The following is a 60,000-nucleotide window of genomic DNA, read 5'->3' on the forward strand; positions in this document are numbered from 1 at the left end:
CGGACATGTATTACCGCAATGAATGCAGCCTTTTAAATGTGAAATGGCAAGTGTAATTTCTGTGACCAGAACTGCATTTTCAGAGAACTGCGGGAGTGTGACGAGGTGAAGGACTGTGACTGCAACATGTGTAGCATTATGTTTTCGATTTGCGCTTCAGTCCGCTTCAAAGTGCTGACTTTAACTGTAAGCATATACTTTTGCAGATCAGCAAGATATGGGTGTTTTTTTGGCCAATCAGCAGACTGGCTTCTGTTTGGGTTGTCCTCAACATGTCCTCCAACAGAGACTTTATCCAAAATGGGACTCTCCTTTCTCCCCGCCCCAAACACAATCACACACACACACACACACACACATGTACACACTCAAAAACACATGCACACACCAACACCTGTCATCTGCTGCTTACACAGACTTATCATCACATACTCTCTCTCTCTCTCTCTCTCTCTCTGTCTCTCACACACACAGTCCTAGCTTGACCATATTGTTCAGGTTTACATTCCTCTCCATTTCACTACTTGATTAAGTCTTTTAAAACTTCCTCAGAAGAGTTCTCAGAAGTTCTTGCTCCGAGCGACGGTCAGATTATGCCAGTTGGCGCCACAGGCCAGAGGAGAATATTTATTGGGAGGAGGGTAATTGTGCTGGTGGCCACTCTCTCCTGCTGACGTGGAGTCCCGGCTTCGGAGCCTGGGGCTCGATTAAATTCCTGTGCCCAGCAGCAGCTCTGGGACCTGGGGTAGAGAGCTTGGCATCTTCCCTCTCCATCCCCTTCCTCCTCTTCCTCCACTCCTGGCTCACTGGCTCCAGCACTAAGGCCCTAAGGGGTGTGCAGCGTGTGCCGTGATTACCAATGAGGGTAGTTAGCACAGGGATGAACTCCTCGGCCGCTGCCTGACTACCTGCACCAGGGCCTACACTGATGCTGCTGCTGCTGCTGCTGTGCCGGTGGAGTCACACACACACACAGACACATACACACACACACACACACACACACACACACACACACATACACACACACACACGCGCACACACAAAAACAGATAGCTTGAGCACACGCACATTATCTGCTTGAATGTGCGTCGTTAGACTAGAAGGAAGAACGCCTCTACCGGTACAATAGCAGTTTAGTGCAGGTAGTCAGGCAGAACTTTGTCCCTAAAGAGATGTACTGATTTGCCACCTTCACTGAGCTGCAGCACATGTGTGAAAAGATGCACTATCACACACACACACACACACACACACTCACAGCCAGTTCTCACAGTGGAGATTACAGTGTTCTGGCACACCTGAGGTCTTCATAATTTATGTCTGTAGAGCTGGCAGCTCTCTTTCTCTGTAATTCTCTCTCTCCCTCTCTCTCTTTCTCCCCATGTCTCTCATTCCGCTGCTATCTATAACTCATTCCTCTCATGTCTTTCACACGCGATGTCTGTGCATGATCTCTTTTTCTCTCCACAGCAGTTTCTCTCTCCCTCTGTCCTTCACACCTCCCCTCCCTCCCTCCATCCATATCTCATATCATGAGGGGGATATCGGCGTTATCTTTTCTCCTGATTCTCTCTATCTTTATCTCTCTCTCTCTCGCTATCTGATTAAGGGAGTGGTAATGGGCCTCCCTCACCCCTCAGGTGCAGTTCGAGCTCATTTAGTTAATTACCGTCATTGCTGCTTCGTTAGTGCTCACACTCTACATGCGTAACACACACACACACACACACACACATACACTCTCACAAACACATACATGCATACATGAATGAACAACATGCATACTATATTGCTAGCCCCATATGTACAGCTTATACATTGTGGAAGAACAAACACATGGATTAGTGTTCACATCAGCAGAGAATACAGATGCACACACTGTGCCTCCCCTCCCCTCCTCTGTCTTTCTCTCTCTTTCTCTATCTCTCGCTCTCTTTCTCTCTATCTCTCCCTCTCTTTCTCCTTCTGTCGGTCCATATGACCTGCCTCTCTCTGAATCTCCATCTAAATGGATGGGGACTTCTCTTATCACTGCTTCCAAGACTGTCTACATATGCTGAGCACCAGCTGGTGTGCTGCTTCTATTGCCTGCCTAGGTGAGTTTGTGTGTGTGTGTGTGTGTGTGTGTGTGTGTGTGTGTGTGTGTGTGTGTAAGAGAGAAAGAGAGTGTGTTGTAGAGAAGTATTTCAGTGCATATTTAGTTAGCTCCACAGATAGAGTACTTCGGTCCACCTTCACTGAGATTATTTTAAGATTAGTGATTTGTTTTCAATTAGACCATCAAACCCATTATTTTTGTCTTATCATGTTTAGAGAGATATGATGTACTCATTGATGGACTCATTTAACAGAGAAGTAAAAGGCCATATGAAGTATCATTTTCAAAATTGTGGCCTAAACTCTCTTACTCTGAAAAGCAACAGGGTTGAGGGTGCTAAGCTAATTTAGCTAGCTATGCTATTCAGTTCTAGCTACAAAACCTACAGTCACAGGAACACAAGGTGTTTATTTAAAACTGATTTTGCTTAGAAATTGATAACAATGTCAAAAATGACTAATTATTAAAATGTATAGGTTAAATTATGGTAACAGTGTTGAAAGGGTGTACACACACACACACACACACATTAATTTAACATTAGCTACAATATAAAAACGAAAGAAGCTTGAGCTTACTTGTCCTTATTTTGCATACTTTACAGAGTTGGATTCCCGTTAAACAGATGATGCAAATTCCTGTTAATCACAGTATCCCATAATTGCAAGCATTTTTTCCCATGGGGGTTACAGAGTTGATGTGAAATCCAGGCAAATTGATAGTTTAAAAAAAAATCATACATTTCAGTACAGAAGTACAGCATGGCAATAAGGTCACACTTTACACAATATGTAAATGTGAATGGGATGAATTATGAAATAAATTGTCTCAAATGCGCCTAGCTGAGCTCGTATGGGGAGAAAGAGAAAGCTGGAGGGATCGGACAGAAGGAAACGAATAGGCATTCACATAGAATCCATTTCCCCTGCCCAGAGCCTGGAGGAAGTGACCTTTCGGGAGAGTAGCGTATGCATGTGACTCACCAGCTTGTCCGCTGTCTGAAACACTCACTGACATCGCCACACTCCTCTCCTCTCCTCCCCTTCTCCTCTCCTCTCCCCTCTCTTTGTCACTCACTCATGTCCACTCTGTAGCCACCTATCTGTGAGTGCATTTCTATTAGACATTACCTTCTCAGCTATCCCTCTCTGTCTGTCTCAAAGGGTATTTTCATAACAGTTTGTCTGCTGGCTGGATGATATTAACCTCCCTCTCAGGGAGTGTGTGTGTGTGCTTGTGAGTGTCTCCTCTTTAAAAATTCATAGGGAACAGAACTTCATGTGTGTGTGTGCTTGTGAGGGTTCTCCTCTTCATAAATTCATAGGGAACAGAACTTCATGTGTGTGTGTGCTTGTGAGGGTTCTCCTCTTCATAAATTCATAGGGAACAGAACTTCATGTGTGTGTGTGCTTGTGAGGGTTCTCCTCTTCATAAATTCATAGGGAACAGAACTTCATGTGTGTGTGTGCTTGTGAGTGTCTCCTCTTCATAAATTCATAGGTTCATATATTCATCCTCCTCCATAGGTTCATATATTCATCCTCCCTCTCCCTCTCAAAATGTCTCTTTGGATGTTCTCTGTATCTGTCTGGGCTCTGTATCTGTCTCTCTCTCTCTCTCTCTTTCACTCTCTCCCTCCCTAGCTCCTTCCATCCTTCTCTCCTGCTACTTGTCAGGGATAGGGGAAGAGAGAGAGCTATTCAGACGTGAATCTTCACACCTCACTTTACGTATCGTGCATTAGGTAGGGAAGGATAGAGAGTGCAGAGAGTGGAGGAGAGGAGAAGACAGGTGGAAAACAGGGAGGAGGAGAGAAGGAGAGAGCATGTCTCTGAGCTCTAACTGAAAAGACTGAGACGACAGGGGGAAAGACTCCTCGTAGGAGTCCTCTTGTACATATAGACACTGACTTGGAGAAAGCTGAGGGAGAGAGAAAGAGATGTAAAAATGATGAGAGGAGTAGAAGGGAGAGAGTGTGTGTGTGTGTGTGTGTGTGTGTAAAAGATAGAGAGAGAGAGAGAGAGAGAGAGAGAAAGTGGGAGGGAGTTAGACAGAAGAGATCCCCTGTGTCCCGGCATTTAGAGCAGCCAAAACTGGAGAGCAGCGATCCACTGGGGAGAGGGGGCAAAGAGAGGGTAGAGGAGATGGAGGAAAGATGGAGGGGTAGAGACCGGGAGGGAGATAATGAGCAGAGGTGATAGATGAACGCCGAGAGATGAAAAGATGAGTAATGCAGAGAGAGAGAAAGAGAGAGGAGAGGAGAGGGGGAAGAGTGATGGAGAGAGTAAGTGAGGAATAAGGGAGGGAGAGTGTGCATGTTTAGGCTGATTTATGCTCCTGCCTGGAATCTGTGCCGTAGGTGCTCCATACGGTCAGACTAGTACCCTCCGCCGTAGACTGACGGGCACCTCCCCAGAAATCTAACTGCACTTTAGGCAACGCACATCATGACAACTAAACTGTGATTAGTGGGCTTAGGTGATGTTAGGGGGCAGATGGGGAGACCAATCGTAAGATAGATAGATAGATAGATACTTTATTGAGCCCCAAGGGGAAATTCAAGAAAAAGGGGTGTGTGTGGTGGGGTGGGGGGTATTATATTCTTTCATATGTCCCAATTCACAGCAATGATCAAGTTTAAGGATGTTTTGACGAATCCTTTGCTAACTGAGGTTGACAGGTCAACCAATCATGCCACTATGAACTTCTGCCACAACAAATTGCTGTTTAGCTTCACCAACAGCTGTCTACTTTGTGGGTGGTAATGTAAGCTAATGTGCTAACATTAGCTAATTGGCTGGCAAGCATCTTGCAATACACCTGGCAAAATACCTCAAATGTACCTCAAATGTATTTTTTATTACAATAATGGGGTTATCAGATTGTACAGTGCCTGTTTATTGGTACCTTTTTCAAAAATTCAGTGAATAAGCCAAACAAATCACATTCTTATTCAAACAAAGTCACATACATAATCCATAACTTGGCTGCCATTCTCCTTTTTAGTCTTATTATGACCGCCGCGCAGTCAGATTTTTTTTTTTTTCGCATGCCCAAATTTCCGTCAAGGATTCCCGGGACACTGAAAGACTGGGGTACACGAAACTTGGTGGGCATGTAACCCCACATGGATAGCATGGAACCATCGAAATTCGATTTGATCTGTAGCCCCCCCGCTGGACTGGACCCCCCGAAATGAGGGTAAGGCAGACACAATTTTCTTTGAATATCTCAAGAACCGTAGGGTTTAGGAGGACCATTTTTTTTTTGTATGTTGATCTCAAGGGGCCATGTCAACCCATTCCATAACTACTCATTTCATGTATAGCGCCACCTAGTTAAACACAAAAAAGTAAAAATGAGGTGCAATGGTAATGCGCGTAGGTATCTGTGGACCTAACATAGTCAAACTGCCTGTAGGTGGCCAGTTTTCTGTGAATTGGAAGTGTAGGATCATTATGACACCCTCTGTATGCATGCGCCAGTTTTGTGTATCTTCTCTGTTCATGGGGGCCTTACAATAAAATAATTTATGTGTACATTTAGTGACGTACACCAACAAGGATTCCCGGGACACTGAAAGACCGGGGTACACAAAACTTGGTGGGCATGTAACCCCACATGGATAGCATGGAACCGTCGTTTTTCTGTAGCCCCCACGCTGGACTGGACACCCGAAAAGGAGGGTAGGGCAGACACAGTTTTCTGTGAATATCTTGAGAACTGTAGGGCCTAGGATGACCAATTTTTTCCGTATGTTTTGCCTCCAGGGGGTCATGTTAACCCATTTCATGTGCACACATGTGCACAAACAGATACACACGCACACACATACATTCACAGTAATCATAATTATGACACATACTCACACAGTAGACATATGCAACGCATGCATGCACAGGCACATACGCAGGCACACACACAAGCATGCACACACACACACACACACACACACACACACACACACACACATAACATAAACATGTACATGCACACATGCACACAATTCAAGAATTTCTCAGAATTATGAACAGGCAAGATGGAGGTGGGGTTGTATAAAATGAATTTTACATGTGAAATCTATGAACTAATCATGTTTTGGTACTTGTTGTCTAGCAGATACCAGTGAGAATTGAGTGTGGATAATGCAATTTAGTGAGACAGTTAGAATCATATAGGCCTTTCAGCGTGATTTATTTTTGTGGAAAAAATGTGCTGGACTGGGCGGCGGTCATATTTTGTACCGCTCTGCTGTACATCTAGTTTATAAATATAAATATTGTGAAGGCTAAGGCACATGCTCTGCATGGAGCCTACATACCAGCTTTTAGAGAGACAGAATGAGGGTGGCAAAGCTGTGGGATTCTGTGTGTTTCTATGTGTGTGTGTGTGTGTGTGTTTGTGTGTGTATGCACATATGGATAGTCTAATGGATAGCGACTCGGATTGACTCGTGTTTTTTTAATGGGATGCAGTGTGTGTCCGGCCATGTCACAGCCAGTTTGTTTTCACTCAGTCACCCTCTCCCTCTCTCTCACCCCCTTGCTTTCTGCCTGCCTGCCTAGCAGTGCTATGTCTCCACTACATCTTTGTGCATAGGATACCCAGGCTGACTGCAGCTAAACTAGGCCGGGAAGAACAAGACACACACACACACACACACACACACACATTCACACACATTCACACATGAAAGCATGCACACACAAGCAAGCACTCAAACATGTGCATGAATATACATCTCAGAAATTTGAATAGTCCTTCAAACATACACACACACACACACACACACAGAGAAACACATGGCACATGAATGCCTTTGTGTAATCAAATTCTATGTGTCTGTTTGTTTGGCTTTGCATGTCCCCCTGGCTCTTAAGGTGTGAAAAGGAGGTTTGCCGGTGAATGGGAGAGCATATGTGTGTGTAGGTGTGTGAAAGAGGGAGGGCTGGGATTAATAGAGAGAGAGAAGAAGAAGACGAACCTGAAAGAAAGAGTGAAAGGAGATATAGAAGGAAAAGAGAAACAGACTGAGAAATGGAGAAGATCTGGGGAAAAGAGATGGAACGTGTGAGAGTTAATGATTGACAAGTTTAAGAGTGTGGAAGAAAAGAGGGAAAGGGAGGGGGATAGGAGAGAGAGAGGAGAATAAGTAAGGGAAGGGATGGATCATGGAGCTCATTCCTACAGCTTCTGCTGCAGGAGGGAGGGAGGTGTGATGGTGTAATTGGGTCCTGGAAGTGGCAATCGAGGAGGTGCATGACACGACACTGAGAAAGTGGTGTGTGTGTGTGTCTGTGTGAGAGAGACAGAGAGAGAGCATGTCTGGTACGTATACATGTCTCTATAAGGTGTGTGTCTTACATAGTGAGAGTATCCAACCGCGTCACAGACGAGGAGTCTTGATTTAGTATGCATAACGAGGACTGGCATCTCCATTTGACTGTGAGGGAGGAGCAGGACCAAAGACTAAAGAGAACATCACACTTAACATGACTGAATGCACCTGTCATGGAATCTAAACTCATTTGAGTGTGTGGGTATCATGACTATAAATATAATGTGTGAGCCTCGACTAGAAATATAATGTGTGAGCATTTGTGTGTGTGTGTGTGTGTGTGTGTGCATGACATGTTTATCTGACATGAATCCACACTCAGAATTATTATCTATTCAGGCTAACATTAATCTGTGGGAGCTCGGCTGCTCCTGGCGAACTGATTGCGGCTAGAAGCTTCCTTCTTCCCAGCATTCTTCGGGAGCAGTCCGGAGTTCTGCAACATCTCCCTCATTTGGTGAGAGCCCTCAATCTTCCATGCACACACATCTATCCGTTTGCAATTAATCAGAAATCTCATTAAAGTCACTCAGCTCCACAGGCCAATAAATTAAGAGAAAAAAAAAAACACCAACGACAGAGAAAGGGTGAGGGAGAGAGAGGGAGAGAGGGAGGGAGAGAGAGAGTTTGTGAGGTGGAGGCAAAAGGGTATAAATTTACCTTGAGACCGGACGCATTCATTTATGTTTATGAAATGAATATTAAAAATGTCCTCTAATCTACCTCGGGCTAAGTATCTTCCTGTATTCTTCAATGCTCACTCACTCACTTGGTCATTGATTGCCCATTTAAACTCATTAAGGTTTAACCTTCTTCAGTCTTCAAAGGTCGACAGTGCCATCACATGCACAATCCTGTGCACTGCAGCCAAATTTACTGTAAAAGTCAATTGCCCTCTGCTGGTTGATTCGAGGTATTACAGCAAATACACTGCTCCATCTAGTGGCCATTGAGTGTTAACTGAACAATACAAAATCCATGTCATGCCTGTGGCTAGAATTTCTGTGTATACAACCTCCTAATTATCCAGTTAAGCAAACAAAACTGCTTAAAAACCATGCAAGAATCCACTTAATAAAAGACTGAATTTTAATAGCGTTTCTGTTATAAATACATGGTTATATTAAACACAGTCGTAAAAGAACCCTCTGTTCCCAGCCTACCGCTTTACAAACAAATATAAATTATTCGCGTTATCACAACAATCATATCAAAGGGAAGAGGGGAGTTTAAAGTCAAGTCTGAGACTAAGAGCCCAGTCAGCAACTGATCCGGGCCGGGCTTGTGGCCCACGTCTGATCCGGGCCTGATGTGGGCCTTATCCGGGCCCGATGTGGCGCCGACTCGGCTGCAGTCTGGGGTGCAGAAGTCTCATTCATCTCAAGTGCAATCAGACCGAACGCGGTCGCTTTTTAACAAGTACAATTACGGACGCTGGATTGCTTAATGCAGTCACCTTGGCCTTGCCAGTAGTGTTTTTGGTATGCTCAACGATAGAGGGTGGACTTCCGTGTTATTGCCCACTTCCTGATTACCACATGATGACGTGTGGAGGGAGGCCAAGATTTGGTTGTAGACTCCAAGCTCTGCATAATATTACAGTGTTTGCTGCATAGTAGTATTAGTAGCTAGGTTGTTCCCTTGTGTGGACTGTTTGAAGGACACTCTTTGACAAAATAAAAAGGTGACATTGAGAACCTGTTTGAGAGTTCGCTGGCATGATTGACAGAACTCCTGAGGGTGGGTCTGTCTATAGAAGCTCAGATTATTGCTTGAAGCCATGTCCTCACGTATGTGCTTAAGAGCACCTTTAAAGGGTAAAGGGACCTTTTGAAGGTCAAAAATCATCTCTTGGTTTTTTTTTTTCACTTCAAGCGGTTCTCTTTAGAGAGAAAACCCGCATAGAAACCTGAATGTGTGCGTGTGTGTTTTGCATTGTGGTTCATTGTAGGCTGCTCTGATGGTGTGTGTGTGTGTGTGTGTTGGGGTAGCCATCATTCAGGCTTTGCGAAGGGAGTATTTGCCCTTCTGTAACTGGGAGATGTAAATTTTGGTTTTGCTGCCGTCGGTGCGCTTGAGCCACACCTCACCCGTGCTGACCGCCGTGATCACCGCCCTGCGGAGGGAAAAGACCAAGAGCAAAGTGTGTGTGTGTGTGTGTGTGTGTGTGTGTGTGTGTGTGTGTGTGTGTGTGTGTGTGTGTGTGTGTGTGGTGTGGGGTGGGGGTGGGGGTGGGGAGGACAGTGGGCACAAAGCAGGACACAGGCATGAGTGCCACCACAGAAACTCCCGGGCCAGCACCGATGCAAAATTCATGAGTCAGACCGCAGCAATGGCGGCCATTGCTGTGCCCTCCGGCAACTACGCTCTGTGGTGCAAACCGGTCAAAGCAGAGGGACAGAGGGAGAGAGAAGAGGGAAAACAGAATGGCAGAGGTACAGAGAGAAATTGCATGAGAGAGAGAGAGAGAGAGAGAGAGAGAAGAGAGAGAGGCAGGGAGGGGAAAGAGAAATGAGAAATGGTGGGATTGAGGGCGAAAGAGAGAGACAGAGACAGAATACTGACTGTGCGGGACTGTCATCATTGACCTCCAGTAGAACGCTGTTGCCTTTGCAGAATTTCTCTCCATCGTAGTACAAAGTCCCCCCCTCACAGCGTACTGAGAGAGGCTGCCGAACTGGATCACAGAGAGAGAGAGAGAGAGAGAAAGAGAGAGAGAAAGAGAAAGAGAGAAAATGATAAACTGTCATGCCTTTCTCTCTAGCTTATTAAAAACTCCTCTCTGACTTTTCAGGTCAAGTCAGAGTGCATCAACATCATCAATAATACGCACACAGAGCTCGATCTAGCGAGCAATAATTGCTAACATTGTGTCATGTCTCAATAAAAGATGCTTTTGCTCCAGGCTTATGCTGACTCTATGCTTTGCAAACTCGGAGTTTGTTTCAGGCGAAGGAGGAAGAGACTTATTATCTACATCATCAACATTATCATCATCATCACTACCACCATCCTCATCATCATCATCATCATGATCCCCCTGATCCCCCTCCCCATCTCCATAGAGACTGTCTAGACAGAGCTGACTGCTTTCAGGTGTGTTTGGCCCTGGGCAGACGGTGGCAGCTGGCTGGAGTTTGACAGGTAAACCCCAGCACAGTGGAGAAACACAAGCAATGAAAAGGAGGAGAATGCAGAGTAGTGCGCGCACACACACACACACACACACACACACACACACACACACACACACACATTACACAGACACACATTACACAGACACACATTACACAGACATACAGATGAGATGCATGTATATTGTATATACATGCCAAGCAGGGGCGCCTGCAGGAATTAATGCTATGGTACCCCCCACATGATGTCCCTGTGGACAATAATTGTCCGTTTCCCCGGTTTTAGCGCCGTGCATCCACATGAAATAATAAAACAGTCTAATGTTCTGACAAGCACACCAATTGCCTACCTTGTTCTTGCCCATCTGGAATAACTCCTTTAGCTTTGCTGACTCTATACTTTCTGTTTTCGTTGTTTAAACTTGTGATATCCATGATGAGTATTGAGTTAGTGAATTAGCTCAACATTGTGTGCTGATAACCATATATAGATAGCCGAGTAAAAGAAAATAACAAATAAATAACTAGTTGCATGTCTGCGTTTACACATTACACACACACAAGGAAAATTTTCTCTCGTTTTTGAGTAGCCTGATGGTACGCACAGTGCGTACGACGTACAACTGCAGGCGCGCCTGATGCCAAGATACATCAGCACAAAATAGAAAAGTGAGTGCAAACAAGCAGGAGCACAAATTGGTGTGAAAGCACATAAGTGCTTATACATGTGTGATGTGTTCCAGCCTACCTTCTGACTTCTTCTTGAGGGGTGTAATAACTGCCTTAGCCTGTAAGACAAACACACACACACACACACACACACACACACACACACACACACAATCATCCCAGACAAGGACCATCTGAGACTAAGTCTATTTGTATAAGGCCTATCTGGAGTCCCAGGTATATGCTCTGATGGGGTTCATTAGGGATTAAAATAAGGTAATTCTTCATACCTTCTTAATGGCTGTCCAGTCCTCAAGGATGTCAATGTCCCGTAACATGTAGACTATGTAAGGTCCTGATGGAGAAAGGGTAGATCTGTTATTATCACCCAGTGTTAAGTGCAGCTCTGTTGCTACATTATCACCCAGTGTTAACAGCAGCTCTGTTACTACATTATCACCCAGTGTTAAGTGCAGCTCTGTTACTACGTTATCACCCAGTGTTAAGTGCAGCTCTGTTGCTACATTATCACCCAGTGTTAAGTGCAGCTCTGTTGCTACATTATCACCCAGTGTTAAGTGCAGCTCTGTTACTACATTATCACCCAGTGTTAACTGCAGCTCTGTTACTATCAGAGTGTTAACTGTAGCTCTGTTGCTACATTTTCAGACAATGCTAAGTGTAGGTCTGTTACTACATTGTCATGTTGACTGTTGCATTATGCATAAGGAGGATGAGATTTCATACATGACAGGTCGACGTGAAAACATGAGGTAAGTGTAATTGATTGTGTAATTGTAGTGCAAGTCATAAATGCGTGTTCATGTTCCGACAATCTCTCTCCTAGCAGCGATGAAGCCTTCAGGATGTACTAGCCTACCACTAAATCACGTTTCATGTTGGGGACGGTGGTAGTGTAGTGGTTAAGGAGCTGGGCTAGCGTGCAGTAGCCTGAAAGTTCAATTCCCGGCTTCCACCGTTGTGCCCTTGAGCAAGGGACTTAACCCCAAGTTGCTCCGGGGACAATGTAATCCCTTGTAATATAGCTGACATATGTAAGTCACTTTGGTCAAGAAGTGTCTGCTAAATGTAATGACTGTAAACTTTCCTGGCAGCTCGACTGTTGTGTGTATTTCTGTCTAACACATGTCTGTGTCAACAGCAGCAGTTACGACACCCCTAAAGAAGCTTTGGACTTGTTTACGTCCAGTTCAGACATTCAATTTTTCACTCGGCTCTACAATTAACCTCCGTAAAACCAAGACGGAGTTTTAATTAGACTCCTTCACATTGTTAATTAGCCTTCAGACTGACGTTGTCTTCTCATTGCTTTGCGCTCAAACAGTTGGCGTGTATTTTGTGGGGATCCTATCCAGAGGTGAAGGGAGTTATTTCACCCACACAAAGCCACTGCTTAATTCCCTCTCAGTGTGTTCCTGACAGATCCATTGTCTGACCTTCTCCTCTCCGACAGCCTCGAAGCGTTCGCGAGAGCCTCCGACAGAGTGGCCTGCCGTTTTGTGATTGTTCAGGTTCTTCTGCTTCTGGACTGGCATTTGTTATCGAGTCAGAAACGGCCCGTGCACAATCCATCTATCTGTGAAAAACTGCTTGCACTGGAAATGGTGTGTGTGTTTGTATGTGGCGCTTCTCAGTTAGGAGAAGTAACACAGCCAGGGCGACATGGAAGAGAGTGAGAGAGAGAGAGAGAGGGAGGGAGGGAGGAGAGGGAGGAGAGAGAGAGAGAGGGAGGGAGTTGTAGGTACCCGAAACTAGAACAGCTTTCTTCTTTCGCTCTGGCCGCAGGATGTGATTCTTCCTCTTGCACTTTTTGGCTCTCACTTCATCACTCCACCACTCTGACGGGGAGAATGAGGGAGGAGACCAGAGAGAGAGAGAGGGAGAAAGAGTGTAAGCAAAAGAGGGAGAATGAGAGCAAAAGGGGGAGAGAGAAAGAGAGAGAGCATGTTATATTAACCTTACTTCTAATAAATGATCAAATAAATTAGCCCCTTGCAGTAGCTCAATATCATGCAGGAGCAAAGGTAATGACTACTATAAATCTAAGGCTGTCTGGGAGATAAAAAGCTTGCATAAGTGTGTGTGTGTGTGTGTGTGTGTGTGTGTGTGTGTGTGTGTGTGCGTGTGCGTGTGCGTTTGTGTGTGTACCTGAGGTGATGTCTATACTCTGCTTATCCTCCTCTAGTCTGCGGATCTTGTCCAGCAGTTCTGTCTTCATGGTGTCGTACAGCATCGCCCGCTCACTCTGTCCAGAGACACATCCATCCATCAAATGAGAAAGAACAGTTTGAACATATCTTTGTCTATGCACATACGTGTTTTGTTCCACCTTTCCATTGTGTGTGTGTGTGTGTGTGTATGTGTATGTGTATGTGTATGTGTATGTGTATGTGTATGTGTATGTGTGTGTATGTGTATGTGTATGTGTATGTGTGTATATGTATATGTGTGTGTGTGTGTGTGTGTTTGTGTCTGTCTGTCTGTTTGTGTATGTGTGTGTGTGTGTGTGTGTGTGTGTGTGTGTTGGATTCTGCTGTTTGCATTATATTAAATTACTGAACTGTCCTGTTCTGTCACATGCTTGTGAGTGATTAGGAGAGATTTAACACCGACTGAGTAACTGTCAGATTGAGTCATGGTCAGGTGAGGTGTTGAGGTGTGTCCGGCAGCTGAGTGTTACCTCCAGGTGTTGCCTCGCACCCTGAAGCTCACATTCATGTTTGTGCTTGATAACCTGCAGGCACAGCTCCTTGTATATACCTAGACAGAGGAGCAGGAAGAAGGGATTGAGTAGCGGAAGAAAAAACAGGAAGAGAAGAAGAGAGAGAGAGAGAGAGAGAGAGAGAGAGAGAGAGAGATGGTTGGGGTAAGTGACTTATTAAGAGCAGTTCACAAGCTCAATTTTCCAAAGATGGAATACCTGCAAGGTAAATATTCTACAGGGTATAATGGCACAATTCAGCAATTCAGCTCATGAGATATAACACTTGTGTGCAGTTCCATTACCGGCCACTTGGGTGCGCATCTGCATGTTCTGCTGCAGGACGGCCAGTGGCTCCCGGTACTCCCCGGCCTTTTCCGACAGCACCTCGTCTAGCTTCACCTTCACCTGGTTCACGCGCTCGCGGAACAGCCTGGGGGCGAACAGAGCAGAGAGGTTCATTTTAGCCTCTCAAAGGCAACACACCTGGGAAACACCCGAGGTGAGCTTGTGTGATGCCGCAGGGCACAGGTGAGCAGAGGCCTCCCACACGTAACTATGGACCCTGGTTGCCTCAGACACACAGGGCCTACACAACCATAATTCAGATGTGAGGTTCAGGTGTTGGCTCAGAATCAATCATTTGCATAGCCTGCAACTATCCAAGTCCAGTTGTTTTTCTATCTGGTATCTGGGTGCTATAACCTTTGGAAGGACAAGCATTTCATTTTTATACACACACACATGTGCAGTGTTTTACTGTACAGATTCATCAGGTATAAAAGTCCTATGATAGCAAGTATAACAGGCACTTTATAACTACAAGAATATGCACTCCAGGAGGTGATAAGATTACTTTCTATCCAAATTTTTTTTCCCCGTCCCCTTAAGATTGCCCCCATCATCTCACTTCCAGAGTGTCGTCTGTTCAGCAGCCACCACCCCCCCACCCCCTTGCTGGCACTGCAGTCTAGTGGAGCTGCAGGTCTGTCTTGGGCTTGGGCTTGGGCTTGCCTGGCTGCAGGATTAGCCTGGGGCTAGAGTGATTACGCTGGCCATCTGCCTCCCATCTATCCGTCCCCGCACTAGTCTCTTCCGGGGCTTCGTCTAGCTACACGGGCGGATGCCTCCGTGCTCAAGAGCTTCTTCTTTTAGATCTATCTGGATCTACTATCTGGAACAGACTGAGGTGGGTTCGTTGTTTCACCCCCCTGCTGTCAAGAATTGGATTCTACCAGCGGTCCATCTCACTGTCAAAGCGGACACCTGCGGTCCAAGTCACTGGCTCTCAGATGCCTGTAATTAAGTTGCTGAATGCTTAGTGAATCTGTTTATTTTGCTATAAAGTACTACTTGACCCCCCAAAAAATTCCTTTTGCCATTTTTTCCCCATTGAGCCTAATAAGAGCCTAATGGCTAAATAAACAATCTCACAACACAGCCTGTTCAGATTCCGGCTCACTGTGTTCAACTATAATACTGCAGATTAACCTGATTAAGTTTAGTTTCAAAAAGTCTTCGAGGTCAAAATGTCTGTGAAAATCCTCTAAAGAAAGCACCCATTGAATTGTCAGGTCCTATGAAGGCAGAATGAGTTGGTCTAGAAATGCCCTTTCATCTGTTCCTCTCCTCTGAACTCTTATTCAGTAGCTGCTCACTTAGCTAATCAAATCCAAAAAACAAAATGAAGCAAAAGTCTTACTTCTCTTTCAGTTCCAGGAACTGCTTTTCCAGATCTGACATCTCGTCCAGGCACTCTGTTCTTCTTCGTTCGCAATCCTCGTCATCCATCTCTGTATTTCAGACGAGAGAAAATATCACACTGATCTTTTTAACCATTTATCATTATCGCCATCTCTTCTCATTACACACCTAGAGTGGCTTGATAAAAGCTACAAAATTGAGCTATTTGTATCTGATCAAATGTTCACATGATCAAGGTACATATTTATTCACTGACTGGGTTTGGAACTTCCTTGGTAAATTGACAAGCTAGGTTTATGTGACTCCCATATGACCATATTTTGCAGCAAAATTCAACAATATGTTTTTAACCATTTTTGAGGGCACAGTATACACTTGTAGACTCATCTCGATCTGTCTATGGACATGACCATTAATAGAAGAAATTAAGACATAAGTGACATATCCTTAACCATTTAAGCATGAATGTTTCCCCACCAATAGGCAATAGATTTGTATCTTTCTTTAACTGAAATGGTAACTTCCAAAAATTAATCCATCAGCCTAAAAATTCAATTTAATCACCTCTCTCACATCTAATTTGTAACATTGATTCCCATTTTAATCCCCAGCAAGATGAATAGAAGCCATAATGGCCTGAAGTAAGTGTCATAAGTCTCTCACTACAACAGATTAACAATATATACCTGTGCTGGCAGTCAGCTGAAGGCAAGAAAGACTTTATCACTGAGCCCACACCAGTGAGACAACATTTTAGGAGCGCAGCGCTCTATAATCTTTGCTTTAGGCCACACATCAGTCACCTGAGCTCTCCTCTTCCTCCTCCTCCTCTGCCTCGCTCTCCTCCGACTCGCTGCCCCTGTCGGTCTCGTGCTCCTCGCCGCTCTCCTCCATGGTCTCCTCGGCCTCGCCTCGCTCCCTCTCGCGCTCCTCGTCCGCCTCGCCGTTGGCCTGCGGCACCTCCGAGTCTCCCTCCGTCTCCATGTCCTCTTCGGGCTCTTTGGCGGCGGGCTGGGCCGGCATCACCGCAAGGACACAAGGGCTTCTCTCCTCTCCTTCCTGGATCAAACTGCTACACCACAAACAACACATCAGTCTTTGTCTGACTCAGGACTGGCCGAAATGACCAAGTTCTCTTTTTTTTTTCAGATCAAAGACATTATGCATAATGTACATTGTGTGCCTTGTTTGTGTGCACTGCATATTGTGTAACTAAGTGATTCGACAAAACAAATGAAATATGCACCAAACTGATGGATGTTATATGCATATTTCCACTGCTAAAACTAATGAACATTAGGACTACATAGGGTTAGCCAATGTGAAAAGGGATGGGCCAGTCCTACTATGCTGTTAATGCGTTACTTTGTCCAAATGCACTCCATTGGGCCTATGTTTCACATAATACTGATTTAATACATTGTCTTCTCTGTGACACTGTAATAAGCCTCTACATGAGAAAACCCCAGGACAAATAAAACTGTATAGGTGAACCTATGGGTTATGGAATAAAGAATAACTAAAAATAAAATAGCCTAACTGTTTGCCTAGGACGCTGGTCTAATAACTAAAACCTGTCTTATTGGACTTCCCGTTTTTAACGGATCATTGCTAAGTTACCAAAATGAGCAAAATACATTTCACACAGGTGTCAAAACCAGTGTGATGTTACAGTCGTGAAATAGTCGTGAGCCGACAACTGAAATGTAGGCTATGCAATACTATGGCCTCCCTGTTTACGACGCTGTAAGATTGCTGCGCTAGAAGTTGTTGATGCATGTTGACTTGAGTTACTGTATCAGTGACACTGACAGTAGCCTAATGTATGGTAGAAGTTTGAAAACAAGCTGTGGTACAGTAGCCTATAACCGACGGAGCAGCGAGGCTGCTTGGTGGCTGTATTGGAAATGTACAGCCTGCCCCTACAGATAAAAGGCGACTAGCTTGCTAAGCACGAAACAGTGTCCTGTGTAGAGTTGCCGGAGAATAGGCCGCCCTTCCAAAATGACCGCGGAGCTGACCGTATGTTACAGAGTATCCTCTTCTTAATCAACTGTAACCGGTGAAAAGTAAGAAGTTACAAATTCAGCACAAATGTAGCGTACTAAGTGGAAGACGACTGTTAACATAACGTTATCATACATCGTTTACGTTACTTGCATGAATTAGGCTACCCTACTGTATAGACTGTAGAAAACATTTAAGACAGAAATATATCAATCAAGTTATTATACTCTTTAGGCTAGTACCCTAAAGAGCGTGTAGGCTAAACTACATTGTATTTTGACTACATTGTTATCATACAGTAGGCGATAATGTATCGAGTGTCCCATCGAGTGTCCTGATGTAGACAAGAGGTTTGCAGCGCGAAACATTATGTGCATCTCATTTTCAATTCAAACAAAATCTGAATGGTAGTTTAAGTATTCAAAACATAACATTTTAAAACACAATCGTACCTTATTACAATTAATGTTCAGCAATTTTCAGAATCTTTCTAATCTGTCAACACATCGTACGGTACAACTCGTACTTCCTCGGTACCTCTATGCCGTCTACTTCATCGGATTCAACTAGTAGCCAATCAACATTGAACTCACTTCTCCACATGGCCAATCGGCAGAGAGCAGGTTCATCCATCGCTGCAATATCAAGTCCATCGCTTGTCCTCGGTCTACCTGCAACATTTTAAATATATAGGCCTACATCAAAGATTACTCGGCCCAGGCAGCATATCTTCTTACAAAAGTATCAAACAAATTACTAACACTGGTTTGACGTCTGTATGCCTACATGTTGTAATAGCTTTTATTTCTATATATTTTCCCTCCTAAAACAAAAGGACTCTTATCTTGACAAAAGAGGAAGCGGAACGAATTTCAATCTATAGGCTACTGACAAAATAAGAGTAGGTTTACTAATTTATAGTAGTGTAAACTGCAGTGTAGGCTAGGCCTACTAGGTGCGGCAGGTAGGCTGTAGCCTATAACCTACATTTGCAAACATGCTTTACCTCACATGCATCAGTGCGAACTCATACATGTATAAAAGGCCAATTATAGCTCATAGATAAATTGTGCATTGTGCTATGCACCATTAGATTACATCATCTAATATAGAAAGCATTTGAAACTATTTTTCCAAATCATAATCCAATAAAATTCACTCTGCAACAAAAGTCTTTGACATGTTTTTATTAAAGTTGCATAAAAGTGTAACAAATAGGAGAACAGGACAGTTTAATATTGCTACATTATTCTCATTTGTTTTCAAAAAACACAGCTCTGGAACTTTCTCTAACAACGTCTACATTTTTTTTTCATAGAAGTATTTTGTTTGCATTTGTTTTTTTATTATTTTTATTTTTTAATGAAATCCACTTGTTTCTGGAGTTCTTTTACAGTAAAAAAAGAAAAGGAATCAACAGCACTAGCTCGTACACAGTAAAAATCCAACGATTCCATTAAATGTTAATATTTGCACCTAAGAATGCACCATAAAGAGGGTCTAAAGTCACACCCACTCCTAAAAAACAGAATCACCCACATCAAAAAAAAGAAAGAGTACTTTATTCCTCTAAAGATTCCATTTTGTGTAAATTGACTTTTTTCCAAAATTAAATGTCTATTTATTTGGTTTGTGTAACTTAAATAAACCCTAAGGCAACGTCTGATATAAAAAATAAAAAAGGTGGTCAGCTTTCATCTGAAAAGGTGAGCACCACAAGGAGGAAAGAGAGGGAGCGAGTGAATAGGGTGGCAAGGTGAAGAGAGGTTCGAAAGGCGTAAGCCAAGAGAGAGAGAGAAAAAGAAGCTTTTGAGGCAAAGTTGGATGTGAGATGGTCATGTGCTGGTTGAGGAAGTAGTGACTGGCCCTTACACCCCTCTCTTTAAGTCACACACACCCAAACACACATAAACAGGCACGCACACCTCGAGCAGTCACTAAACAGATACCTGAAAAATCTGAGAGACAGACAGACCCCTGAACTACAGCAGTGAGCTCAGTCTTTTATCTGATTGGCTGTGCCCCTAGAGAGGATGGTGTCATGGTTAAGAAGATTGGCTAGAGCAACTTATTAGCTGGTCTGGTTGTTGGCTGATTGATAAGCAAGTTTCAGTGTGATGCTGTAACCTGGTGATTCACACAATCTCTCTTCTCTTTGTCCTGGCAGTTCCCTGAGGGTAACAGTGGTCCCTGTCTGTGTGCATCTGTATACTGGTGTGTTCTAGAGTGTGAGTGTATGTGTGTGTGTGTGTGTGTGTGTGTGTTCCCTCCACTTCACTCATCTCCCACGTTCCCCCTCCTAGTTCAGTATACTACAAAGTAACATGACATACCATCATGTCATAACAAAGCCCTTAACTGCACACTATATGAAGGGGAAATGAACGATCAGAAAATAGAAGGAATAAATAAAATAAAAAAAGATCAAGGCCTCATCTTTCTAATCTCTCCATCATGGTCAGCATGTTGTGTGTCCCCACTGGTCAACACAGCCACATTGCATTGACTGACTGCTTAATATGGCTGGTTGGTGTGAAGTCCAAAAGTGGCGGCCAGTGATTCGTGAATACACAGGAACCAGTCCGTTCTCCAATCTGTGCCCTTAGCCCTAATGGCAGCTTGAGTACTATATCTGCACATGTATGCCAACAAAATGTACACACGCACAACAAAAAGAGGAAAAAACACACACAGGGGTGTGTGCAGCATAACAATGACATGTTTTTTTTTTTCAAAATAAAATAAAAAAATAACTGCTTCCTTCTCTTCAAGACATTTTCAATCAAAATTAAATCAAAACCCAAAACAAACAAAACAACAAGTTGAATAAAATACAATGAGATGGTGAACATAATAAGCCCTGCTTATAATCTGATCTGATTGACTAGATTCGCTTCCCCTGCTCCTCTTCCCCCAACCTGAGAGAGAGGAGGGAGGGGGGTTGTGGGATGCGGTCACAGTCATCACCCACTCCTTCCATCAGTTCTGGAGAGGGCAGTGAGCCCTGTGAGGGATGAGAGGATGAGAGCTGTGGGGGGAGAGGGAGAAAAGGAGGAGGGGTAGGTAGGAGGGAGGGTGAGGGAAGAGCTTTTATTTCTTCTGAGGCGTGCTGAGCTTCTGCATGCCGCGGATCTTGTCCAGCAGCTCAGACACAAAGTCCTATGGGAAGAGGGGAAGGACAAAAAGGAATTATGATGGTCACAACAGATCATGGTATTTAGGACTTATTTTTGATGACCGTGCAGATAGATTGAAATCATGACTTGTAATGAAGCAATACTAAACAGGTATTTCAGAACATTTTACTGATATTTTATGCCATCTAAATCAAACAAATGGTCAGCTTTTTTTCAAATGAGGTTGCATTTAATATGGGAATGCACTGCCATTCAGTACAGTATTTGAAAGGGGTGTGCTTTGCTAGCCAAAGTGGAAGTGGGCACTTACGTCAGTAGGTTTGTAACACTCCACTAGCAGGTCCTGTCAAAACAAAAACAATACACAGACATTAGATCGGTTTTGAAAACTGTCCATGAAAGTATAATTGATTATTCTGAATCCATTTCCAATCCATCGATTTCAGTGCGCGTTGAAAGTGTTGGAATAGAAATCCCAATCATGAGTCGCTAGATTCGTTTGGATTTTTCCAGGCTAAAATAAATACGTAATGAACACATAAATGGCTAGCGGTCCTACCTTGACCCTTGAGGCACGATCCACATCACTCTGCATGTCCAGCAGCTCATCCACATCGATCTCCAACTCAGGGATGGCTTCCTCCTAATGGAGAGAGGGAGAGGGGAGAGGGGGGGTAAAAAATCAGTACAAACATATTAGTGGACAAAAGACATGTTTGCTTTGCACCAGGTAAGCAATTGGCAACCCAAACATATTGATGGTCTTTCTTTACAGCATGATTAAGAGTGAATGAGGTCGCCTCTGCATTAACAGGCATACAGTGTTGCCTGAAGCCAGAGAGACGCTGAGCACATGGGTACACCAGAGACAGCTCATGTGCAACAGTTGCTCCATTGTTTCTTAACACTCCTGTTGGTCATTACACAATCCACATGTATAAGTATATATACTTTTTTGATCACGTGAGGGAAATTTGGTCTCTGCATTTAACCCAATCGGTGAATTAGTGAAACACAAACAGCACACAGTGAACACACAGTGAGGTGAAGCACACACTAATCCCGGCGCAGTGAGCTGCCTGCTACAATGGCGGCGCTCGGGGAGCAGTGAGGGGTTAGGTGCCTTGCTCAAGGGCACTTCAGCCACGGCCCACTGGTCACAAGTCCAGAGTGCTAACCAGTTAACCAGTGGGCCACGGCTGCCCACCAGTCCAGTCTAATATAAACTACATACTAATACTTTGTGTATGGCAAATCTGCTTTCACAACCCACATAATCTGCACTTCAGAATGGTGACATATTCCCCAGTTGGCCAGTGCTATGTAGGCCAACTCAAATGGTAACACAACACACATCATAAACAAGATGAAGTCAAGTGACACTAAGGATCACTTGACTTGACTACTAAGGATACTGTGCTGCAAAACATGGATGACAGACTTGGTGGGTGATGACTGCATTGTGAGAGTTGAGCATGAGTGCCGGGCCTCCTCTCCTCTGTGCTCCAACTGTTGGCCCTTTAAAAGTAAGTCACATATGGTTCCAGACAGATTCCAGCCTTAAGTCCAGGGATCGCTGTGCACGTTTTAAAATAGAGCAGCGGCTCATTAAGCCCATGACGCATGTTGCCGGGGCTTTGTACAGAAGCTGACATCGCTGCAATTTGCCACTAGATGTCACTCTCCTTCAAACTATCTTTAAAGGACAGTGCGTTCCTGAGCACACAGAGCTTTTTATTTGTGCTTTGTTTATTTGTTTTAGTTTATTTGTTTACCTGCACTTGAAACTTAGAAGAAACATGCATATATATTTAAAAAAAAGCTAATATACATAATCATCTTTAATTACCTGGAATTTTCACCTGAAGAACTACATAAACAGTGTGAATTGTTTGACTGGTCTTACACTAACAGTATGCTGAACCCACATTCTGTGGTGCCAATATATCCAAATAAGTTAGTCCACACATCCTCATTGGCAGGAAGGAAAGGCAGAATGAGAAAACATATTTTTTAGACGTGTGTAGCTTTAAATAACTGGATTGATAAGCACATTGCTGCCTACTGATAGCACAGGGTCTGGCTCACATCACAGAGGCTATGCTTGTTCAGATTTCCTGTGGGAACAACTGGATATTCAGCAGATGTTTTTTGTAGAGAGTGTGAGTGAGTATATGTGAGTGTGAGAGAGAGAGGGGAATGGGTGAATGTGTTGGTGAGAGAGAACATCAGTATCATTTTGCCAACATTCCACCTAATGTTTGCTCTCCGTCTTGCTTCTCTTGTCCTCAGTTTTCCTTTCCTCTTCCAGGCCTCTCTTATCACTCGCTTTATGCTTCTTCTCCAAACACACGCCTCGTCTCTCTCACCCTCTTCCTCTACCCCAATGGCGACACAGATCCTCATTGTATTTGAATGTAAAAATATGGCTGTGTGCAGTCACGGTAGCTCCAACCCCTAATTACAAGCTAGACATCTCTCTCTTTCTCTCTCTCCCCCCTCTTCTCTCTGCCCCCCCCCCCTTTCTCCTCCTCCCTCTCTTTCCATAGAGTTGTCTTGTTCAATAAAGGGCTAGTTGGTTAATAGTCTGACTTTCCCTCGACACACCCACATCTCTCTATTCTCACTTTGCCAACAAAACCTGTTTCACCCCCTCTTTCCATTTTTTTACTCTACCCTTTTTCTGTACCACCATTCTCTCTCCCTCTCGGTCTTCCCCCTCTCTCTCTCAATTCACTCACACACCCTACAAATGTCCCTCTGCTTGCCTTCTGTGGGCATATGCAGGAACCTTAGCACATCCCCAGTGACCTCTATGGGGTTCCACTTTGATGACTCACTGGAGCCTGGGTTAGTACGACGCACACTGCTAATAAAAGACCCAGCGCCACCAACCACATGGGCCAGGGAGACGAGGCGGGATAGTCTGCTTCAGCAATACTGCTGGGCTGGAAAAGCTGAAAGAGTGAAAGGGAAAAAAAAGAAAGAAAGAAAGAAAGAAAGAAAGAAAGAAAGAAAGAGAAAGAAATAAAACAAAAACAGATATAAAGAAAGAAAGAAAGAACAGATAGAAGGAAAGAAAGAAAGAAAGAAAGAAAGAAAGAAAGAAAGATAGATAGAGATAGATAGACAAAAGAAAGAGTGACAGAAAGAAAGCTAGCTTCTGGAAGGGCTGAGTTCTGGGCTTGTTTCCTTGGGAGCCAGTGTGAGCTGAGCGCTCCCCTTGTTTGTGGGGGTTCTCTCGCTCCCTTTCTCCCTCTCTCTATGAGCGCTCCCGTTGTTTGTGGGGGTTCACCCTCACTGACCCTCACTGACCTTGTTGCTCCCCCTTGGTTAGAGGAGCCCAGACCAGCTGTCATTGCACCTGCCCAACTGCCCCCCTACCCAATCCTCTCCCATTCTCCCTCAGCAACTCCCCCTATCCCTCCCCGCTCACACACACACACACACACACACACAGAGAGAGAGAGAGAAAACATTCACACAGCGATGCACACAACCACTCTTGATAGAAACTTGAACAGGCCTCCTTTCACACAGATACACAGATGTCCTTAGGAAAGTGCCATAACCCGCCTTTACTCTACCTCTCACACACATACACAAGGGTACTTACTCACACACACACGGTAATTGAGTTGTAGATCTAAACATGGAAAATCAGCAGTTAATTTATGTGCAGCACATCTACAAATTCTAGATGGTTTTAGGTGTATGTGTGTGTGTATGTGTGCACAAGCTAAGTGGATATGAGGGGGGTTAAAGCCCTTAAGGATCTGAGCGAGACAGGAGCCTGTGTGTTTGTGATAGACATGACAGTCACAAGAGGTGACCAATGCACACTAGCTATCTGTGTGTGAGACAGACAGACAGACAGACAGACAGACAGAGAGACAGACAGACAGAGAGAGAGAGAGAGAGAGAGAAAGATGAGACACACAAAGAATGTTCAACCCCAACACGTGGGCACCATGTGCTGCCAGTCACTCATGAAGCGAGTGAAAGATGGATGGAGGGAAGGAGGAAATGATGGGAGGAGTGGGGGAAGGGGGGAAGAGAGGAAGAGGGTAGAGGAGCGTGGCACAGGAAATGAGAGAGAGAGACAGACAGTGTGTGACGAGCAAGAGCACAGAAGATTAGCGTCAAATCAAAGAGAGACAAGGAGACACAGAGAGCAGGAAGAGAGAGGGGGGGGGAAGGAAGAGAGAGAGAGAGAGAGAGAGAGAGAGAGAGAGAGAGAGGAGGAGGAGTTGAATTTGGGAGATGGATGCTGAGGCAGTGGCACGCTCTCGTTCTCAGAGCTTAAGTCAATACTCTGCTGAGGAGGAGGAGGGGGTGCCACCTTCTTAGCACGGGATGCTCATGATCAGAGCACATCGTGCATAGCAGGGGAGGTGATGGATAAGAGAACAGCTCTCATCATCCCTCCCAAGCGTGTGTCTGTGTGTGTGTGTGTGTGTGTCTGTGTGTGTGTGTGTCTGTGTGTGTGTGTCTGCTGGAGGTAATCCTACACCCCAGTGGTTACTTCCATTCCATTTCAACTTAACCTCAACCACTCCTGAATAAGTGCATGTTTTAAGAGACTGTATCGAGTGCATATGACTGGATTTGGAAACAATACAACTGTGTGTGTGTGTGAGAGTGTGAGTGAGTGAGTGAGTGAGTGAGAGAGCATCAGAGAGCCAGAGAGAGAGACCATCACACAATGACCTAAAAATAAGTTCAAAAATTCAGGGCTTTCTATGCAATAAAATGGCAGATCCCTGTAGAAATCTCAATCATGGTTAAATCTGGTTGAAAATCTTTGAATCAGTGGTTGAACCAATTGCCCTTTATAGTAGTGACGTGTGGGGCCCACCAAACCAAGATTTCAACAAATGGAAAAAGCACCCTATTGAGACTCTTCATACAGAGTTTTGCAAAATCATCTTAAAAGTGTACAGATGTGTCACAAACAATGCATGCAGAGATGAACTAGGCCAATATCCTTTAATTCTGGAAACACCTGAAAAGTAGTGATCCCTGCTAATTCCATTATAAAGCCCTTCAGTACCAGGAGATGAACAAAGAAAAATGTCCCCTCACTAAAGTGGTCCCGAGTTTGATCTCATCAGACCACACGCACTAACACCCCACTGGCACCGCATCATCTGAATCACAAAGCAACCGTAATTAGGATAAACCAAATAGCAAAACCTATTAAACAAAATGACATAACCCCAAAACATAAATAAAATGCAATTCTATTCGGCCTTAAACAGGGAATACAAGCTAGCACCCTACTTGACACATGAGAACTGTGAACCACTGACAAAGTACAGACTCAGCGAACACAGCCTGGCCATAGAAGTGGGAAGGGACAGACAAACATGGCTGCCGAAAGACACTAGACTGTGCCACCACTGTGACCTAAACACAGTAGAAACAGAGATACACTTCCTGACATAGTGCACAAAATACGTAAACATTAAGAGAAGAACCTATTTTGAAAAGATGGCAAAGGTCCTCCCTGAATTCTTGTAAGCGAGCGATTAGGAAAGGCTTTCCTTCCTCACTGGAGAGAAAGAGAAATGCCTCCTCCTTGCCGCTCAATATGTATATTCCTGCCATAATTAAAGGACCTGCTGAGGGGAAATTTACATCACCTAAAAATAAACACACACTCATACACACAGACACGGACACACACACATACACTTCTCCATTGCCATAGTTCATAATTCTGTTCAAATTCGTTTTTATTTGTGTGTTTCCCCCTCCTCCTCTCCCCTTTTGATGTATTTGACCCAAATGCTTTGGCAATACTGTACAACGTTATGGTCATGCTAATAAAGCTCCTTTTGAATTTGAGAGTGAGAGTGATTGTGTGTGTGAGTTTGCATTTTGATTTTGCTTTGTCTGGGGTTTTTTTTAGCAGACGGGGAATTGGAGAGACAATGCAATGTGTGTGTATGACGGGTGTGACAATCTGTGTGTGTGTGTGTATCCATGCATGTGTGTGTGTGTGCGTGTGCGCGCGTCTGTCTGCGGGCTGCCAGCCAGTCAGCACGGATGAGATGTGACAGTATGGGAGCGGGTCACTTTCAGCTCACACACCGCCATGACCCACATACTGGAACACATGGCCAAGGCTCACCCGCCACCGAGGAAGACGAGCCCTCTGTGTGTGTGTGTGTGTGTGTGGCATGGTGGAAACCGTCTGGCATCTCCACCACGCCACCAAGAAGACCGAGAGACTCCAGAGCGCCGTCAGAGAGGTGGCCCTCTGTGTTGCCTAGCAACAACACCCCATAATAACAGTGCTCCACGGGTTCCACTGCAGTAATAATATCTGTGAGCTGGGAAGGATTAACATTGATTGGGGTGTTTTGCATCAGGAAGTTTTGTGGTGTGTCACATATTTTTAATAATCTTGGTCAAAATATGTTCATAACAAGGTTCAAGTTAAGTACAGTAACATGGGGTTATGCAATCATAAGCAACTGTGGTGCTAACATACATACAACCAATAATCACTACTGCTACTGGTACATATTAGGGCATTTCAGAACAAAGACATCCTTTGGAGCATTGAAAAGCTTTACAAAGGTTTTCCTATGAGGAAACTACACAGTGATTCACGCCTTTGAATCAGAAGTGACTATATTGCCGTTTGGATTATGCCTGTTCAACTTAATCTAACCCTAGAGGAACTAGACTGTTCCTCTAATACAGGTTGCTTCCCTCTGTACATTGCTCACCGTTTCAAAATAATGTCAGCTATTCTCATTGGCCAGACCTTTGACTTTGGTCTGCCGTTTGTCAGTCTGTAGCAATGGCTGTGTATATATATATTATATTATTACACACACATACACACACACATGCAGGTTTCTTCTATTTATACAGTCATTGGTCTGTAGCACTGAAACAACTAAACTTGGCCATGCACTACATACTTAAGAGCACAAATGGCCTTCTGACCATCACCAACATACAAAACAGCCAACCACATGGGACTACTTTTGCCTGAAATGTGTTCGGAAATGAATTGGCTAAAGACTCATTGATTTTTTCTTGTTTCAATGCCCTGACTGCTGGTTGTGCTCTAACCTGAGGACTTGCTTGACAAACAGAAGTCTGATTTCTTTGAGGTATGACAATGAAACTGATTAATGAATACTTTCCAGAAATGAGTATACACTTGTGCTATTCACAGAAAACCCCCATGACTGTGCAGTTGGTGCTAGTCTCCAGTGTTTCCAGCTAAGTGAGTAACATGTACATGTGAGACAGTCTGTCACCTTCTTAGTCAAAGACTGGCAGTCAGGAAGTACACGGATCTTGCTGGACATTGCCCTTTAAAAAGTAACTTTTTGCCGTTACAACAACAAACTAGGTAATGTATTAATGCACAAAACGTCTCTTTTCCGTTTCATTTTTGAACAGCTTAATGCATCGACATTGTTCACACATTTATCATTTATATTATCAACATGAGTGTGACGCATTTCTCTCATAGACTGCAAAACGACGAGACAGGCTAGTACACACACGTTAGCGCTAGCTCACAGGAAGTGAGGCAAGATGGAACGTGAAAGATAAGACAAGTGAGGCAGAGAGGGGGGTTGTGGTCAGATGGAACACTCACATACCCTCATATACGTTCACGGGCTAGATGCAGGCCAGCTGTCTAGACGTGCCTGTTTTGCGTTTACCCGGATTTGTGCCCTGCCGTCAATTCACTTGTATGTGGCACGACACCATCCTCCGCAGTGGGGCCCCCTCCTTCATAATTAAAGACAATATGGGGGCTGGTGCAAGCATGTCAGCCCAAATAAGCAATAAGACATGAAGCCTGCCCAGCTGATTGCTCTTCAAACTGTAATACAGGTGGCCTGCAGGGGCCAAGAGGCCCCATGGTGCTCAACTTAATTTCATAAGTCTTGTGTAGAGGCTGGATCTGCCTTTAGCAGGCTGGGTCTTGAAAGACACCACCTCCAACGGAAGCACATGGAACGTTTTGTGACGGGATGGAACCTAATGGCCATTGAGCGCCGGAGTGACCGGTTTGACAGGTAGAAGTGACACATGCACACTGACTGGACCGAATGGAACATAACTGGCATAGTTGGTGCCAGACGTGGAGCGGCAGGACGCGGCAGGAGCGGCTTGAGGCGGCGGTGCCACGAGGGCCGTCTGCCGAGCTCTGGAGTAAAGAGTGGAACAGCAGTCACGCAGGGCAAGCAGCCAGGGACCACATGTTGGCTGATGAGAGAGAGAGAGAGAGAGAAAGAATGAAAGAAAGAAAGAAAGAAAGATGGGCACGAGTAGCAGAAAAGTCATTACGATTCCCAGACACCTAAACTGAATGCTTGATTACTTATAAGCTGTGACAAGCTTAATGCAGCGAGGGGCTGAGTTAAATCCTCACTATAGGAAGGAAGGAACACACACACACACACAAACTCACAAATACACGTGTGCACACACACACACACACTGGAATGGGCAGTGGAAAAATACAGAGTAAGCTTTCCATTTTCTTCCTCCCTCTGCAACACGCCTCTTCTTTTTTGGTTCTTTTTTCTGACTCTCTCTTGCTCTCTCTTTCCCCCAGTCTGACTTGCTCAATGCTCTTCAGACTGAGCATTTCCTATGATGGTTCTTCAGTTCGTTTTCTCTCTCTCTCGCCCACCAGTGCTCCCCATTAACACACATAACAGCAGCGTCTGGAGAGGCTCTGATGAATAAAACGCACAGAATATGTGACAGTTTTGTGTGTGTGTGTATGTGTGAGTGAGGATGTGTGAGTAAGTGTGAGAGTGTAAATGTGTAAGTGTAAGAGAAGGTGTGTGTGTGTGTGAGTATGTGTGTGTGTGTGTGTGTGTGTGTGTGTGTGTGTGTGATTAAGTATGAGTGCGTGTGTGTGTCCATGAGTGTGAGTGCTCGTCCCTTCAGGGCTGACATTGTGAGAGACAGCAGTGGGCCCATGGAGGCAGCCGGTCGGACCAGCCGGATCAGGTCTTGTGAGGGGAGAGCAGGACACACGCTGCCCCAGGCCAGGACTCTTGCGAGCGGGCAGGGGAGGGGAGAGGGGTGGGGTGAAGGGGCTAGAGCACCATGGCAGGAGAGGGTTTTAAGCTGCTGTTGTACATCACATACGCAAGTGTGCTCATCAGGAATTTGCAGACTTAAGAATAACAAACATGCAAGTGCTCTCATTCCCTCACACAACACACACACACACACACACTTCAGCTCCTAGCAGTTAACCCTCAGTGCACACTCCTGACAGACACACACAGATTCAGAAAGGAGAAGTTGTGCTGACATACAGTAGGTGACAAAGGGAGGGAGGCTGTAAGTGAGCGGTATTTCAATTAAATGGATCAGTGAAATCTATCAATCAAGGACAGAGCCCTCAAAAATAAATGTCTAATAAAATCAAACAGCTAACCAGGGAACATTGGAGATACTGTAAAAGAAGAGATCAGAGTAATAAAATTAATGAAGGAATGAACCGGGAAAAAGAGGGGGGAGCGGGATAGAAAGAAAGAGATCCAGGGTGAGACACTCATTTATGATCTTGGGCTGGAGATTCCAGTTGGAATGCTGATGTTTGGCCTGCACAAAGGGAGAGAGCAGTCTGATCTCTCGGGAGTGTGTGTGTGTGTGTGTGTGTGTGTGTGTATGGGGGGAGGCCAGTCACATGATCACACGAGACCTCTTTCCCATGGAGCTGAGGGCCAGCCAGAACACAAACACTCCACAGGTCAACGCCAGAGCTCAACAGCCCCACAAATGGTTTCCTGGCATGTGACACCAGAAAAGACAGACCAAGCTATGGAGGTGAAGAAAAAAGATATGGGGCAGGAAGGCATAAATTAAATATGTATGTTTGAAAAATAAATGTACATACATACATACATACATACGTATACATGTGTGCGACTGTGTGTGTGTGGGGAAAGTTCAGGGCTGAGATCTCCTAATTAAGATAAGTGATCATGGCTTCCTCTGTGGAATGAAGAGTGTTTTCGAGAGCGCGGCCTGTGACCAAACCTCATTGGCCGAGTCAATAAGTGTAATGTACTTAAAAGAGTGGTGGAGAGGATTTAGCAGATTTATGCAGACACTAACACACACACACACACACAGGCGTGAGAGATGGACAGAGAGAGAGAAGGAGCTAGGGAGAGAAATCATGACTGTGCTAAGTGCATCTGCGAGCGATAGATCTTTCTCAGTGAAGGGCTGCAGTCCCGCGTCATAGAGGATGTGGCGAACCAGTGTTAATCCTAGCAGAGCAGCAGCACCATCGTGCACTCATTCCCTCCATCCCTTGGCTACAGATGGCCTCTTCCTAGGAGATAGTTACACATGCTAAATCCCTCCATGGAATGCTGGCTGTGAATATCATGCACAAGTCTGCTTTAATAAATCTAATACAACATCCAATTCAATGCATAGACTAACCTCCATCAGTAGAGTGGTGCAAGGCTACTGACAATGCTATAATCTAGACCAAAGGAAGGTTTTTTTTAATTGTGACTCAAAAAACACTAAAAAGATATGCAAGCAACAACCCAAAGGAAGAGTAGGACACTTTCATAACATAACAACTGTGTTATCAGATTCTATGTGCAGTTCTTATTTTTAGATTTTAGCTTTTAGATCTTTCAAGAAGTTGGAGGAACCACACCAAACCATTTTAAAGCAGTCTCTCTCAATTGTTGTACTCCATTTAATGAACCATTCATTAAACCCTTACATTCAAAACAATGGGCTGAATGGCCTTCATGGCAAAATCCTGCTAAACTGAACCCAAAACTTTCTCCACTGGCTTCAGTATCTTTACCCACCTGTTGTGCTGCCAAAACAGGACTATGAAGATACTGTGGAAAAACTAGAATACCAGGAAGTATACGCTCTGGAACATCATCCCCTTTAAGTGGGTCAACAAATACACAGTAGCCGATGCCATCACATCCCATAATGTCGTCAGTATGGAAGAATTTCTGTCCTCAATTATCGCAGTCTTTTCTAGTCCAGATGAACTGACAGTGTAAGCAAACACAAAAGGGGTGAAACAATACATGCTGCAGTCAATCAGTGAGACTACAGCATACTGTAGATCATCCCAACCACAATAGTTAAGTGGAAAATTACAGTCCCACTGTTGACACACAAGTATTGTCGTTCTGGCACGACACCATGACAATTTGCCTACAGATGATTAATCAGAATATATGGAACTGGTTCTATGGTTGCCCAGCAACACAGCCCAAAAGGCTGCCTCACATATCATTCATCACCTTTACTCATTGCTCAGGATGACCTGTCTGACAGGAAAGAAAGGGCTTAGCAGAGACATGTACAAGGAGCAAAACAGACTCGAAAATCTGAGAACATTTGTAGGCTTCCCCAAGTGCAGCAGTTGATCAGACATGCCTAGTCCATTATGGGAATTGCCAGTCCAATCAATACTCCATATGAAGAAGCCAGGCATGATCAATCAATACTCTATATGAAGAGATCAGGCATACTCAATCCATCAGCGAGTATACTGATCCCCCCAGGGCTTCATAATAGATTAAACACAGCCACATTCTAGTCTTCATATGACCACATGTGATATTTGACCATGTTTACTGGTCAACAAGTAGCAGGACTGCTAATTGTCAGATAGCCAATCTTGCTTCTCTGCCTCACCTCCTCCATTTTTTCCCCCTCTCTTTTTCTTTCTTTCTCTCGCTCGCTCTCTTGCTAAAAGTCTGTCGTTTTTGGAGCGGAAAGAAGCCGGCGAACGTTCATCATACTCCCTAGGTTGGAGCACTTTAGGATATCCACTCTGACAGAATGCAAATGCCGATGGGGAGAGCTTGGTCAAGTCCTGATTTGCCTACAATTGAACTGAGGTTACACTTGAACAGTCATGACACAGGACTCATGGCATTGCTAACACACATACACACAGACACATGCATTTACACATACGCACATGCACACCCAGTCAAAATAAGGTCATTAGGGAAACAGGAAGCATGACAAAAATCGCTCCCCCATGATTAGGGAACATATTGTTTGCCTCGCTCTCCCTCTCTTAAGAACTTTTAATCCATCCTCTGAACGGGCAAGCATGTCGAAAATTGCAGAGTGTGGACAGAAAGAGAGCAAGAGGGGGGGGGGAAGAACAAAAGAGCGAAAGAGAAAGAGAGAGAGAGAGAAGCTGCTGGCGGAGTTCTCCGGGTTCTGAGTTAATTGCAGGTTCCTTTACTGTAATTACTCCAAAGCTCTTTAGTCTAATGAGAACATTGCTGCGGTTCTGTGTCGGTCAAGGCATCATGATTGGACCCCACCCTGCTCTTCAGACTCTATGCACACACCGACATGACCTTTGAACTTTGTGTGACAGCAAGGACATCACAGCAGGTCAAGACCTGACTGCCGATGCCGAGACTGAGGAATAGATGGATGGATGGATGGATGGATGGATGGATGAGGGCTGGTGGAGTGATCGGTCTAGACAGTGTGTGAGACAGAAGAGGGGCTTGTTCTCTCCTGAGAGATTGCTTGCTATGAGGAAAGAGTGAGTGAGAAAAAGATGGTGGAGGGGTGAGGGGAAAAAGCTTTTTAAAAAGGATGTCCTCAGCAGACTCTTTCTGCAAGACTTCCCGAGAAAAGAGGCAGACACAGACAGACAGACAGACACAGACAGACAGACAAGACAGTCACACACACACATTGACACACACATCCCAAATATTAAACTTCACATTCCCTAAAATGCATTTGCAGATTCATGGACAAACAGCACACAGACTAACATACACATACTCTGGTGTAAATCTTTCACAACAACTGCTTAGGGAATGTGGGAATATTCCATTACTATTTCACTGGACATTCCACGTCCCACTTACCCTGTACTGTCTGTGCACGAGGTCACTGAACCTCTACTCAATCCCAACGCTTGACACAAGCTGGCTCCCATACATCTCAATGTGGAGCCAGGCCAGCGTGGCACAAGCTCTTCACATGGCTTTAAATACGCTGATGCTATTAGCCTCAGCCACTGGTCCAGGCCAGACGCCCTTAAACATACTCCTCAGTGACGGGCCTGAGATTTTGCAGAATTAGATATTTGTGAGCAAAGACTTAGCGTCCCCCTGAACCAGGCGCTCAAATCGCATCCCAGACACATTCCCATCTGCTGATCCCAAATTACATGTGGGCCTGAAAGAGCAGCTATTTCCAGAAAGACTCTTCAAACCCTTTTACATAAGGTCGGCTGGACTTTCAGCTCCCTGCTGTCCAAGCACTTGGAGGACTAAGGTCCTCTAAGGTTTTGGCTTGGATGATTTTAACAAGATGGTCATTTCTTGGGAAGAGTATGTCCAGCAATAAGAATAAAAATGGTCAGTTTTTCCTAGAACATCACAGTGGATACTGATAGTTTAATTCTTTAAAGAATTGATGGCCTTGCTACTACCACCAAACTGTAGGCAAAAAGTAAATTCTTCATAGCTGACAACTACAAAAAGGTTTAATCACCAAAGAACATCCTGATGGGCTCTGGACAGAAACCAACACAGAGACTGAGACTATGAAAAATACCTTTACCAGATATTCTGGGATATAAATCAATCAAAGTATTGGTGATCTGTCAAAACAAACTAAAATTCAAATACTTGTTCCAAGAAAAACATAATTTGGCTAGATGGCTCTGCTGAGATCACAACGAAGGCTCTCTCGGCAATCACATGTAATCTATAGCTCCATAAAAAGCAGGTCTGGTCCGGTAGCTTTCTTAGCCAACGTTTAGCACACATTTACTTGTGCAACCCCAGCCACCTTTATTTAAGACAGGTATACACTTAAGTCGCCCACGTAAGCCACCATTTGCTTATGTTCCCTATATGGCCTTATTATGTAAATGCATGGTATCGCCATGATTGGATTAGCGAGCACATGGCGATTATCCTGTTGTTCCTTACACCACAGGCAAGTCTGTTGGAGGTTCTGAGGTGAGGGGAAATGGGGGGGCGCTAGAAGAATCATGAGGTGAAGGCAGAGAGGTCGAGGGGTCTCGATTGTTGTTGACGGCTAACACAGGGAGGAAGCGCAGCGCATGAGGAACGCTTTGAAGTTTCTGCATGGCTTCCTCTTTGTTACAAGACTGATAGGCCAGTATTAATATTAGGGCACTCAGGTTATGCCCACAACTACCCTTCAAAGCTAAAAGACAGCAGGAAAACAACGTATGGAATTTTCCGTATGGTATAGTATGGTAACTACTGGTGATTTACAAGTATTTGGCAATGTTGACAAATTATGGCATTAAATTCTCCATGGATGTTTTTATGGTTGACTCTGGTTGGTGGTTATGGCATTACAGTGCAGACTGGCCTCATTTGATGGAAGTACAGTTGGACCCGTTTTGAATTCAATTTGAATCTTTTTATTTTATCAGGGAGACAGCTTTGGATATGCTGATGCCATGATAGATCAAGGCCATCAACCTACGCACACAGCAACACAGACACACACATATCTGCATGCACACACATACACAGGTAAAGGAGCGGAAACGTTTGATAAGCAGCAACAGGTGGCGTGTACAAGCATGTGAGCATGAATGTGTGTATGTGTGTGTGCTTGTGTGGTCTCTGACACCTGTGGTCTCAGTTTCCTTGTGTTACTATTTGTACACTATTTTCAGGGTATTTCTTTCAAAGGTCTCAGGCAAACATACTGCATGCCTAAGCCTACAAACACACATATGCGCATATATACAGTGTATACACACACACACATCACTTGATGTGTGTGTATGTTGATCCAAAAAGTAGTAGAGAGAAGATTTGCATTTGCACAAAGACACACCCAATGGAGAATGGCAATTTTTTTAGTCCTGGTGTTGGTACTCATAACAACTCACTTCCTCTGACTTACTGGCATTTCCTGTTAGCTGTGATTCATGTCTGTGCCATCTAATCACCTCTTACTCCTTTATGATTTTATGATATATATATTTTATTCTCTCTCACACACACACACACACACACATAGCTGTTCGGCCTCTTTTAGTCATGCTACCTCACACTCAGACAGTACAGCAGTAGGTCAATATCAATGGTCACAATATCCCTATTTTTGGCTATTTGCCTTCTCTTCTCTCTTCCCACAATTCCGTTGTAGGACTTCCAAAACGTTGGGAATGTGCCGTCATTGGCCAGGGCAGGAAGTGAGCAAGCTGTGTAAAAAGTTAACTCTGTTACTCTTCTGGGATTTCAGAGGTCATCACATGTAACCGATTAGATGATTTGGTCCAGCATAAGTCTGCCATTGTTGGCCTCACTAAACATGTTTGTAAATGTTCAAGCTACTGGGAGGAGTAAGAGGCAAAAAAAAAAGAGTATAAAAGCTGAGAAGAAATATTGGCGGTCTGATGGCATGATATTTGATTTTCACACAGCCATGAAAACGGTGGGCGAGCGTGTTCATTTTTCAGTGGAAGAAAAAAAAAAGCCCACCGTGCACAAGATTCTTGTTTCTCTGGCCTAGGAGTGTGACTGGCTGTCTTCTCTCCTCCTCCCCCTGACACATGACCCTGGCTCTCCATCTCTCACTTTGAGTAATCCTCACACCTCTTAGTTCCTGAAAATTACTTTCTGCTGTTTTTCAGGGTCACTTGTCTCTGATTTTCCCATGAACTTGTGTTTACTTCTTCTATAGGCCTACCAACCGTTCTCTGTAAACATGTCATTTTTTTGTCTATGCCTGATATTTATAGGGTATAGGCGTTTCTCTGAGGAATATAAATATGCCTTATTATTCTAAATTGGTTTGACTAGGCTATATGACAATCTGACAGAAGGAGCCAACGGCGTCTGTGCCAACAAGATCCAGTTCAAACAAAAGCGCACGTGTTGCATAAAGAACACACACTCTGGCGCTCTCTCCCCTCTTTGCCATGATTCCCCTCTTCCTCTCCACTCTTTCTCCCTTTTCGCCTCTATTCAATTCCACGGGACAGGCCTTTCCCTCTTTCTCTCGAGCCACGTCTCCCTTGTTGTTCAAGAAGCGCCCTGCTACTCCAGTTTTCCACTACAGAAAGACCAGCCCACGTCCTTCCCAGCTGTGTAGGGGGTGACGCCGCCAAAAATGACTTTTTCACTGGGAAGCGACTCTCATTTCGCCTCCAGCTGGGCAAGCCTGTGACTGTGGCTCTATGCCACGCTGGCTTTCTCCAACCTCCTAGCCAAGTCATTTGCTTTTGGAGCACATTTTGAATAATAGAATCGGGGTAGTCACCACCGGAGTAGGCTATCTCTACCTATACCGTGGGGGTGGTGGTTTGAATATCTGAAATGAGTTTGAATGATATTGGATTTATTATTTTAATTGTAAGAAGCGCCTCAGAGAAGATCAATTTTGTGATATGCACAGTGCAGCCTTGAGGGGGAGGGGGTTAGAGACAGAGCAAAGCTTCGTCTCCACCACATGTTCATCTCTTTTGTCAACGAAAAGCGACCGGTCCTTCCTATCGACATTAGTTTTTGTCACCTTTGATTCATGCTGACTTAATCCGCTTCCGTTGAGTTCTCATATTTAAGACGGTCCTGACAAAAAGCATCTTTCTCCGGGTTAAAGAAAACAAATAGGCTAGCCTGAAATAGCCTAACACCTTCAACATATTTAGGCTATATAAAAAACTACAGTAGCCTACTAAAATGAGATTATGATCCGTAGCCTAAGGGACCTAGTGCTGTAGGCCTAATGTAAAGAAGAGCATGACTGCTGCAATGGTTTGTAGGCAAAGGCCGAGATTGAACACATTACTCGTGTTAGTTTGAACAATAGAGCCGACAGCCAGGTAAACGGCTGTGGTTGAACAATGCCTTCTAACTGCTACCGAATAAAAGAGAAATTGCTCTGGCAGGCAACTCGACCAAGTTCCTGTAATGTTAGGATTCTTAGAATAGAATATGGGTCAATGCCAGATTGCTTGACTCACGTCCACGAATTAACCGTTCACAATGTGAGGGATCATTATTTTGACTGACGCCGATTGATTTAGCAATTATGTCATTAACATCTACAGCTGTCACAGGTATTGCAGCAGTTTTGTTGTATAGGCTACAACAGAAATATGATCGCCTAAAATCGAAGCACAGTATCCTAGCACATATGCACGCTTAGGCTACTCAGTAACACCGCACGACAAGGATGTGAAGAGTATGCCACATTGTTGCACATCAGAATACTTTGTGGTAATACGGATTTATAATATCATTTGCTAGCTGCTGGCCTTCCGCTACATCTTACCTCGCAGTCGTACAGATCCGTTAGTTGGTCAATAATCCATTCTTCCAGATTCAGTCTCTTCCTTAATTCTTTCCGGTCGTATTTTACGGTCACCCTTCCCTGCTTCCGAACTGGAGTTTCGGGCTCCTCGGTACCAGTAGGCGTCTGGAAATACACGCGGGGCTGTGGGCTTGATTCCGGGCTTGTTACCGCCGCCATGGTCCGTCAATGTCCTCTTGATGCCGTGGGTGCAAACTCGGAGGTGTTCTTTTCTTCCCCGTGACGGTGTGCTGGTCAGTCAGCTTTGAAATGCCGCTACTACTGTGCTATTGTTCGCGACATGCAAATTTGCAAGGCATTTGGCAACTTTACGCGTTTAGAATGGCAGTTAAGGGTCATAGAGGATAAATTTGTAGACTCGTAATGTAGGCTAATAGCTCTTAACAATACAGCCACGCAGTTCACGATGAGTAGAGGAGTCCTTGCTTCAATTCGATCTCTGATTTGAAGCTGAAAAGTAGCCTACCTCTATTGCATCTAATTCAGTCAAAGCATCCGTTCCTCGTGGGTCCTTATCTGTGAGTGTAAGAGTCTAAAATTCAGCTGGCGGTGATTTCCGGTCGGAACAACTTCGGAAAAGTTCTAGATTAAGTCAACTTATTATGACAATGAAAATGTAGCCTACAATAATAAATTAGTTTTCGACCTTTCTCTCCTGTCCGATCTGGTTTTGTTCCTCCTTTTCCCCTCTGCTTTCTTTCCGTGCCTCCCTTGCTGAATGGTGCAGTGCGAATAGACCCCCTCCTCCTTCAATATCTCTCTCTCTCTCTCTCTCTCTCTCTGTAAGTAGGCTCAAGGCACATATGTTCACACACTAACTTTATAGCTTTCACTTAACCTGGTCATTAAGGCTTGAAAGAAAATATTTTGTTTTCAAAGAATAAATGTTTTGAGGACAATAATTTGATGACAACTATTTTTACATTTAATGTAACTTCTATTCAAACAAATAAGTTGTTTTTACCTTAAAAATCAACTTGTAGCCTACCAGCATATATCTTCATGTCAGATTGTGACCCATATCACATTAGAGTATCAATGTTTGACCAAAAATAATTTAAAAGCCACTATGTTTTCAGAGGGATTCACTGCAACTTTGTCATTCTAAAAGGCCTTGCATGCTCTTGATTTACCTTAAGGGTAAAGCATTAGCACCCAGAAACTCACTGAACTTTTAACAACCGGGAAATACCAGCTGCAGGTCTTCAAGTGGAGAGGCAACATTCCTCCCAGTCAGGGGCGAGTGGCCTATTGTGTGAGTCACGGCGGGGGACAAATTCCCCGGTGAGAGAAGCCGAAACTTTTAATTAGTGGCACTGCGAAGTGTGCTGAGGAGCCACGCTGGCAAGCCCTCTTCCACCAACCTCGCCCCTACAGAATATTGGAATACCACAATACAGTAACCACAAGGCGTCGGAGTAGGGTGCCATGCAGGCGTTGGTTGGAAACAACTGGCTGTGGGGCCCTAACAACACAGGCGATTGCACTCCATAATGGGCGCACAACCCAGAAAGATACGAGGATAAATAATTCAGTGCTTTGCGTCTGGATCTTACAGTCCAATAGGCCCAGACATGCTAGCTTTAACACACTTTGACTGGGAAATGTACGTGCACACACTCACACACGCAGAGGCATGCACATGTAGGCCTACACACTGCAGGTATGCCCCATTAATCAAAATAATCTTAAACACAGAACCATTATACCACCATATCATAATATCAAAATATTACTAGAAAAGGGAGATGGGCTGTCATCTGCGTACAGATTACATTCACATGCACATTTTCAAACAATTGAGCATGCTAGCATGCAATATTTAAGATGGAGATGGCTGGGAAACCTGCATCAGACTATGTGTGCAATCTACATGTGTGTCCAGATATGTATTAGATACAGTGTGTGTGTGAAGCAAGTGAAGAGCTGATGGGCCTCTGTTCCCATAGTCAAAGACTGTATTACAGACTCATGGCTGGAATGGGAGTGAAGAGGCTTTATGTGTGAAAGTGCACGCACTGTACATGACTAAGTATTGGTCATGTGCACATGTGGTCTTTAGAGCTAGTGAAGGAGGAACTGTTGGTCTTAACATGTTTGCATTGGTTTCAGAGTGACCTTCCACAGCTTTCGCCGACTTGATGTGACACAAAAAACCCTGTCTGACTTTCAGAATGAGGTTTACATAAGACAGTTGGTTGAGTATCTTTAGCTGCCAAGTCTCTGCCAACCCAGGGAGTTAATTGTTGGAAGGCAAGAGAGAGAAAGTTGGGGACAGAGAGAATCTGTGTATGTGTGTGTGTGAAAGAAGAGAGAGAGAGAGAGGGTTCAAGAGGACAATCTTAAGCGTGAGACGAGTTTAACACACAAATCTGCTCCTTAATCTCCCCGCCCACGATTCCACAGTTCACCCCATCAGCAGTAGTCACCCGGGCAACCAACTGGGAATTTGAGGGTTCAAAGGTCAACCTCTCACAGCCTCTAGGGTAATGAAGGCTGGCATCCTCCCAGACACATGATCACAATTTGTCCCTAAAGTAAATACAAACAACATTCATTCCATAGACAAAGCTTGGCAGCTTGTTTTGTTATTGAGTGTCGGCCAGACATTTTCTCGTTGTTTGGGTCACTTCTCGATGTCAATACTGCCACCTGGCTGAGGATACTGAGGTGACATTCACATACTTGTGGTTTCTGCTGAGTTGAGGGAGTTGAGACGTCAGACGTACAAAGCTGTTCAAAAACACAGGTCTGAACAGAAGCTTTAAAATACTACTCCTGGTAAACTATGTGTTTTAATATCAAATAAGGAAGTAGAGCTGGGAGACCAAGCCAGTATTTTTATTAGACTGAATAAAATGTCACAGTGGGGACAGGAATGCCCCCAGCCACTGCAGAGTGTGGCCTCAAGTGGAACAACAACAACAACAACAGAGAGAGGCAGAGAGAGAGTGAGATAGAGAGAGGCAGAGTGAGAAAGAGAGAGAGAGAGAAAGAGAGAGGCAGACAGGGAGGAGGGAGATTGCAGTGGAATGGAGGGTGAAAATGACCTATATTTAGCACAGAACTCATTACTTCCAGATCTCTGATGACAACAATGGCGGAGAGATAAAGGGGAGAAAGAGGGGGGGAAGTTTTAGGGTAAACCTGTGAAAACCTAGATGAGTGGACAAGGAGGCATTAAGCTCACAGTATTACTTATGCAATGACAATAGAGTTGAGCCTAATCTAAATGTCAGCAGTGGGGTATATACGTAGCTGTGAGTGGAGTTATACACAGAGCCCACTTAAGGAGATGAATGAGGCAAGAGTTCGTCAGAGTTTACACACAAGTAGCTGGGATATGCTCAAGCAAACATCAGCAGGCCTACAGCAACATTACAATATGTGTTGACCAAATATATATATATATATAGACCCTTTCAACAATAACAACAAAAACAATGCTTGAACGTTCTATTTGGGCCCCAATCTACTTCCTCTGCATTAAGATAACATAAGGAATGTTAAAAAGGAAGTCTTGTGGGGCCAACTATGATGCTGATAATGGAACTCTCTTGAAAGGGTCTATATATATATATATAATAATAATTTAAATGTAATGTTAAACCATAAATATGTTCTGATTCCAATGTTATACACATTTCTTAGTCGTGCCACAGTATTCTTTATATTCTTCTTATTTATGACAACAGATTATTGAATAAGTAATTAATGTTCGATGGAAAACATAGGCTAAGTTAGAAAGCTAAAAAAGGTATATCTTGTTTTTAGGTTTGTTTCTTTCATTTTTACAGCTGTTTTATTATTATTAATTTGTTGGGACTATGTAATTCAAAGAGCAAACAGCACACAACAAAACACAACATTAGGATTTGTGTCTGAGGGAAAAAGTGATGGACACGGGCCCATTGAATTAATATGGGATTTCCATCAACATCAGAAACAAAATGAACACAGCATTCATCTTGCTTTTCGATGAACATCTGCCACTGCCACCCTGTTTTGTGTTATGTAGGCCTATAGTATTTCAATGGTAAACAATACTAGCTAGGTATATGTTCACTACCTTTGCTTACATCAGCACTATATTATATTGAGAGTTCAGGTAGCCTAATGGCAAGGTGCCAATTGAACAGATGATTGCTTTTACAAATGAGGCTCCAGCAAAGGGGCAAAGTTAAAGGAGACAAACAGAAATGACTATGGGAATGGAGTGACTGTTACACTGACTGACTGTGACTGATCAAATTTAATTTGAGCCGAAGCTGATTCATCTGAGCCCTACCAATCAAATTTCACAACAGTTTCAACTCTGAAATATGACCCTTTTATCCGTTTTGCTTACACGATCAGATGATGCACTATGTAGGCTGAGTCATGATCGAGTTAACTTCCAGTTCACTGCAATGGAGTTGGTAATGCTGCCTAATGACCACTAGGGGGTGGAAGTGGATAGTTAATCTAAAGATAAGGGGCACGCGTAGACAGCACAAGGGCGTCTGTGTTTTAACAATGAGGCTTTTGAAGCCTTCCCCCCCTTGCCACCGGCCAACATTTTTGCTTTTTACGGAGTAACGTGATCACATACCCTGGCTACTGTTGTCAAGAGTTTTCCATTAAGACATGAGGGAAGAAAAAAGAATGAAACAAATGAAACAAATATCTGGATGAGGTGAACATCACAATGTAAGTTTGTAAATCATTAAAAGAGGTAATGGGGTCATACGCTGGGCCACGGCAGTTTTAATGTTACACCAAACAACTTTGACAAGATTTTGGAAAGATTCTTGAAAGATTGAAGTATTTTAACTAATGCCACCCCCATTCAAACTTTTTTCGAAAGACTCCAATCTTTTCCCAAATCTTGTCAAAGTTGTTTGGTGTAAGAAGGCCATTAGTCGCATTCGTTCAGTCATGCAGATCGGACAGCCTCAGATAGGAAGCCATGAATAATTGTCAATCATTTCCTCTCCAAGTTTTAAATAGGCCTGTTCTTCATTTCTCAAACCCCTCATCTCATGCAGGCCCTGTGGTCTTTCATGCGGTGCAATGGAGATGTATGTATTTAAATCACAGCAGAGACGCCATGAAAACAGACATAGGCCTGTCAGTCAGATAGCTCAGTCAGTCACAGATGTATCTGACAGTCGGTGTAGAAACAGGGATGCTTATCGTGGATGTTTGAAGTGATAGGCCTATGCTGATGTTTTTATATTTCAGTGAAGCTTCAATTTCTGAATTTGAAAACATATTTCTAAAATATGTAGACTACAGTATAATAAGAAATGTGATTGAATGGTTTGACTTTAGTTGCATATTGTATTCACATTTAAGTGTATGGGCCTTCTTCGCAAGCTATTTAGGTGTCCAATGAGGACCGCGGGTCCAGTTATGGAGTGGGGCGGGTGGGGGTTGACCAATATCCACAGGTGTGGACAGCTCCGAGGTTTCACATGGCATTTTTTTTTCCAGTGCCACTGACGGAACTGTCAAGTGCAGACAGTCCTCCAGGAATGCCACGGCCATAGATTACGTGGCTTTCAAAAGCCAGCTGCAGGGTGGGTGGAACTGGGGGAACTATGTTCATTGCACATGTGTTTGGCAAACATGCAACAACACAAAGAAGACAAGTTAGGTGGTTTTGAGCGTTTCCGCGCGCAATGTAACACCAAAATAAAGCTATCAGGCAGTGTTTTGGTCGAATCATTTGTGCAGAATAGTTTGAGCGGACCTGTTGATACTTGTCCCAGGCAACAGCTGAATGACTAGCTAGAGGTTAGGCCTGCACGTAGGCTACAGTTGCTTTTCCCGACTGAATCTCTCGGAACCTACCAACAGCTGACGGAACTTGGCCGAACTCAAGTGAACTAAACTTTAGGCCATTCTTTCAAATTCACAAACTAACGCAGACGCTGGGGGAACGTAGTTTTTTTTGTCCCACAACTGTAGGTCATGCCTACTAGCAGGCATAGTGAATCTCTTTCCTAAGACAATTGCACATAAATATATTCACAGCAAAAAATCCAATTCGGAAAATTCGCCTGGGATGTAAATCTAGTTCCGCACATGCCATATTTGACATTCTTTCAGGGTGGTGTAGTTGAAATTACTCCAGAAAGTTCCCTCCAAACGGGCCCTTTAAGAGAATTCCATAAAATATTTGACAATGTCTTTACCCTATTCTCTTGCGTTTCTGGAGTGTTTAATCCCGCCATAGTCTATTCTCATGCACGAGGAACACGCCTCTTAAAGAAAAAAGGAATGACAACGTTAAATGCCAGTCTGTAAGGACAGAAAAAACACTCCCCCGACTGTTCGTTTTCCCTTCACTTCCTTACTCTCTCTCCTTCCCTGTCCTTCTCTCGCTCCCCCTCTCACTCGCGTATTTCTAGAAAACATGAAGGGAAAAGAAGGGAAGATTCCGGCGAGGACGAAAGTCAAGTGAAAGTTTTAAGAAGCTTTCGAAGGTCTGGTAGGAAGGGCAACTTTGGAGAGCGGATGGACGGGAGGAAGGAAAAGACCAATTCAGCTGTATGGCATGATAAACGGATAAACATAAACACTGCTTGAAATCATAAACTCCAATCAACTGCGCAGCGCCATTCGCCACTCGTCGCCCCCTGTGCCCTGAATGTGTGACTTTGAACTGGGTGATTTTTGCAAGCTTTTTTTCTGTTGCCTCTGGCCTGAACAGAAGAGACAGGGCGTTTGACAATTCCGAACTCTCCCCGGAAAAAATCTTAAAATTAAGGAGTAGGGTGCCGAACAGGGCAAGACGCCGAAATGGCTGGGGCGAAGCCGGGAGTTCACGCTCTGCAACTCAAACCGGTGTCCGTCCATGAAACACTGAAACGGGGAAGCAAATTTATCAAATGGGATGAGGTAAGTGCAATGTCGTTTATTAGCCTACGTCCAAACAACAAACCGAATCACCAAACACACAAGGCAAACTTATTTAACTGTTTGATTAGATCGGATTTGTAATATATGACTACTAGGGTTATCACGTTAACAACTCAGACTCATTTAGCAGGGAGTTGCGAACGACTGACACCCGATGACACGAGCAAGCAACCAGTGGCTTCTGATATCTGTTGAATTCTTGTCAAGCAAGTTTCTCTTTGGAAGAAATTTAGATGCCTTATTGGTTTCTTTCCGCGTTATCCGTTCAGACATAACCTACCATTGTTACAGGTTATTGTAGCCTATCGATGTACGGTGCATTTTTATATATTGTGCGTCAGGAGGGGACTTTTTTGCCAAACTAAACACTAGTAGCAAATCTATTGTTTGGCTGTAGACTAAAGTCAAAATAAACGAATGCATTGTTTTGGGGGGAGGATCTCACTATCTCCGCTTCAGAACCTTTTTCTTCCGCGTACTTTCTCTCCTGGCAATGTCTTGTGTGTGCCTGGTTCTCTCTGCATTTGCATGCGCCCAAGCATATGCTTTCCAGTGTGTGGGAGCCTGTTCGGGAAGGAGAAAAGCCCCAGTGGGCTACCCAGTTCTGCTACAGTAAAATGTGTCCCGATTTATTGTGTGATTGAAAGCGACTTCAGCTGACGCATATTAAACTAGAGTAGGAGCAGCAGGATCTGGCCTCTTGCCTTATACTCCACCTAACGATAGCACTATTGTTGTGTAAGTGACCAAGTGCCTTTGTGCCAAGGTGCGTGTGCGTGTGTGTGTGTGTGTGTTGATGGGATCATTTATCCATTAGGTCTAAATCACTTACAGCAGTTTTATAGTGGGTGTTGAAGGCATCCAAATGCTTTTCAAGTTCTGTGCAAATGTCTTTGAATAAGGTCGTTGTTGGCAATAGCCTACTTAAAATAATTAATGGCAATTTACTCTAATGATACTACTCTAGTGAACCTTGCAACTCATATGGTTACATTATTGATGATGAATGCATCTCGTGCAGAAAATTCTCATACACCATGCATAGTTTAAAATTGTGTGTTTGTGTCTGTTTGTGTGTGTGTGTGTGTGTGTGTGTGTGTGTGTGTGTGTGTGTGCATGTGCACGTGAGGGAGAGAGGTAGCAAGAGCGGTAAGGGGGGTATACAGTGAGTGAGCTGGTCAGTTGGCATTTTAAATTGGCATCAAACATGGTAGTCAAACAGACAAGAGAGCCAGACACACACACACACACACACACACACACACACACACACACACACACACAGCGGACAAAGCACAGACCACACCATGCAAGCTGACCTTGAGGTTAATGATTTTTGAGAATGAACATGCTGTACCAGCACTGATCACTGTCTAGCTGTCCAGCTGTCCATTGCACTTGATGACCAGTGATGACCACGGCCACACTGGGCCTCACATGGATCATAGTGTAATCCCTCGTCTCATATTCCCCATCAGCTCCATAACCTCTTGTGTATTTAAATTATGTAATGTCTGCAATATACACACTTCTGTAATCTATAATCTAATACATAATTTGATCCAATTTGCCATTTTATCCAGTTTAAGTCATATTAGTCAGGTTTTAGTTTGTTTTTGTATCCGATTAAAATTGGCCTTTGTTTAGAATTTGCTACAGATGAGTGTCTTTTTGCATAAATACGTCTCCTTGTTCCGACAGTAGACCAGACTGTGTGGGTGTCATATGTTAGGAGTTTCAATATTCTGAAGTTTTTCTGACTGTAGACTGGGTGTCATATGTTAGGAAGTAGTTATAATATTCTGGAATATACCGTTAGGCCTACTTGAGTGTCACTTTTCATAGACTGTCTTGTTGTAAAGATCAAACACCTTATGTTCTGTGGGCTCATTTGTTATTCTGTAGCTTTGCCTAGCAAATCTGTTAGCAGTGGACCGGTCAGTCCTGGCCAGTTAAGACAGAAGGAGCCTGACCATTGCTACGGTAACAGAGAGCTAAGCAAATCAGAACATGCTTCAATGGCACATGACTGTGTGTGTGTGTGTGTGAATGTGTGTGTGTGTGTGTGTGTGTGTGTGTGAATGAGTGTGTGGAGGGGAGGGGAGGGGAGGGGAGGGGAGGTTGCGGTGGCTTGAGGTCATGTATTGATATAGATTGCATCTCTCTTTCACATGTTGTTAATGATGCTGGCTGCTTCTCATTTGGTCAAACACCCATGCCGTCCAGAAGGGAAAAAATCCCCCTGATTGCAGATGGGAAGATGCATATTTGTCTTCTGAGCTGTCAGGAGTTTCTTCTCTCTCTCTCTCTCTCTCTGTCTTTCTGTCTTTCTGTTTGCCTTCACCCACTCCCTCTATCTATCTTTCTCATATGCTTTTCCCCTCTCTGAAGGGAATTCCCAGGAAGTTGTTCAAAGCTGTGATTAACTGTGCGAACCACTGTATAGAAACAACATGCCTCTGTCTCTCTCTCTCTCTCTCTCCGTGGAGAAATGATAGGAGCTGGAGAGGAAGAGGCGAGATGAACGTAACAGTGGGAGAATATGGGTGGACATGGGGAAGAAGAGAAGGAGAAGAGTGCGTGTGAGAAAGAAAGGGAGAGAGAGAGAGAGCGAGAGAATGTGTGTTCAAGAGAGAAACACATTCCTCATCCAGAAACCAAATAAGGAGATATAATTTGAGAAAGTGCCTAGAAGATTTGGTTAGGGACATTGAGTGTGTTTGGGAGAAAGAGAGAGTGAGAGAAAAAGAGGAAAAAAGAGGAGAGAATGAGAGTGTGTGTGAAAACAAAGAGAAAATAAACAACTGGGAAGACATGAGCCCAGCGCTGTGCTTTTCTTTCTCTCTATGTGCCCCCTCTTTCCCAACTCTGCACAGGAGGCTCCATCCCTCCGTTTCCTTTGCTCTCCTTCTCCCTGGCCTCTCCTCTGCTCTCTACATCACTCACTCATCCCTCTGCCAGGGTTTGCGTTTCTTCTCTCTCTCTCTCTCTCTCTCTCTATCTCTCTATCTCTATCTATCTCTCTGTCTGTTTAACTATCTGATTCAGTATTTGCTCTATTTGCATGGAAATGCCATGTTCAATATTTGTTTGTTTTTCCCAGAGTTGTACAAACAGTTGACATGGCAGAGCCCTCCGGGCAACAAAGGCGCATGAATCATATCAACATCACAGATTTAAAAACTATTATGAACATACACAAAATCTCTTTCTCTCTCTCCTCCTCTTCCTCCTCCTCTTGTTCTTCATTGTTTTCCCTTGTCCCAGTGTATCATTGTGTTTGAGGCTGAAGTGGAGCCTTGTTTTGCTAGTCCGTTCTCCCTCCACCATAAACAACTCTAAATTGTTCAGCTCCCACTGAAGTGGTTGCTCCGTAATTACATGGATAACCTACATTGAATCTGGACTGATAGATCAATGTCCAAGCACTTGAGCAATGGCAACAGTATTGGGCAGAACAAGGCGGTCAGTCCTTCTGTAGGCCAACGCTGTTGTACAGTACATGGCAGAAGGAACAAAGGTTATTTTTCAGCTCTGCTTGTTGAAATGACAGGATGGAAGCATGTGACAATTACAGGCTTTACATTGGTGTGTGTTTGTGAGTGTGCGTGTGAGTCAGCCGTGTGTAGGTGTGTGTTTTGACGTTGGTTGGTGTTATGCATGCGTTGTGAGTGCAGTGGTCTCTTGATTGCTCAACAAATGTTTGTAGTTCAAATGAGCATTGCTAATATTCCCTGCCCTGTTATGCTTGGTTAAAAGTAAATGTTTTGCCAAACCTTATGTTGGCTGATGATGTAAGGATTGTGTTAGAGGCAGCTAGAGGTTGAAGTAAAATACTAGTGATGGTGTTTGTGTAAGTGTGTTTGTGTGTGTGTGTGTGTGTGTGTGTGTGTGTGGTGAACACGTTTATGGATGTGAGCTTCTCTCCTTGAATGACTTCCTGTTCCAGTTTGTTGGCTCATGTCCAGACACAAAACATTCCCCCCCCACACACACATTCACACACTCACTCATGGCACCAGCAACACACATACAAGCCCAGTTACGCTCTCTTTCTCTGTCTCTCTCTCTCTTTCTTTCTGTCTCTCTCTCTCTCTCTCTCTCTCTCTCTCTCTCTCTCTCTCATATTCTCTTTTCTCTTTATCTATTCACCTTTGGGTAAATTGAATTGTGTAAAATGAAGTTAAAATTCCACCTTATTTGCCGTTTATCTCTGTGTCTTAGTATTGCTGTGTGTTTGTGTTAGGGGTTTCCCCTCTGGCTGTTTACATGTCTGTGTTTGTAAATATGTTCACTATATAGTATAGTAAAGTATAGTATAGTATAGTATAGTATAGTATAGTGAAGTATAGGATAGGCCTTGTGTTTCTGCAGTCTGTCCTTTTGAAGAGATTGGGAGTGGGAGGGAGTTAGGGCGTGACAAGGGAGGATAACATTTGGTGCTAAATGAAGATTGATCCTTCCACTTTAAAGGTCTCCTGCTGACTCTGTTTCTAGTGCGGTCACAGACGAAACACCTCTCTCTCTGTGCGCCACTTGCTCGTTCCACTTACCTCTCCTCTCATCTGTCTTTCTATTCTTTCTTTCCTCTTGTTCATTCTGCCTTTGTTCCTTTTTTAGTTCCTCTCCGCTATGTTCATGCTCAGTTCATCTCCCTGATGTCCTCTCGCTCCTCAGCCCTCCTTTCTTGCACACTCTCTGGTTCTAACCTTTCCCCACCTTCTTTCCCTTGCCTCATACATTTCCATCCTGCTGAGAAACCCATGCAAACATCCTGTTGGACATAACAACATACTCTTTGCACACACACACACACACACACACACACACAAGGTTTAGAATATCTTATTAGCATAGATTTTAAAAACATATTTAAGTTTTCTGTAACACAAATAGCCTTAGTTGCGGAAATGGCCTTACACACACACACACACACACACACACACACACTAAGACTCACATAGCCAAATTGTAGTTGTCTTAAGTGCTTCAAGTACTCCAATCCATTGTCACACTATATCGGATCCTGACGCCCCCTATTACCACCAGTCCCGTGTTTCCATCCTCTGACGTGTATGTGTCACTTACTATTCATTTCTATACAAACCAAGCCGACGGATTCCTAAAGAAACGCAAGCACCCACACCATAAGTGTATCTAAATTAGCTATGTACCAAAAATAACATTTTACCGTGAGTCGAAGAGCTATAAACAGTCTTGTAAGGCTGAAAAATGTAAGGTTAATTTATCAAATGTTATTTTGAAGTATTAAAAAAACATCATTGTTTTAGAATTTTCAGATGAAATGGGTGATAAATGGAGGTGTTATGATAGTTCTAGTAGCTCAAGTTGGACTGCACAGTCTCTGTGAGTGAGCTCACTGTAAAGGCACAGAGGGGCATGTTTTGCGGTGCCCTTGGCTGACAAATGTGGTTTCTCCCTTACCAAGTTCCACCACGCAGGCTACATGGCACACTGGTGCACTCCCATATGGCAGGGCTCACTCGACAGGCCCCCAGTGGAGAGCGCCGAATGGCACAGTGGCCACGCTGCAGTGCGGTCTGAGGATCAGGAGTGTCCTCTAGTCCGGCCAGGTCAGAAACAGGGACTGTCAGCAGAGCTAAGCATGCAGAGAGAAAACAGCCTCGAGAACCAGGTGAGAAAAGAAGCGGAGAGATGGCGAAGAGAAGTGAAAGAGAGAGAGAGAGAGAGAGAGAGAGAGAGAGAGAGAGAGAGAGAGAGAGAGAGAGAGAGAGAGCGAAAGAGAAGAGAGAGAGAGAGAGAGAGAGAGAGAGAGACATTTCCTCATACCTCTCAGTGGCTATAGGAATTCTTTTGTCTACGAGTGGTCATTTTCAGCTGCTGCGACGGCACGCTCACGTTATTACACAAACAAAGGGGCTCCAGGGCTGGTCAGGACCACTTCTGTTGCCAAAAAGAATTCACAGGAAACCCCTTCTGACCATGAATCAGGAACGACCAGTCAGTTTTGAACAGCAAACGTGTATAAAACAGATCCTCAGACAGTTTGTTGTCTATTCTGTCTCCAGTGAAGATATAATCATTCACATTCCTCCCAGGAGGAACCTGAAATCAGGGAAAGAAATAGAAAAATGTCAAAAATGTGATCCTGTAGGAAGCTGGAGGCTACAGCCTCCAGCACATGTTCTCCCAGGATCAGTCCGGGGGGACCCTCCTCACTCAGTCTGGTCTGCAGCATCTCACTCGCCCCTGAAAGACGACGCCCACACAGCCCAACAGTGTAAAGACGGGCCTACACTGGGGATCAACAGGACAGGGTCATGAAATGGCATTTCTACCAGGAAGTCATAAGGAAAGCAGGAATGAAGGTGAATTCATTTGAATCCTTAATTGGACTTTGAGTAATGAAAGAAGAGAACATCAAAGTGTTGACATCTGAATGCGGCAGTGCAGATATAGGTTATGTAAGCAGTCATTTTAAAGGCATGTGCAGGCCTCCGATTGGTGGAGACTAATGAATTAATGGACTATGCAGAATTAATGTCTTGAGCCTTGAGGCAGCATTTACTGGCTGAACTTGTCTTCAGGAGGACAGCACACCATGTCCCTTGTAACCTCAAGCAGCGTCCTTTATAAAATGGCCGACTATCTAATCTACCACCTACTAGGCGTGTTATTGAGAACTCTTTAGTGACCCGTCTTCCTCTTTGAGCAGAGGTGTGAGAGAATGTCGCCAAAATAAGGAGTCGTCTCAGCAGGTGTACAAGAGGATGTGCTAAAGTGTAGCGTAGCTTAGCCTTGGAGAAATGCAGCACCATTCTTCTTCTAGAGCCACACAAGGCCACTCTCAATGAACTCAATGAGCTTGTCTCTATTCTGCGTTTGCAATTGAGTTAATTAGGCAGTAATTCCTGTCAGGTTATGATGATGAAGTGCTCGTTGGAACTGGAGGTGGATTTGCCTGTGGGGCTGAGCAGATAAGAGTTATTGGCCCCCAGTGTCCAGACTATGATGGTTGCCAGGTTCCTTTGATAAATGTTAGATGGATGAATAAATAGGTGGAGGAGTGGAGAGAAGGGTGGAGGAGTGGAGAGAAGAATGGAGAAGGATGGAGAGCGAGAAGGAAAGGAAGAGCCTGAGGGGGGGGCTAAAGGTTAAGTGTACCCACATGTGAATGGTGGGAAGTTGAGTTTGAGACACACACACACACACACACACACACACACACACACACATACACACACACTACAACGCCATGTCTATGGCAGTCAGGCTTCACTTTTGGCCTCTTTTTTTTTCTACTTTTTGCTCTCTCTCTCTCTCTCCTTTCTTTTTTTATCTCTCTCTCTCTCTCTCTCTCTCTGTCTCTCATGAGCTGTGTGTCTCTTGCTTCCCCTCCCCTCTGTCTCTGGAGTCCAAAGGTGAATCACTAACATCAACCTTTGCCATGTTACCAAAGTGTTGACTCATAGGCCCAACACAAACACACACACAAACACACACACACACACACACACACACACACAAACAGGAATCTGTGTGTTGGCCACAGAGGCCTGCTGGAGGCCTGTGTGATCTAAGAAACTGCAGATTCATTTCACCACGCTCAGTATGTTCAAAATCAGTTACCAGATGACATTCCCTCTCAATTAACTTTTAGATTCTCTCTCTCTCTCTCTCTCTCTCTCTCTCTCTCTCTCTCTCTCTCTATCTCTTTCTTCTCTCTTTCTCTCATTCTTACATATCAGTCACTCCTTCTCTCGCCCATTTTCTGACCACTCTTTTCTTCCACTCCCACTTTCCTTCTCTCTCGGGCGTGTGCTTGTGTGTGTGTGTGTGTGCAGACGCTTGGTGTGCTGGTGTGCTTGGCTGGACTCTAGGCACAGTGCTCTGTGCCATTTACCGGCCGTTTAAAGTGCACTGAATCATGGCGGATTGTTGTTATGAGAGACATTAAAGCCGTGTAAATACAATACGGCAAATACAGCAGCAAGCGTCGGCTGAATAAATACCAGTAAATAGCTGGGATAGCTTCAGCATGAGGCCTATGAGCTGCTAGCCCTGCAGTCCTGTGTGTGTGTGTGTCTGTGTGTGTCTGTGTGTCTGTGTGTGTGTGTGTGTGTGTGTGTGTGTGTGTCGTGTGCTTGTGCGTGCATGTGTATGTCAATATGTATCTGTCTATGGTTGTGTGTGTGTTTTCACGAATGTGAGAAGTGTGTGTGTGTGTCTGAGGTGCAAGACGGAATGCTTAATCATCCACTCCATAATTTCTAAGGCCCAGCTTGGACATGTGAGTGGTCGTAAACCTTAGTACTTTCACACTGGTCCACTCAGCAGCCCTGTGTGTGCTCAATCTGATGCACATCTAGTGGAGATACAGCTGTTCAAATTGCATGGAATCCCCGAAGATGCCATCAGGGAACAGCTATTTACGACCCCACCATTCTCACAAGATCTTGAGTTATTTATGTCATTATCTCAAGATAATGAAACTTTGTTTCCCCAAGATAACGTTAAATTCAATTGATATTTCAGCAAAGTGAAATATATTGTTGATCCGCCTGGCAAAGAGGGATTAGGAGACAGATTATGTCTCTGTCTAGGTTATCAGATATGCGGTACACTGAAGTAAAAAAAAAAAACTTTCTTTGTTTGTGTGTATGTGTGGGGGGACTCTCTCTCTCTCTCTCTCTCTCTCTCACTCTCTCACTCTCTGTGTGTGTGTGTGCATGTGTTCTTGAAGGGGCCAAGACCACACTTGGAAACAGAAGTGGGCCTTGCGTGCATCTCATTGTTTGGAAGGATTATGATGAGAGGGTGTTTGACAGTTGTCGAATTCCATGGTGTGCGTGTGTGAAGAAGCAAGTGAGCTTGTTGTGAGAACCAAACTGAAGACACTTTGTTGGTGGCATTTGCTCAAATAAGAATAACCCACATGTAATACTCATGCACTTCTTAATGAAAACCTAATGGTTGAGGGTTGCAGTCCTCCAATCCCATCAATGACCCCTCATCCCACCCCACCACACACACACACACACACACACACACACACACACACACACACACACACACACCCTTACTCGTTTACGCAGTAAACAGGGCGCACATCAAAGAGCTCCCTCGAGCACTGGCTCTATCTTTACCACCCTCTCCTCCTCCTCTAGTCCTTACCTTTTCATATTGAAATGGAACACCTGAATGCCCCTTACACACACACACACATACACACTCACACTCATCAAACACACACACACACACACACACACACACACACACACACACACACACTCATCAAGCACACAAACAAACCCAACAGGGGCTCTTGCGTAAACACAGAGGCCCAGACCGGGCTGCGGTCATTCAGCTGGTGTGCTGTGTGTGGCTCTCCGCTGTGGCCACGGCAACGATGGCGGTCCAGTCTGGCTCCAGTAGGGAGCTCCTCCTCACATCAAAAGCAGCATGCTGCTACTGCTGATGCTGAAGTGTAAACGACCAGCGTGACAATGCAATGACGAGTCCAAGCACATGCCGGGAACGGCCAAAGGCCGGAAGGGAGGAGGTGGGGAATGTGTGATGATAAAGGAGGATAGAAGATGATATATATATATAGTCATTTGCTTTCTTGGAGCTTGGGGTGTGGTGCTGTTGGATTTGTTGGAGAGCAGCTTTTCTTGGAAATCTCCTCGATGGACTGGTGAGAGGAATGTCATCCTGTGGAGCGACTCACTGTATTCTGATTCAAGTTCACACAGGCCCTAATATATGCCACCCTCATCTGACTCCATCTGCCTCTTCTGTCTTCAGAGTTACCATTTGCCTGTTTTGCTCACTCACTCACTCTCTTTCTCTCTCTCTCACTCACTCACTCACTCACTCACTCACTCACTCACACTCTCTCTCTCTCTCACACACTCTCTCTCTCTTTCTCTCACACACACACACCCCTCTCTTTTTCTCTTTCTCCCTCTACTTCTCTCTCTCTCCCACCTCTCTCTTTCTCTCACTTTTCATGCAAAGTGAACTTGTCTCCCACATTATCAGCCTTTCGGGTCGTCAAGGAGACCAAAGCTGTGAAGCCATAAAAGAATTCCGTTCCATGTCATTAATGAATTATTGCAACCCCCCGTTGCTATCGCCTTCTCCAACACTAAAGTCCACCTCCTAAATGTAAACTCAAATACACGAACACACACACACACACACACACACACACACACACAAAACACACACAGGAATTTGTTTGCTTATTTAAGACAGCAGCAAGTTCAAGCTTAGGATTTTAAAATGGAAGTGTGTGTGTGTGTCTGTCTGTGTGTGTGTGTGTGTGTGTCTGTGTGTGTGTGTCTGTCTCTGTCTGTCTGTGTGTGTCTGTCTGTGTGTGTGTGATAAAGATGGTTGCTTATGAGATTTGGTGAGGAAAGGTCAGAATCTTATCTCCAGACAAAGGGAAAAGCTCATATGAGTCTCTAAACCCTCATAAAACAGATGAAAGGTTTATTCTCTAAGCATGGCAATATGAAGGGAGGTGAAGAAACCAGATGGGTTGAACCTTCCTTTTCTTGGTTCCCTTGTCTTTCTGATAACCTTTTTGCGTGGGCCCCTTCTCCCAGACTGGTTGACCGTACATGGCCATCAAATCCCGTAAAAGCTCTCGACTGTCTTCCTGGACTCATGTCTCTCACACGCTGTCTCTCTCTGTTCCTCATCACCCGGTTTTGCTCTCAGTGATCTCACTCACCACTGTGTCAAAAGCACTCACATGTTCTCTCATTCCTTCTTACGTTCTTCCTTGTGTCTTTTTCTTTCTTTCTTTCTTTCTTTCTTTCTTTCTTTCTTTCTTTCTTTCTTGTCTCTCTATCACTGTCTCCATCTTGATCAACGTTTTCTAACGTTGTCTTTCGCACTTTCTCTCTATCTCTTTTTTTTTTTCTTTCCAGGTTCTCATAAAGCATGCATTTCCCTCTTCTCTTGGGACAGTTTACAAAACCCCATGGCTACTACATCCTTGTCCCTCCAGGCAGCTCCTCCATCAGTCCACCCTGTGGTTTACACATTACAGCTCTCTGTGGTTTCAGATAGCTTTCATGGCCTCACTGGACCAGGCCTGGGTTGATTCCCTATGCCTTATCGAGTGTCTCTCTCTGTGAGTGTCTCTGTGTGTGTGTGTGTGTGTGTGTGTGTGTGTGTGTGTGTGTGTGTGTGTGGATGTTCATCTGATGCCAGGGTGTCTAGGATGTCTCGGATCCAGGAAGCCTAGTCATCACGTTGGCTTCACCCCTGGCAGAATAAGGGTTGTTCTTGGATGTGTGACATGCATCTCCAGTGTGTGTGTGTGTGAGTGTGTGTCAGGCAGAGCAAGAAAGTTCAGGAGAAAAAAGGAGTTTTGAGCTAGAAAGGAAGGGGGTTCAGAAAGCCTGTGTGAGCATGCAAGTCATGTGCTAGACTGTAAGCCCGTCCATTATAACTTCCACAATGCATTTGTCGTAAATGGCATTAATGTGGTTTTGTGCTGGTCTTTTAGGACAACCACACCGGATTGCTTGTCAAACAAATCAATGACTGCTTGGCCTGGTTGTGGATGTTAATATGCCCGGATAGAGCTTGTGGCTTTAAATCTTGTCACCACAAAAGCAATGCCTTTATAACTTTACTCTAGTTCTAATGCATCCACATGAACTATTTCCACTTTATGTAACCTTAGCCTCCACATGTTGGCACTTTTCAGAGTGTTCAGCTACACATTTATTTATTTTATTGTCCTTTGGCTTAATGCGTTTGTTTGTTTGTTTGTTTGTTTGTTTGTGTTTAGGAACCCAGCACCGGCCAGCCCTCGCTCATCACCCTCAAGGTGGACCCAGAGGGATTCTTCCTGTACTGGACGGGCGGTGCGACCCTGGTCAGTATCTTCCTCTGTTTACATGTTCATTTCCACACTCTCGTGCCTCGGCTCTGCTCTGTGCTTACTTTACACGCCAAGGGCCCGTTTCCCATCCCTGGCCCGCGGCTTCGGTCCACCTCACGGTCATTGTGTGGGATCATCTCACCCATTCATTTACACTTGATACCTCCTTTTATTTTAGGCTTCCTCTGTTATTACCTCCCGTAACTTCATCCGTCTTTCTTTTCTCTTGCTCACTCTTTCTTTTTTTCTTTCTTCCTTTCTTTCTCTCTTCCTTTCTTTCACTCCACCCTATCTCTGTTCTCTGCCCCTCTCTCTCTCTCTCTCTTGTGCCAATTAGAGCGATCAGCCCATCATGTGAGTCCCCATGAATTGAATCAAATTTCGGCTCCGCAAATTAAATCAGCTCTTCCTCTCCTCTCTCCTCTCCTCTCCACCTCCAACCTCTTCACTTCAGCTCTCTCTGTCTTTCTTTACTCTCTTTGCTGCTCTGTTGTTTTCCTTACAATGCCCCCCCCCCTCTCTCTCTCCCTCCTTGTTTTTATGTTCTTTTATATCTATCTTTCAGGCATGTGTGGTATGTGGACAGTTAAAGTGACCAGTGACATTTAAATGGTGAAACACAGAATATTTCCATGATGCTCCCCTGCTCTCACTTTCTCATCTCTCATCTCTCTCTCTCTCTGTGTGCGTGTGTGTGTCTCTGTGTTTCCTGGGGAGAAATGAGTACCGAGGACTGCATATCCTTCCTAAGTGTGCCAGCACTTTACACGTCTGACTGTTTCCATGTGTTATGGAGATGTCTGTGAGCTTACATGGCGATGGGTGTGGCAGATGCAATGTTTCTGTGAGTGTGTGTGTGTGTGTGCGCGTGCGTGTGCATGAGCCTGTGCATGTGTATGCACGCTTGTGAGTGTGTGTGTGTGCAAGCTTCCGTGTGCATGTGTACTCAAGTGTGTGTGTGTGTGTGTGTGCAAGCGTGTGAGTGTGTTCAAGCCTGTGTGCGTGCGCGCGTGTGTGTGTGTGTTCAAGCCTGTGTGTGTGTGTGTGTGTTCAAGCCTGTGTGAGTGTGTGTGTGTGCGTGGCGTACAGTAGTAGGACACTAGGGCATAGCTTGCCGGAGGAGACGCGGTGGCACTGTTTAGTGTTGGGTGCCGGGGCCCCGGGGGATCCCCATCCCTCACAATATATAGAAAAGAGGCCAATCATCTCTCCAGTAACTGCCAATCGCGACACCATTTGATCCTGCTATTCTTGCTGTTCCTGACATGCGCAGCATGTGTGTGTGTGTGTGTGTGTGTGTGTGTGTGTGTGAGCCAGCCTTCACAATACGCGTGCACCACTTCTCTCCTTTCCAAGTAGAAGAAGGTTGCTGAAAGTCAAGCCCACTTCCACGAAGCCTGGGTCTGTCGTCGCACCTTCATCATTGCACACATATATTACACATGTGATGGTGTTGGGCTTTTTGGATAGCTGTGCAACATGTTTGGTGAAGAGTTGACTTGTTCACACACGACATACAGTAGTTTGGTAGAGGTTTTGGGTAAAAATATGATATGTGTGTGTGTGTGTGTGTGTGTGTGTGTGTGTTTGTGTGTGTGATTGGGTTTCCAGTAAAGTATGTGACTTTTTTTTTTTCCTGATAAGAAAAAGCAAATCCATGGCTCCTTTCCTTCTCCTTCTCTCACACTCTCTCTCTCTCTCTCTCTCTCTCACACTCTCTCTCTCTCTTTCTCTCTTTATCTCTCTCTCTTGCTCTTGCTGTCACCCTCGCTCTCTTGCACTCTTTCTGAGACCTGGTCTTTATCACTAGCTACTTAGAGTCTCGTCCGGATCTGTCTGTGTGTGTGTGTACATGTGGCTAATCCCCCTTTCAAACTCTGTGTGTGAGCGTGTGTGAATGAGTGTGAGTGAGAGTGAGAGATGAAGTGTGAAAGAGTGAACTTGACAGGATTAACTGTAAGCTGACTCATTACATTTGCGTTTGTCATTCAATGGGTTATGGCTTTGCATTCATAATGGCAGATGAATTTTCATGTGGCACCATTATCAGATGCTCGTTTTCGTTAAATAAGCAAATGTCTTTCTCAACACTTTCTCAGAGTGTGAGTGTGTGTGTCTGTCTGTCTGTCTGTCTCTCTCTCTCTCTCTCTCTCTCTCTCTCTCTCTCTCTCTCTCTCTCTCTCTCTCTCTCTCTCTCTCTCTCTCAATTCAGTTCAATTCAAGGTAGCTTTATTGGCATGACAAATATTTCTTTGCATTGCCAAAGCAGGATGTCAAACAATACAATACAGAACATACAATAGATAAGACATTTAGACATATAAACTGGTGTGTGTGTTTGTGTGTGTATCTCATGTGTTTTGAGTATAGTGTTTTCTTTGTGTTTCTCTCTCTCTCTCTCCCTGTATGTATATGTTTGGTGGTTCTGCATTGTAATTCTCTCCACTCATAGTTTGTCAGTTGAAGTAAAACATTCTGACTGTTTTGTCCTATGGGCCTGGGATACCTCACCTGTCTCTTCTCAGTAGACTGACTGATGCTTGTCTTGTATGAGTGGACGCAGCTCCAGTGCCCACTCCATCCACCCCTCGGGAATATTTTACTCGGAATGACAGAAAAAAAGAAACTGTCCATGTAAACGTGGTTACTGTGGACATGGGAAGGGTTCCACTTTTAACACAAGCTTTAGGCACCACTTAAGGACAGGAGCAGCTAAAGGTGTGTGTGTGTGTGTGTGCTTATGTGTGTGTGTCTGTGCGTGTGTGTATCAGGTCTGCTGGCGTCTTGCCTAATGTAGCGCCCAGTGCTATTGCATTTGGCTGTCTTTTTAATGGGGAAACTGATCGGCTCAGGCTAATTTTCTGTTGACATGGGCCTATATAGTGCTCAGGCTGAAGTCTGAATGAGTGGCCTATCCATCAGGGCCAGTCTGGCGCTAATGTGGCAGGCCAGGGCTCTCAGCAGCCAGTAATGGCCGAGCTGTTAGCCAACATTAGATTGTATCCATATCTGGGCTGCATTAGTGTGAACTTCTACACACACA

General features: G+C 44.4%; 3 protein-coding genes across 4 annotated transcripts in view; 1 reads left to right on the plus strand and 2 right to left on the minus strand.

Annotated features, from left to right (window-relative positions):
- Nucleotides 1-8,514: 8,514 nt before the first annotated feature.
- On the minus strand, nt 8,515-18,312 carry brms1 (BRMS1 transcriptional repressor and anoikis regulator). Of its 2 annotated transcripts, none has more exons than XM_048237009.1 (11): nt 18,128-18,312; nt 16,472-16,737; nt 15,667-15,757; nt 14,270-14,397; nt 13,944-14,023; nt 13,412-13,508; nt 13,009-13,101; nt 11,533-11,597; nt 11,322-11,361; nt 10,005-10,116; nt 8,515-9,555 (listed from the first exon to the last, which is right to left on the minus strand). In XM_048237009.1, the coding sequence occupies exons 2-11, from the start codon at nt 16,689-16,691 to the stop codon at nt 9,438-9,440; spliced, it is 1,044 nt and encodes a 347-aa protein (XP_048092966.1). In that variant the 5' UTR covers nt 16,692-16,737; nt 18,128-18,312; the 3' UTR covers nt 8,515-9,437. The 2 variants fall into 2 exon arrangements, with proteins under 2 accessions (XP_048092966.1, XP_048092965.1); XM_048237008.1 differs by having other exon boundaries at nt 16,472-16,740; nt 18,128-18,310.
- Nucleotides 18,313-20,409: 2,097 nt separating this feature from the next.
- Nucleotides 20,410-38,805, minus strand: ppp1r14bb (protein phosphatase 1, regulatory (inhibitor) subunit 14Bb). The gene is made up of 4 exons (XM_048236872.1): nt 38,126-38,805; nt 21,372-21,455; nt 21,123-21,155; nt 20,410-20,834 (listed from the first exon to the last, which is right to left on the minus strand). Exons 1-4 carry the CDS (start codon nt 38,321-38,323, stop codon nt 20,766-20,768), a joined length of 384 nt encoding a protein of 127 aa, XP_048092829.1. The 5' UTR covers nt 38,324-38,805; the 3' UTR covers nt 20,410-20,765.
- A 5,681-nt stretch (nt 38,806-44,486) lies between these two features.
- plcb3 (phospholipase C, beta 3 (phosphatidylinositol-specific)) overlaps nt 44,487-60,000 on the plus strand; it is a 47,965-nt gene continuing 32,451 nt past the window's right edge. Inside the window, 2 exon segments of the mRNA XM_048235865.1 lie at nt 44,487-45,049; nt 56,865-56,951. Of these exon segments, the coding sequence (XP_048091822.1) occupies nt 44,951-45,049; nt 56,865-56,951 (186 nt within the window). The 5' untranslated portion in view covers nt 44,487-44,950.

This window comes from Alosa alosa, chromosome 24 (genome assembly GCF_017589495.1).
Source record: "Alosa alosa isolate M-15738 ecotype Scorff River chromosome 24, AALO_Geno_1.1, whole genome shotgun sequence".
NCBI classification, from domain to species: Eukaryota; Metazoa; Chordata; class Actinopteri; order Clupeiformes; family Clupeidae; genus Alosa; species Alosa alosa.

Coding starts and splice junctions, on each gene's coding strand:
- brms1 (XM_048237009.1), bottom strand. CDS start 16,691: ATGCCGGCCCAGCCCGCCGCCAAAGAGCCCGAAGAGGACATGGAGACG. Junction 11,598..13,008: donor GAAAGCTGTTCTAGTTTCGG/GTACCTACAACT, acceptor TTTCTCCATCAG/GACCTTACATAGTCTACATG. Junction 11,362..11,532: donor ACTGGACAGCCATTAAGAAG/GTATGAAGAATT, acceptor TTTGTCTTACAG/GCTAAGGCAGTTATTACACC.
- ppp1r14bb (XM_048236872.1), bottom strand. CDS start 38,323: ATGGCGGCGGTAACAAGCCCGGAATCAAGCCCACAGCCCCGCGTGTAT. Junction 21,456..38,125: donor CGGATCTGTACGACTGCGAG/GTAAGATGTAGC, acceptor TCTCTCCATTAG/GAGGAAGCCATCCCTGAGTT. Junction 21,156..21,371: donor ATCGTGCCTCAAGGGTCAAG/GTAGGACCGCTA, acceptor TTGTTTTGACAG/GACCTGCTAGTGGAGTGTTA.